We start from the raw sequence: 72,089 nt of genomic DNA on the forward strand, positions 1-72,089 counted from the left end.
AGAATGGCTGGTATAGTTTATGTTGAAAATATTGACCCCTCAACTTTTCATTAGGATGTATATCATAGTTCGTATCAATCTGAACCCAACTATGTATGGTTGCTAGGTACTTTTAAATCAAGTAAGAGTCGTTGCTATGAACTTTTAACATGACCTTGACCTCTGGTATTTTGCTTTCAAACAAAATGTAAGCAAAATTTTGTCTAAACACTTTTTCTAAATACTTTTTGGGTTTATTTGATAAAATTAAATAAAAAATTAAATAAAAAAAGACCGAAGGTCAAAGTCAAGGTCATAAATAACCTTTGACCTTGAGATCAACTTTCTGGTCATTGAATGCACAACATGTCCTAAGTAATTTTTATTTTGTATTTGTCACTGTTTTTGAACTATTCAAATAACAATGTCAAAATTTTTCTTCAAAATACAAAAAATGACACTTTTATGTTCCCATAGCAACCACCCTAGCTACTTATTTCCCAAACCTTTAATGATAAATTATTCCTAGGCAACAGCCATAATTTACATTTATCACTGTAGTATAATTGGTTGTGGATGCAAAAGTGTGAAATTATGTCATGCAAAATGCCTATTATTTCCCTTTTTGAATACATTGAAAATTCTACTTTTTGAACCAGTGCTGCCCCCTTCTTCTCCTTTTTACAGAAATAATTTTTATCTTTCATCTTACTCATAAAGTGTTATATTTTAATGAATTATAGTCAAAATATTCATAAAACTTGAAATGTCTGCATGATAACTGCTTAAAATGGGTCATTTTTGATCCTCAAAATATGCATTTTTGAGGCAAAATTCAAGGGGACCCGTAACCATGGCAACGGGGGCATAAACAATTTTTTTGTCAAAATTTTTCTTGTTAGTTTATCGATAGCTACCAACAGACCAAGTTTCAAGAAAATCTGAGACTATGCGTGCCGCAACTTGGTTGGTGGTTACAGAGAATTGCTATTAAATCTTGACATATTGTAGTGCGGTGACATAAGTGTAAAAAGTCGTGTAGATAGCGAGTTTAATCTCCCCGAATAACACACGGCTAAAAAAGGTCTTAACTTGAAGACAAATGTATCTTCTTTATGTTTTGCCCTGTCGTCAGAAGTTCGTATGGTCACATTTTTCTAAGTCGTTTGAATGACTAGTAGTATATTGAAATGTTTCAACCCCCCTTTTTCAAAATGAAAATTTGAACATATTTGTTTACATTTAATTGATATATTTTTTTCTTAAGTTATTATCATATGTCGAACTATTATGTTCAGTATTTTATTTTCTTTTAATTTAATAAGTTTACTTAATTTTGACTGTTGAAAATTAAGGTAATTTTATTTGCAAATTCAGACACAAACTTTAGTTTCTTCTTTATAGTAGTATTGAAAACTATCCAATAATATTTTAACCATAAAGTACTTTATAAAACAAATTACTGATAAAAATGTCGGAGCCTAAATATGAAAAGGCCTTTAGATATCGAAGGAAAAAGAATAGACTAAAAAACTGAAATTTCAACACGGAACTTGATCAAATCTCTTCCATCACGTTTTTTGTATTATTAAACCTTATGGTCAATAATTATTCTCAACTGATATATGAAATTGCTACATTTTTCGCTATAAGATACACATATTTTCAATTAAGTGCACTAGTATATAGTACATAGTTTGTTTGTATATGTTTATATTCTATTTCTTTGTTGTAAAACATCAAAAATATATTTTGTGATTCTTGCTGAAAATGAAGATGACGGAGATAACGCGTAAATGTGTTGCTTGTTGCCCTAGCTGGTACACTATGTTTCAAGTTCTGGGAGGGTTTGCGTGCCTCCAAAATAATTAATCTCCGCCACATTCTGTATGTGTCTGTCCCAAGTCCTGAGCTTGTTATGCAGTGGTTGTTGTTTCTTTCTATATGCTATATTTGTGTGTGTTTTCTTAATCTATGTTGTTCATTTATAAGGATGTTACATCATTCGTATACATTTGTTATTTTGGGAATTGAAGCCCAAGCAGTATAGGTTTTAATCATTGTTGAAGGCAGTACGGTGACACATAAGTATTAACTAATGTGTCAGATGGTAATTTTTGGAGAAAAGTCTCGTTAACAATCATATCAAATCTTATTTTTTATATAGAATACCCTTGAAGATTGTTGTACGTTACCAAGGAAAAAAGGGGGGTTACAGATACCAGAACGATCATGTAATAGACAAGAACAAGAGAATAATACACAACAGCAGATAATACTATGAAAGCCGCAATAATTGTGGAAGAACAGAAGCAACATTACAAGTATTCTTTTGGAAAAACAGAACCATCCGCAAAAATCAATTTGAGGTCATATTTGACTGTAGTGTATTGTTGCTTCGTTTTGATACCACACCCAATATGATAGTTTTAAAAATAATTTGGAAGTACTGTCCTTCATGACTCTTGATTTTAATCTGAAATTGAGAATATTTATAAAGCTACGGTGCTCTAAACATTTTATGGGTTGAAAACTGGATTTTTGCAGTTTTGTTTATAAAACGTCGTTTATGGACATTTTTTATAAAAAAAATTGTTATGATTAATGTTTGTGTATAATAACAAACATTTCTAAAGCTAAAACAGTATCGTTTGTATTGAGGTAGAGATTAGAAATAGAAATAAATGTCAAAATTGAAACCCTTCAAAATTTTCACAGATTGGTACATATGACCTTTGACCTCAATTAAAAAAAATTGTGACCATATGAAGTATTGACGACAGGCATAATGTTATAGCACAAGGTTTCCTCTTTCGAATGATATATTATATAGGTGTGTGTTCGGTTGGGAGATTAAAGTAAAAAAAATCTTCCTTCAGTCACCGCACTATTGATCTCTGGGACTGACATCATCTAATATAAGAAGGAATATTTAACGCTTGACATATTGTTCTCTGGGACTGTTAACGCTTGACATATTGTTCTCTGGGACTGGCATCATCTAACTTAAGAAGGAATATTTAAAGCTTGACTTATTGTTCTCTGGGACTGATAGCATCTAACTTAAGAAGGAGTATTTAAAGCTTGACATAGTGTTCTCTGGGACTTACCTCATCTAACTTAAGACGGAAGATATAAAGCTTGACATATTGTTCTCTGGGACTGACAGCATCTAACTTAAGAAAGAATATTTAAAGCTTGACATATTGTTCTCTGGGATTAACATCATCTAACTTAAGAAGGAAGATTTAAAGCTTGACATATTGTTCTCTGGGACTGGCATCATCTAACTTAAGAAAAAATATTCAAAGCTTGACATCTTGTTCTCTGGGACTAATATCATCTAACTTAAGAAGGAAGATTTAAAGCTTGACATATTGTTTTGTGGGACTGGCATCATCTAACTTAAGAAAAAATATTTAAAGCTTGACATATAATTTGTTCTCTGGGACTCCTTCACGTTTACCCAACTCCTCTTTTAATTTATGAAAATGCTTGATTTTATTTTTTACATAATACTTGTGAAGTTTAATTGACAAAAATTGCCAATGCTAGGGAAACCAGCTGTTAAACATATATGACCGACTTTTTTCTTTATTCGTATTAGACATGCAAAAGTAAAAATAAAAAGAAAGAAGGCTGTAATAAATTAAACAAAAACAATCAAAAATCTACCGTCAACATCTTACTTTCGAAGTAAAAAAGAAAAATATTTAGACTTTTTTACCTTTTTTACAGGCAATCAATCAATCAATCGACTTGTGGATTTGACTGTTTCTTGATGATGATGATGATGATGATGATGATGATGATGATGATGATGATGATGATGATGATGATGATGATGATGATGATGATGATGATGATGATGATGATGATGATGATGATGATGATGATGATGATGATGATGATGATGATGATGATGATGATGATGATGATGATGATGATGATGATGATGATGATGATGATGATGATGATGATGATGATGATGATGATGATGATGATGATGATGATGATGATGATGATGATGATGATGATGATGCGATTTTGTCTTTTTTATGATTTTTTTGGGTCCTCATTGTCGATTCATTCAGTTTTTATACGCCAATCTTTAAAGACAGGACGTATTCTTGTATACCGTTTTCCGTTCGTCTGTCCGTCCGACGTCAACTCTTCGGACAATAACTCAAAAACATTTTCATCAATTTTTCATGAAACTATTGGGGAAGTGTTTATATCTTCTGACGTATAATAAGTGACTTTCGATTTAAATAAAAACCTGATTTTAACTTTTGGAGTATAGGGACTTTTTTTTATAAAAACTGGGAAGGTTTTTAGTTTTTTGACAATAACTTAAAACACTTTTACCAATTTTTCATGAATCTATTGGGGAATTGTTTATATCTATTTCCGTATAATAAGTTACTTTCAAATTAAACAAAAGTCTGCTTATACAATGTTACTTTTGGAGTATAGAGACTTTATTCATAAAAAGGAGAAGTTTTTTTTTGTTTTTGGACACTAACCATAACTCAAAACACTTTGAACATTTTTCATGAAAGTTTGGGGATTATTAATCTACCGAAAAAAGGTCCCTTTTGCTTTTTTTTTAATAATCAATTTCTGATTTCTGATATGACATAATGGAGTTATGGATTTTTTTCGTTGAACAGTCGTACTTTGGTGTCAATGGATACCACTATATGTGCATGACCTTTTTTTTTTTTTTTTTTAAGGTGTTGATCTATTTGAGCAATGCTTACAGTATTTCTTGTTGATCAGATAAATTCACTAAGACTTTTACAGCTTACTATAGGTATGTATTTGTCATGGCAGAGCCGCCTTTAACAGCTTACTGTAGGTATTTGGTTGTCATGTCAAGGCTTTTACATCTTACTACAGGTATATGTTTTTTTTCTCTCTCACGGTTGAAAGCTTTATGATGACCTATAGCTGCGGAAATCCACTTTTCGGTTTGTCTGGAGTGGTGTTTTCTTTGACAATCATATCAAATGTCTTTTTTTCATTTTATAAATAAAGTTTCTTAGAAACAAGAGGCTTTTTTTTCACTCAGAGGCAATTAATCCACAAAAAAGGGTAAAAATCATATATTCTAATGACTCAAAAAGATAACAATTGGAATAAAACTTTCCCAAACTTTCAGTTTATGTGTAGGCACTTGACCTAATAATTCTAAAATCAGTATAGTTTTTTCCAATGGGGCATTATCAAACCAAGTATGGTTAAATTTGCATAATGGATCGAAATAATTTGTCAGTGAAAATGGAAAGCTGACTCCCAGACATATTTCTTGATGTAAGTGTAATTAAGGAACGTTTACTTTGTGGCAACACAGTTAAAAGCTGCATGCAATTCTACATCATGTTAATTATAGAAGGAAAATGTTGCGTTATTGCCAATTTTACAACTCTCCACAAGAGACCGAATGACACAGAAATTAACAACTATAGGTCACCATACGGCCTTCAACAATTAGTAAAATCCATACACATTGCATATTTTGCAAATGATTTGTCATAATGTACTCAGTTTTTAAAGTGTAAAGCAAAAACAATGACTGCATTCTACAAATGTATCATATTTCCATGGAATATTGTTTAAACTAATGCATCATCTCAGATGTCTTTCGAACAAATTAACATAAATGATTTAAAAGGAACCCATAAAATACTGATAAATAATTTTATTATGATTATCTTTTCTGATACATATTATATCAACAAAATATATCTATATTACAATGTAAACAATATACAATTCAAACAATAATATGTTAATATGAAGATTGAAAATTATAAATTTACAAGAATGTTTAATTACAAGAAACCATTCATCACATTATTTATAGTTTGATTTTGTTAAAAATTTATAAGGGAATTTAGCTGTATCGCGTATATGACATGTTAAAACAGTAAAAACTGTAATGTTGAGCATTAACTTCTTACAGGGGGATTCCCTTATACAGTCGGAGCTGTCGTGCTGAAAATTCATTTTTCTATAGACGCATTATACTACAATGTTATAAAGAATGATGAAACAAGTATAAATCATACTTATACAGAGCAGGGTGGTCATACAATCGGGTCAGTCTTATATTTTTAAAATTTTAATGAGAGATAAAAAGAATCTCAACCAAGAGTTACTGATTATTTTGTGTACATTTAATTACTAGCTGGTTACAAGATGTGTAACAAAATTCAATCAATTTTACTGATATAAAGACTCAAAGTTACATAAGAAAAAGAATCAAAAATATTTAAACCAGTCAAATAAAAACAAATATTTCTTTTAAATTAGTAAGACATTTATATACAGGTGATATATGATAAGATAAGATCATTTTATTAATTCTATTAACCAATCACTGTGCCCAAAATTTGAGCTATACAATCAAATGAATTACAAAACAAGAATGTGTCCACAGTACACGGATGCCCCACTCGCACTATCATTTTCTATGTTTAGTGGACCGTGAAATTGGAATAAATTCTCTAATTTGGCATTAAAATTAGAATGATCTTATCAAAGGGAACATGTATACTAAGTTTCAAGTTGATTTGACTTCTACTATATCAAAATCTACCTTGACCAAAAACTTTAACCTGAAATTTGCCCTATCATTTTCTATGTTCAGTGAACCGTAAAATTGGTGTCAATACTATAATTTGACATTTAAATTAAAAAGGTCATATCATAGGGCACATGTGTACTAAGTTTCAAGTTGATTGGACTTCAACTTCATCAAAAACTACCTTGACCAAAACTTTAACCTGAAATTTGCACTATCATTTTCTATGTTCAGTGAACAGTAAAATTGGGGTCAAAACTATAATTTGGCATTTAAATTAGAAATATCATATCATAGGGCACATGTATACTAAGTTTCAAGTTGATTGGACTTCAACTTCATCAAAAACTACCTTGACCAAAAACTTTAACCTGAAGCGGGACAGACGGACGAACGAACGGACGAACGAACAGACGGACGGACGGATGCACAGACCAGAAAACATAATGCCCCTCTACTATCGTAGGTGGGGCATAAAAAGGCACAGAAAATGATTAGAATGATTAAAATGATTAGACTACATTTTAACTAAAAATCATGAATACACATTCATACTAAGTAACCTGATTATAAAACATGTTATTGACAAAACATAGTTATTTTAGGTGCCACTGTGACCTGGAGAAATTACATCATTGTTATAGTCCTAATTCTATGGGAGACAACTCCTGATAGATTTTATTACATATATATATATTTTCTTCTATTTTTTTTCAAACTTACATTGATATTTTCAAAGATTTTCTTTCGTTCTTAAAAAAAGGAATGCAATGAATTAGATATGTTTGAAGTATCAAACCAATCTTCAGATGAAAGAATCCATACAAATTTCATTTCATCAGATAACCTCGAAACGTTTTTGAATTTAGAATTTAGATGAGACAGATGTTGAGATCTAGTACCATTTAGAACAAGACATATATTCCAAACAGAAATAGTTCTCCATTTGTATATATAGTAAATGGTACAGATGGGTGCGGTCCTAACCTTGACAAAAGTTAACTTAGAGTTAACTTGTTGACTGCTTTTTAAGTTAACTTGAGAATTTTTAAGCAGACCAGCAAGTTAACTTCGTCTACGGTGGACCAGACCTACGGTCCGCTTTTTTATGACTGCTGCAGACCTATCGACGGGTCTGTTCCAGACCAGACCTGTGGACAAGTCTGCTTTTGACCAGTCCTGAGGACAGGTCTGCCCCAGACCAGACCTGTGGACAGGTCTGCTCCTGACCAGACCTGTGGACAGGTCTGCTTCTGACCAGACCTGTGGACAGGTCTGCTTCTGACCAAACCTGTGGACAGGTCTGCTTCTTACCAGACCTGTGGACAAGTCTGTTATTGACCAGACCTGGGGACATGTCTGCTTATGAAATGTTATCGTTTTTGCGACTTTTCATATCAGACTTGAGCTTTATTAAAATATGTATAAACAACATTCGCATTGTTCTTCCCAAGAAGGCCTCTGATAGCAAATTTCTTTACTCGCTATACTCTACTAGACATTATTAATAACAACACAATTCTTTCTTTTTTTATTTTTATATGTTCTTATAAACATTAGTCAATTACATAGAGCTATCATATTTTTTTAATTAGAAGGCGGATAGAAATTAGGGTTATCCCACGCATCGGAACAACATTCGTATATCATGGGATATCAACATCTTTGTCGACGTTACTTCGTTCCCCGTTTTTTACCTGTCCCTTCATAATTTTTACTTTACGCATTTATCATGTTTATACATGCATGGATATTTCATTGTTATTCTACTTATTTGGATTGGATGTCCTATTCTTTTTCCGCAGAACATTCTAACGAAAATTGTACAGTTGTACAGTGTCCGGATATGTACGATGTGGTAAAACTACCAACAATCTCGTCAACTTCGTCAGATTTGTCGAGAGATTTGTGCACATGAATGAAATAGTTGTCACTTGACGTTTAACTACAAACAAAATCAATCAACCGACATAATAGATTAACAGTATACTATTACCAGAAGAGAACCTCAAATACATGTTTTATTAAAAATCACAAATGAATTCAGACATGTCAGTGTTGGTACATGTACTTGGATGATTCGGCCTAATAGTTTCGTTTTACACACCCTAGTGACTGTTAAATATTATGAATACAGAGATGAAACGCTGACATTCTCAATGAATGCGGAAAAAAAAATTGCAGTAATTGTTTTCCTTATTGCTTACATTTGCCGTCCTACTAACATGTTCACAGGAGTGCCAGGAGAAGATATAATTAGGCGCCATCCCAACAGCGGTCATTTATTTTATACATTGAATCCAGACATCAAAAATATGGCTGATTTACTATGCAGATATATATAGATTTTTAAATTAAAGTGCACATATGCAGGTCAGTTTTTGGTCGATGCAGTCAAATAATTTTGTTGTATAAGTCAGCATGAGGTATCAAATCTACTGAAATTTTGTTACGTATCAATATTTTGAATAAAAGGAGGACATGCTGACATCCAAAATTAATGCGAACAAAAATTTGATGTTATTATATTGCAATATTACTGTCCATTGTATTATACATTGAATCCTGGCATACAAAATATGGCTTATTTACTATGCCGGTATACATGGTATATAGATTTACAAATTAAAGTGCACATATGGTCAGTTTTGGTCAATGCGGTCAAATCATTTTGTTGTACAAGTCAGCATGAGGTATCAAAACTACTGAAATTTTGTTACGTATCAATATTTTGAATAAAAGGAGGACATGCTGGCACCCTAAATTTATGCGAACAAAAATTTATTGTTCATGTTGTTATTGTATTGCAATATAGCTGTCCATTGTATTATACATTGAATCCTGACATAAAAAAATATGGCTGATTTACTATGCTGGCATATAGATTTACAAATTAGAGTGCACATATGGTCAGTTTTGGTCTTGGTCAATGCGGTCAAATTATTTTATTGTACAAGTCAGCATGAGGTATCAAAACTATTGAAATTTTGTTACGTATCAATATTTTGAATATAAGGAGGACATGCTGGCACCCTAAATTTATGCGAAACAAAAATTTGTTGTTATCAGCTGGTTATTGTATTGCAATATTGCAATCCATTGTATTATACATTGAATCCTGACATAAAAAATATGGCTGAATTACTATGTGGGTATATATGGTATATAGATTTACAAATTTAAGTGCACATATGGTCAGTTTTGGTGGAAGCGCTCAAAATATTTTGTTGTACAAGTCAGCATGAGGTATCAAAACACTGTAATTTTGATACGTATCAATATTTTGAATAAAAGGAGGACATTCTAGCACCCTAAATGTATGCGAACACAAATTTGTTGTTATTGTATTGCAATATTGCTGTCCATTGTATTGTACATTGAATCCTAACACAAAAAATATGGCTGATTTACTATACAGGTATATAACTTTACAAATTAAAGTGTACATATGGTCAGTTTTAGTTGATGCGGTCAAATATTTTTGTTGTACAAGTCAGCATGGTCAGCATGAGGTATCAAAACTACTGAAATTTTGTTACGTATCAATATTTTGAATTAAAGGAGGACATGCTGGCACCCTAAATTTATGCGAACACAAATTTGTTGTTATTGTATTGCAATATTGCTGTCCATTGTATTATACATTGAATCCTGACATAAAAAATATGGCTGATATACTATGCGGGTATATAGATTTACAAATTAAAGTGCACATATGGTCAGTTTAAGTTGATGCAGTCAAATAATTTTGCCGGACAAGTCAGCATGAGGTATCAAAACTATTGTAATTTTGTTACGTATTAATATTTTGAATAAAAGGATGACATGCTGTCACCCTTAAATTATGCGAACAAAAATTTGTTGTTATTGTATTACAATCTTGCTGTCCATTGTATTATACATTGAATCCTGACATAAAAAATATGGCTGAATAACTATGCTGGTATATAGATTTAGAAATTAAAGTGCACAAATTATCAGTTTTAGTTGATGCAGTCAAATAATTTTGTTGTACAAGTCAGCATGAGGTATCAAAACTACTGAAATTTTGTTACGTATCAAAATTTTGAATAAAAGGAGGACATGAAGGCACCCTAAATTTATGCAAACAAAAATTTGAAAAAATTTGCTGATTTAGTATGCTGGTATATAGATTTATGAATAAAAGTGCTCACATGGTCAGTTTTGGTCAACACGGTCAAATAATTTTGTTGCACAAGTCAGCAAGAGGTATCAAAACTACTGAAATTTTGTTACGTATCAATATTTTGAATAAAAGGAGGACATATGTTGGCACCCTAAATTTATGCAAACAAAAAATTGTTGTTATTGTATAGCAATATTGTTGTCCATTGTAATATACAATGTACATTGAATCCTGACATAACAAATATGGCTGATTTACTATGCTGGTATATAGATTTACAAATTAAAGTGCACACATGGTCAGTTTTAGTTGATGCAGTCAAATAATTTTGTTGTACAAGTCAATAAGAGGTATCAAAACTACTGAAATTTTGTTACGTATCAAAATTTTGAATAAAAGGAGGACATGCTGGCACCCTAAATTTATGCGAACAAAAATTTGAAAAAATATGGCTGATTTACTATGCGGGTATATAGATTTATAAAAAAAAGTGCACACATGGTCAGTTTTGGTCAACACGGTCAAATAATTTTGTTGCACAAATCCTGACATAACAAATATGGCTGATTTACTATGCTGGTATATAGATTTACAAATTAAAGTGCACACATGGTCAGTTTTAGTTGATGCAGTCAAATAATTTTGTTGTACAAGTCAATATGAGGTATCAAAACTACTGAAATTTTGTTACGTATCAAAATTTTGAATAAAAGGAGGACATGCTGGCACCCTAAATTTATGCGAACAAAAATTTGAAAAAATATGGCTGATTTACTATGCGGGTATATAGATTTATAAAAAATGTGCACACATGGTCAGTTTTGGTCAACACGGTCAAATAATTTTGTTGCACAAGTCAGCAAGAGGTATCAAAACTACTGAAATTTTGTTACGTATCAATATTTTGAATAAAAGGAGGACATATGCTGGCACCCTAAATTTATGCAAACAAAAAATTGTTGTTATTGTATAGCAATATTGCTGTCCATTGTAATATACATTGAATCCTGACATAACAAATATGGCTGATTTACTATGCTGGAATATAGATTTACAAATTAAAGTGCACATATGGTCACTTTTAGTTGATGCAGTCAAATAATTTTGTTGTACAAGTCAGTATGAGGTATCAAAACTACTGAAATTTTGTTACGTATCAAAATTTTGAATAAAAGGAGGACATGGTGGTACCCTAAATTTATGCGAACAAAAATTTGAAAAAATATGGCTGATTTACTATGCAGGTATATAGATTTATAAATAAAAGTGAACACATGTTCAGTTTTGGTCAACGCGGTCAAATAATTTTGTTGTACAAGTCAGCATGAGGTATCAAAACTTAACTAAATTTTTTTATGTATCAATATTTTGAATAAAAGGAGGACATGCTGGCACCCTAAATTTATGCGAACAAAAATTTGTAGTGTTAAAATGAGTCTTTCCTCTAAAATACATCCTTTCATAGATAAACATATAAATAAAGTGCAAATATGGTTGAATTTGATAGGTATTGGAATATATATTCAGTGCCCGTTATCATTGTAACCAAGATCGTTTTTTAATTTATAGATTGGCAGATCACAGATAAATTTGTGTTTCAAGCAACGTTTTATGCGAACTTTATTTTCAAATATTTGTATTAAATCCTGTTTATATAACGGAAGTATTAGTTTTACTTTATTTTCGATGTTTATACTACGAAACAAAGATATTAAAAAATATTTTTTTTAAACCGATGTAGAGCGGTCCTGGTTACAAGTTAACTTAGTGCTGAGCAGACCAGTCAAAAGTTAACTTGGAAACAGGTCTGGTTTCGATCGGATTTGTCAAAGCAAAAGTTAACTTTGTGGCAGGACTGGTCTCGAAGTTAACTTATGTTAACTTTATGGCAGGACTGGTTTCGAAGTTAACTTATGTTAACTTTACGGCAGGACTGGTTCGAAGTTAACTTTTTGGCAGACATAAAAACAGTCCTAGGACCAAGTCCGCTTTTCAAGTTAACTAGATTTTGGTCCTAGGACTGGTCAGAGCAGTCCTAAATTTGGTCACAGGTTAACTTTGACCAGTCCAAATGACTGGTTATCAAGTTAACTTGCCGTACAGGTTAGGACTGCTCCCATCTGTAGCCATATGATTTTCCTTTCTGGCTGGTTTGTCAAACAGACTTAAATTTGAAAGTATGCATAACCTGAAGGTAATTCTTACTTGATTAATTGAAAACTCATTTTAAGACAAACAGACAATAGACCCAAAGTGATGACAGATCTCACATGGCCTTTCATAACTCCTGAGATACAATATTTTTTTTTTTTAACAAGATAAGAAATTGTTGCAAAACAAATAAACATTCTGTGTCACTGTCACATCTTGCCTGGATAGATAACTGTATATCAATGTTATTAGTTCTTAAATAAGTTCTGTAGTAAATACCACATATGTTGCAACAAGACAGTACCCCAACAAAACCAAACAAGAAATATAGGGGTTTGTAACGTTGACAAAAATATATTACGAAATACATATATGAAGGAGAACTTGAATCAACAAAGCAAACAACTAAAAATGTATAACAACATCAGTAAAATATGTAACCTTTAATATTATCAAATAAGACTGATCTGATTCACCAAGTAAAGAAATGTGACTTTAGAAAACATTAAAGTAATACAAAAACCAAAAAGTAATGATAGAATTACAATGTTAACTAAGTAACATGAAGCTAAGAAATGGAGAGAATGTAATGGAATGAATTGCTCCAGTAGATAAAAAAACAATTAAAACAATCAACAAGACGTTTTCTCATCTGCTGCATGATAGTTACATGTCATAAAAAACCACTGACTAAAGAACAAGAGTTAAGATGAAAGTTTCTCTTCTTTCTTTGTGTGATTTGTTAACATCATTACTATAGATGTATGTCCATTATCTGTTGCAATGGTTAACGGAGATGCCCCATCTAGTCTGTATATCTTTGTATCTGCTCCTTTATCTAACAATAAACGTACAATATCTTCATGTCCTACTTCACATGCATAAAATAATGGAGTTGTTCCATCTTCTTTTGTCATGTTGATGTTAACATGGTATTTGAGAAGACAATGGACTACATCTGTCCTACCCATAAAACAGGCTATATGTAATGGAGAAGAACTAACTACTACATCAAACCCATAATCTACTGTCTTATCACTGATGTAATCTCTAACATTTGATGAAGCCGTTTTTAAGAGAAAGTCAAACCATTCCTGTCTTTCTTCATCTAGTGTTAATCTGGGATGGTTACTATACGTATCTGCTATAGACTGTTTACTATGCATACAGATATTACAGTCAGCATTGTTCTCTAACAGTAACCGTGTTATATCTATGTATCCGTTCAGTGCACTGAAATATAAAGCATTACCTCCATCATCTGTCTGGGCATTGATGTCTGGTTTATGTTTCAGTAATAGCTGTACTATACTGATGTGATTTCTACTACATGCATATATCAGTGGTGTAAAGCCAAAATCATTGCTACATAGATCAACATTAGGATTCCTCTCTAACAGTAACTTTACTATATCAGTATGTCCATTATAACTTGCCCAGTACAGAGGACTACAGCCATCCTTGTCACATAGATTAACATTAGGATTCTTCTCTAACAGTAACTTTACTATCTCAGTATGTCCTTCCTGACTTGCCATGTACAGAGGACTCCAGCCATCCTTGTCACATAGATTAACATTAGGATTCCTCTCTAACAGTAACTTTACTATATCAGTATATCCTTCCTGACTTGCCCAGTATAGAGGACTACAGCCATTATTGTCACATAGATCAACATTAGGATTCCTCTCTAACAGTAACTTTACTATATCAGTTTGTCCATAAGAACTTGTATATAACAGAGGACTATAGCTATCCTTGTCACATAGATTAACATTAGGATTCCTCTCTAACAGTAACTTTACTATATCAGTATATCCTTTATAACTTGCCCAGTACAGAGGACTACAGCCATTATTGTCACATAGATCAACATTAGGATTCCTCTCTAACAGTAACTTTACTATCTCAGTATATCCTTTATAACTTGCCCAGTACAGAGGACTATTGCCATTATTGTCACATAGATTAACATTAGGATTCCTCTCTAACAGTAACTTTACTATATCAGAATGTCCCTGCTGACTTGCCATGTACAGAGGACTACAGCCATCCTTGTCACATAGATCAACATTAGGATTCCTCTCTAACAGTAACTTTACTATATCAGTATATCCTTCCTGACTTGCCCAGTATAGAGGACTACAGCCATTATTGTCACATAGATCAACATTAGGATTCCTCTCTAACAGTAACTTTACTATATCAGTTTGTCCATAAGAACTTGTATATAACAGAGGACTATAGCTATCCTTGTCACATAGATTAACATTAGGATTCCTCTCTAACAGTAACTTTACTATATCAGTATATCCTTTATAACTTGCCCAGTACAGAGGACTACAGCCATTATTGTCACATAGATCAACATTAGGATTCCTCTCTAACAGTAACTTTACTATCTCAGTATATCCTTTATAACTTGCCCAGTACAGAGGACTATTGCCATTATTGTCACATAGATTAACATTAGGATTCCTCTCTAACAGTAACTTTACTATATCAGAATGTCCCTGCTGACTTGCCATGTACAGAGGACTACAGCCATCCTTGTCACATAGATCAACATTAGGATTCCTCTCTAACAGTAACTTTACTATATCAGTATGTCCTTTATTACTTGCCAATAACAAAGGACTTCTGCCATCCTTGTTACATAGATCAACATTAGGATTCCTCTCTAACAGTAACTTTACTACATCAGTATGTCCTTCCTGACTTGCCCAGAACAGAGGACTACAGCCATCATTGTTACATAGATCAACATTAGGATTCCTCTCTAACAGTAACTTTACTATATCAGAATGTCCTTCCATACTTGCCATGATTAGTCCAGTAACCTCATCATCTCTACACTGATCCACATCCACATCATTATGTAACATCCACTGTACCATATCAGTATAACCATCATAACAGTTCCATACCAGTGGAGTAGTACCTGATGCACAGCTTTCCTTTGGTTCCACTGTATCCTTGGTATTGGCTAATGTTACTTGTTGTGGTTTGTCTAGTTGTAGTAGGTACTGTAATAACTTTTGTCTGAATGATGATACTTCCATATTAATGTTACTGAATACAACTGACACCTTTCCTGTTGACCAGTCCTTTATAAACCTTTGTAAATATGATTCTAAATAATCATCTGGTATTTCTATAATGAAGTCTATGTTACTATTCTTGTCATCTGATGATTTCTGACAAGTAAAACGTGCATGTACTAAATCACTATCACCATGGTCTATTAAACATTCTATCATTTTCTGACCAAAGTAATGAGCAAGGAAGTCAAAAAGTTTATCATGTACAGTTCTATAAATACCATTCTGTTTATAGATAAATGTACCATCTAGAGTATCAATAGCCTCTTTAAGTTTTGCTTTCGATGTACTTCTATTCAATTTACAAGCATCACATGTGTCTTCTATAATATTTTGTTGTTCATTTGTAACTTTACCTTGGAACCATTTCTCACTTAGCTGATTATTAAAGAGAACACTTAAAGCAAGACTACATATTTTATAGTTCCCTTCATCACCATGCTCGCTTAACCTGTCTAGCTCACGTTTATAGACATCAAAAGGATTTTTGAAATACTCTTTGACATCTACATCTTCTTTTTCGTGATATAAGGAACATAACAGTGGGAAAAAATCACATTTAAAAGATAAATCATCAATATCTGTCATACTTGTACTAATATAGGTTTTTGCTATATTTGTTTTCTCTACAGATGTAAGACATAACTTAGCTGATATTAAGTTACATTCACATGATTTAAAAGGTGATAATGTCTTAAACTTATTATCTTTATAAACTTGTAATCTACAAGATACAATAATCTTACAACATTTGTCTGCAATAATTGTGTTAATCACAGGTAACAGTTGTTTCCAGTTATCAATCTGTTGTTGGTTGGCAGTAAAATTTCCACAAATATCATCTACAATGAAGACGGTCTGTTTATCAGGCTGATAATAATCTCTAATGTCTGTTGGTAAGTACACTGGTATTATGTTGTATCCTTCCTTCTTTAAAAGAAGTGCTGTGTGTCTTGCAATAAATGATTTTCCAACTCCTGATGGGGCGGTTAATGTCAAACAACTGTTGTCCTGTAACTGTTCCATGACATAATCACTGGCTCTTGTAGACACGAACATGTTATCTTTCTTTTCCCAGTCTTCTATTTGTTTTTTTATCAGCTCTGAAAAATATATTAAGTGTAGCTAATTAGAAATAAAATAAATGGGGAATGTGTCAATGGGACACAGATGATGCCCCCGCTTGCATATCATATAAAGTTATAAAGGGACATAACTGAAGAACAGTAAAAGTGATGCTACCCAAATTTGTTATTGATCTGAGTTTTGTAGTAATATGTTTAACCCCGCCGCATTTTTGTGCCTGTCCCAAGTCAGGAGCCTCTGGCCTTTGTTAGTCTTGTATTATTTTAATTTTAGTTTCTTGTGTACCATTTGGAAATTAGTATGGCGGTCATTATCACTGGACTAGTATATATTTGTTTGGGGGCCAGCTGGGGGACGCCTCCGGGTGCGGGAGTTTCTCGCTGCATTGAAGACCTGTTGGTGACCCTCTGCTGTTGTTTTTTATTTGGTCGGGTTGTTGTCTCTTTGACACATTCCCCATTTCCATTCTCAATTTTATTGTGTATAAGTTTCGTAACATTTTGTTGAGGCAAACTAAGTTAGAGAACTGAAACGAAAAATTCAGCAATTTTTCCTTTTGTAAGTGACATAACTCTAGAACAGTAAAAGTTACACCACCAAAAACCGAACTTGATCTGTATTTTGTGGTAATAAGCATTGTGTATAAGTTTCATAACATTTGGTTGAGGCAAACTTAAGTTAGAGAGCGGAAACTAAATCGGCACAACTCTAGACGGTTTAAGTGACACCACCAAAATTCAAACTTGATCTGTATTTTGTAGTAATAAGCATTGTGTATAAATTTCATAACATTTGGTTGAGACAAACTAAAGTTAGTTAACGGAAACGACATTGTGAAGGGCACAACTCTAGAACGGTTACAGTGACGCCTCCAAAATTCAAACTTGATCTGTGTTTTGAGGTAATAATCATTGTGTAAAAGTTTTATAACATTTGGTAACATTTGGCAAACCAGAATTATAGAACGAAAACCAACTTTGGGACGAATGGACGTACGGACGGTACTACATACGTACGTTCTGACAAGGGTATAACTTAATGCCCCCTCCGCTATGGCGGGGCATTAAAAACTTACTATTCATATGAATTAATTATAATCATTTAAAACAGATATAAAATGGTAAAATAAGTCTATGGTGTAAGTTGTTTCACATTTTGTTTTCATACCTTACTATACAATTTGCTATACAATATCTGTTGTACTCATTGTTGATGGCTGGATGCTGACCAGTGGTTGCATACCTGCTTGTCCTTTTGTCAATATTTGTCTCATTGGCCATCATATCACATCTACTTGTCTTGATACAATCGAAATTGAAAATAACCCCTAAAAAATATACTTATTAGTAAGACACTAACCAAGGATCAGTACTATAACCAGATGCTCTGCAGGGCGCAGCTTTATACGACCGCAGAGGTTGAACCCTGAACTGTTTGGGCAAGTATGGACACAACATTCAAGCTGGATTCAGCTCTAAATTGGGATTGTGATTAAATAGTTGACACAGCATAGGTTTCTGACACAGAATGAATGTGGTCTAATGAACTTAAAATTTTTGTTTTGCCTTTGAGCAATTCACTATGCTGTTGAATTAATCCTCTCAAAAAAATGTTTGAAGAAATTTTCTTTTTATTTATGAAATCTGAAATGAGAAAAAATTACCCCCCCCCCCCCCCCCACCCCCCAATTTTTTCCCTTATTCCAAAACTTATCTCAATTCAAATTTCTAATGGAGTTTGCAACAATAACTACTCATTTAAATACATCATAAAATATTAAAATGTAAAAAAAAGTGCTTGTTATCACTGAATGGTAAAGATTGTTTTAATTTATCAGTTGGTAGTAAAAGTGAATATACATTGTATATTGTATAAAACAATGATTTAAGTTGATTCAACTGCTACATTGTATTCTGGACAAAGAAAGATAACTCCAATTGAAATTTTCTTGCTTTTGCACAATATTGTGCAAGTAGATATCTCTTGCTATTGCGCAATACTGTGCAATTGAAAATACTTTCTATTGCACAATACTGTGCAATTGAAGATTTCTTGCTATTGTGCAATACTGTGCAATGGAAAATTTCTTGCTATTGCATAATACTGTGCAATTGAAGATTTCTTGCTATTGCTGAATAATGTGCAATTGAAAATTTCTTGCTATTGCACAATACTTATAATATAATAATTTTGGATCCTGACTTGGACCAACTTGAAAACTGGGCCCATAATCAAAAATCTAAGTACATGTTTAGATTCAGCATATCAAAGAAGCCCAAGAATTTAATTTTTGTTAAAATCAATCTTAGTTTAATTTTGGACCCTTTGGACTTTAATGTAGACCAATTTGAAAACGGGACCAAAAATTAAGAATCTACAAACACAGTTAGATTTGGCATATCAAAGAACCCAAATTATTCAATTTTTAATGAAATCAAACAAAGTTTAATTTTGGACCCCAACTTGGACCAACTTGAAAACTGGGCCAATAATCAAAAATCTAAGTACATTTTTAGAATCAGCATATCAAAGAACCACAAGGATTCAATTTTTGTTAATTTCAAACTATGTTTAATTTTGGACCCTTTGGACCTTAATGTAGACCAATTTGAAAACGGGACCAAAAATTACGAATCTACATACACAGTTAGATTCGGCATATCAAAAAACCCAAATTATTCAATTTGTGATGAAATCAAATAAAGTTTAATTTTGGACCCCGATTTGGACAAACTTGAAAACTGGGCCAATAATCAAAAATTTAAGTACATTTTTAGATTCAGCATATCAAAGAACCCCAAGAATTCAATTTTTGTTAAAATCAAACTTAGTTTAATTTTGGACCCTTTGGACTTTAATGTAGACCAATTTGAAAAAGGGACCAAAATTAAGATCGACATACACAGTTGATTTTGCATATCAAAGAACCCCAATTATTCAATTTTTGATGAAATCAAACAAAGTTTAATTTTGGACCCTTTGGGCCCCTTATCCCTAAACTGTTGGGACCAAAACTCCCAAAATCAATCCCAACCTTCCTTTTATGGTCATAAACCTTGTGTTTAAATGTGGTTGATTTATATTTACTTATACTAAAGTTAATGTGCGAAAACTAAGAATAATGCTTATTTGGGCCCTTTTTTGGCCCCTTATTCCTAAACTGTTCGAACCAAAACTCCCAAAATCAATCCCAACCTTCCTTTTGTGGTCATAAACCTTGTGTCAAAATTTCATAGATTTCTATTTACTTAAACTAAAATTATAGTGTGAAAACCAAGAAACTGCTTATTTGGGCCCTTTTTGGCCCCTAATTCCTAAAATGTTGGGACAAAAACTCCAAAAACCAATCCCAACCTTCCTTTTGTGGTTATAAACCTTGTGTTAAAATTTCATAGATTTCTACTCACTTTAACTTAAGTTAGAGTGCGAAAACTAAAAGTATTCGGACGACGATGCCAACATGATACCAATATACGACCAAAAAATTTTCAATTTTTGCGGTCGTATAAAAATATCACAATTTGTAAAATAAATCATTAAAATACATGATTTTGGGTTCCTCTGAACATGCTTACGTATTTGATCTTCAGATGAATGGTCATGTCATTCATCATGGTGTATGGACTCATTGGTGAACCCTTATACTAAATATGAAACGCCAAATAAAAAAATATCCCCAAAAATCAACTAATTTGTCCATCAGGTTAAAGGTCAAGGTCACATAAAGATCAAACACAACAGCGTCATATAATGATAGTTATACACCTTCATACAAAGTTTAAAAAAAGTTTTGGCTAGGACAAAGCTGTGTTATTGGCCTACTTGTTCAATATGCACAATTCATTTCAGGAAGGCGATAATGGTAAGATTTTTACTCAATTCCTCTGCCCATATGGCAAACTTGCATAAATATGTATGATGGCTTGTTTCAAAGCTGAGACATTTGCACATGTGTGGTGAAATGTTCGGGGTCCAAAGTGATATTTATTTTTCAGTAATTGAGCATACCCTAAAAAGTCCCTTGTGATGTAGCTTCTGTTGGTAATAAATCCTTGTTTATTACACAATAACAATGAATAAGTTATTTTAAAATTTAGTACTTTGCATACATTTAATAACTCCATAGGTTTTACAAATTTATTGAATGATGCTCTGCTCTTTGAATAAGCACAAACATTACAAATGGTTAAGCTCAGTCACTTGTTAAAAATTGAAGCATATCCAATATTTCAGCAAATACTTTTTTATTTACTTACTATACATATTTGAGTACATCAATTTGAGGTGAATAAATGATAATGACCCTACTGAGATCTGACTATGCACACAATTTTACATGTGTATGCCAAGGTTACATGTCCCTTATAGGTTAGCCTAGGTTCTGTTAAGAAGAAAAAAAAACAAGAAAAAAAATCTGGCCAAAATATGAAAACAAGACATGCAAGAGTTTAAAGGGTGCCTGCTAAACTGTCTTAACTGATCATAATTGAAATTCTGCTGAAAGTCTAAAATAAAGATTTTCCTACAAGTATCACATTAACATGACATTATCAAGAATGTATGTAAATGAGGTCAAGTTCAGATGAATCCTATCAGACAGACATCTTTAAATGATTCCATACACACATTTGTTGATCTATTGCTTATTACAACTGAGACACAAACCTAACCATGAAAACTTAACATTGACACATGAAACTTGAAAATGAGGTTAAGGTGAGATAAATCCTGTCTCATGGACATGTATACCAAATAGAGTGATATTATTACTCTTAATAATAGAAACAAGAGTGCACACACTGAATTGTCTTGCCTATTTTACTTATCATTGAACTCATGTTGAAAGTCTGTAATATGAAGGGTTTACTACTGGTATCCCATCATCTTACCATTAACAATGTACTATGAAAATGAGGTAACGGTCATATGACCCATGCCAGACAGACATGCATACCTTACAATCATTATATACACTAAATATGGTGGTCCCATTGCTAAAAGTACCAGAGAAACAGATCAAACCACTCAATTTTAACATTGACTAATGAACCATGAAAATGAGGTCAAGGTCATATGAACTCTAGCTGCCAGACAGACATGTACACCTTACAATAATTCTAGACACCAAAATCAGTTGACCTTTTGCTTTTAGTAATTTATAAATTGACATAATTACGAAAACTTATCATTGACCAAAGAACCATGAAAATGAGATCAGGTCATATGAACCATACCAGACAGATATGTACACCTCAAGATTGTTCCATTCACTAAATATAACTGACCTATCGCTTATAATATCTGAGAAATAAACCAAACCACACAAACTTAAAATTGTCTAATGAACCATGAAAATGAGGTTAAGGTTAGATGGAACCTGTCATACAGACATGTATACAACTGACAGTCATTCCATACATCAAATATAGTGGTCGTATTGATTATATATAGTACCTGGAAAACAAATCAAACCACAAAAAACTAAACATTACCCAATGAATCATGAAAGCAATCATTCCATAAACCAAAAATTTTTGACCTATCGCTTTTATTATCTGAGATATGGACTTTACCATGTATTTTTAACCTTGATACCTTGTGTGCGGATACCTTATGTTACAAAGATTTTGTCTGTCATATGTACATTGTCCTTGACCTTGATCCATAGAATAAGATCGAGGTCAGGGGAACCCTACCTGACGGACATGTATACGTTGCAAGAACCAATATACCAAATATAGTTATCCTGATACTCATAATAAGTGAGTATTTCACTTAAAAAGAAAACTGTAATTCTTTTTCTCAAGCAGTCACGCAACCATGAAAATGAGGTATGAAGCATCCAGGTCTTCTTCCTTCTGAAATATAAAGCTTTAAACAAATAGTTTATGCCGTAGATCCAACAGGTTTTTCATACCCAAGTCTCTCATACTGCGACTTTCTTCACAGGCGATACATTTCTGTAGGGAATGTTGATATTTGTTTCGATCAATATACGTGACGTATAGGATTAAAATATTGAAAAATATATGAGAAAATGAAGAATTGGTAAATATTTACCCTGTCAATTGATAGTCTATTTTTATCTGTATCAATAAGTATAATGTACCTTTGATGTGCCATGGTATTGGGTCTTTCAAAATTTCCATTGCTAGTTTCAGTTCTTTCAACTCTTCCAGTGAATGTTTGATTTCCAACATAATTTCCTGATTAGACTGGTCCAAGATTTTCACCTTTAACCCTTGACACTCTTGATACATTGTTTGACCTCCCAATCGACCTACAGCCTAGAAATGAATAGTTCAATTTTTGATATTTTTTTCATTCTTCAAAACATCATTCATTATCATGTATGTCTATAGATACAATAATCATTTTTAATTCATTTAAACGAGCCTTGCTTGTAAATCAAGATTGCTAGGCAATGCTGTAACCATGAGGATTAAATTGTGTGTACAGTATACAGTTGTACCACAGGATCATCAATTACATTATAAAGTGTATTTTGGGCTGCTCTTCAATTGGGTTATTGTGGTAAATAAGTAAAAAAATAATTGGGGAATGTGTCTATGGGACACAGATGATGCCCCCGCTTGCATATACTGTTAAAAAGGGACACAACTCAAAAACTGTAAAAGTGGGCTACCAAAATTTGTACTTGATCTGATTTTTGTGGTAATAAGCATTGTGTATACGTTTCATAACATTTGGTTGAGTCAAATTGTTTAACATTTCACAGCGGTATAACATGTTACTTTAATTATTCTTCCCTTAGTTTATTTATTTAGTATTTACATTGTATCATAGATCATATTTATTTGTTCAGTGTATGTTCACTGGTGTTAATATGTATTTTGATTGAGTTAAGCCATTTCAATTGATATTTTATAGTGTGTCTTTCTATGTTGTGATTTTGCACTATTATTTCAGATAAGGCTGAAGGTTTGGTACCATTAAAACTTTAAACCCGCTGCAACTGTTTGCACCTGTCCTAAGTCAGGAATCTGATGTTCAGTAGTTGTTGTTTGTTGATGTGGTTCATAAGTGTTTCTCATTTCTCGTTTTTTTATATAGATTAGACCCCTGATTTATCCGTTTGAATGGTTTTACACTAGTAATTTGGGGGGCCCTTATAGCTTGCTTTTCGGTGTGAGCCAAGGCTCCATGTTGAAGACTGTACTTTGACCTATATTGGTTTACTTTTATAAATTTTGACTTGGATGGAGAGTTGTCTCATTGGCACTCATACCACATCTTCTTATATCTAATTTGAGAACGGAAATTTGTAAAGTGGCATAACTCGAACGGTAAAGGGGATGCCACCCAAATTCAAACTTGATCTGTGTTTTGGGGTAATAACCCTTGTGTATAAGTTTCAAAACTTTTGGTTAAGGCAAACTAAAGTTAAAAACAGTAACCAAAAATTCAGCAATTTTTCCTTTTGTAAAGGGCCATAACTCTAGAACGGTGAAAGTGATGTCACCAAAATTCAAACTTGATATGTGTTTTGGCGTAATAAGTATTGTCTACAAGTTTCATAACATTTGGTTGAGCAAACTAAAGTTAGAGAACAGAATTGAAAAATTCAGCAATTTTTCCCTTTGTAAAGGGGCATAACACTAAAACTGTAAAAGTGACGCCACTAAAATTCAAACGTGATCTTTTTTTTTGTGGTAATAATAATAAATACAATATTTATAGAGCGCATTATATAATAACAAAAATTACTCTAAGCGCTTCACATTTAAAAATATATAAATACAAAAATACATAAATCATAGATTACAAAGCACTATCTTAAAAGAATCAAACAAGCATATAAAAATTTATAAGATACTTAAAAAAAAGAAAAAACAGAAATAAAAGAAATGAAAAATGCATGTACCCTAAAATATACAAAACTGTCTAAAACTAATGCAGTCAATTAAAAGTATATAAAATCTACAAGAAATCCTTAAAAGCAGTCCGAAATAAATGAGTCTTGAGTTGCTTTTTAAAACCATCTAAAGAATTTACACTCCCTAAAGACAATAGCAAATTGTTCCAGAGTGTAGGTGCAGCCTTGTCAAAACGCCTCTCACCGTAACTTTTTGTTCGAACGTCATTTGGAGGATGTAGAAGCATACTATTTTCCGACCTGAGGGATCTACTTGGTTTGTATGGAGAAATTAAATTTTGAAGGTAACTAGGAAACTTGCCATGCTGTGCTTTATAAACATATAATGAGCATTGTGTATCAGTTTCATAACATTTGGTTGAGCAAACTAAAGTTAGAGAACAGAAATGAAAATTCAGCAATTTTTCCCTTTGTAAAGGGGCATAACACTAAAACTGTAAAAGTGACGCCACTAAAATTCAAACGTGATCTTTTTTTTTGTGGTAATGAGCATTGTGTATAAGCTTCATAACATTTGGTTGAGCAAACTAAAGTTAGAAAACAGAAATGAAAAATTCAGCAATTTTTTCATTTGAAAAGGGGCATAACTCTAGAACGGTAAAAGTGACGCCACCAAAATTCAAACTTGATCTATGTTTTGTAGTAATAGGCATTGTGTGCAAGTTTCAAAACATTTGGTTGAGGCAAATTAAAGTTACAGAACCGAAACCAAGTTCGGGATACACGGACGTGCAGACGGACAAGGGTAAAACTAAATGCCCCCTCTGCTACAGCGGGGGCATCAAAATGCCAATAATGGATCTCCAATTTTATCAGAAAATCTAACATTATATAGACCTTAACTTGCTAATAATTTTTGCTTTGTCAGTTTTGTATCAACTACCATGACGCCTTTTTTTTTTAGATATAAACCAGATGCTCTGCAGGGCTCAGCTTTATACGACCGCAGAGGTTGAACCCTGAATGGTTGGGGCAAGTATGGACACAACATTCAAGCTGGATTCAGCTCTAAATTTGGATTGTGATTATAATAGTTGACACAGCATAGGTTTCTGACACAGAATGAATGTGGTCTAATGAGACTTAAAATATTTTGTTTGCCTTTGAGCAATTCACTATGCTGTTGAATATTAATCCTCTCAAAAAAATGTTTGAAGAAATTTTCTTTTTATTTATGAAATCTGAAATGAGAAAAATTTACACCCCCTCCCCCCGATTTTTTTTTCACATCCCCCTTTCCCTTTTTCCAAAACTGATCTCAATTCAAATTTCTAATGGAGTTTGCAACAATAACTACTCATTTAAATACATCATTAAATATCAAAATGTAAAAAAAGTGCTTGTTATCAATGAATGGTAATGATTGTTTTAATTTATCAGAAAATAGTAAAAGTAAATATACATTGTATATTGTATAAAACAATGATTTAAGTTGATTCAACTACTATTCTGGACAAAGAAAGATAACTCCAATTGAAAAATTTCTTGCTATTGCACAATATTATGCAATTATATATTTCTTGTTATTGTGCAATACTGTGCAATTGAAAATATTTGCTATTGCACAATACTGTGCAATTGAAGATTTTTTGCTATTGCGCAATACTGTGCAATTGAAAATTTCTTGCTATTGCACAATACTGTGCAATTGAAGATTTCTTGCTATTGCTGAATACTGTGCAATTGAAAATTTCTTGCTATTGCACAATACTTAATATAATAATTTTGGATCCTGATTTGAACCAACTTGAAAACTGGGCCCATAATCAAAAATCTAAGTACATGTTTGGATTCAGCATATCAAAAAAGCCCAAGAATTCAATTTTTGTTAAAATCAAACTTAGTTTAATTTTGGACCCTTTGGACTTTAATGTAGACCAATTTGAAAACAGGACCAAAAAATAAGAATCTACATACACAGTTAGATTTGGCATATCAAAGAACCCCAATTATTCAATTTTTGATGAAATCAAACAAAGTTTAATTTTGGACCCCGATTTAGACCAACTTGAAAACTGGGCCAATAATCAAAAATCTAAGTACATTTTTAGATTCAGCATATCAAAGAACCCCAAGGATTCAATTTTTGTTAAAATCAAACTAAGTTTAATTTTGGACCCTTTGGACCTTAATGTAGACCAATTTGAAAACAGGACCAAAAATTAAGAATCTACATACACAGTTAGATTCGGCATATCAAAGAACCCCAATCATTCAATTTTTAATGAAATCAAACAAAGTTCAATTTGGACCCTTTGGGCCCTTATTCCTGAACTGTTGGGACCAAAACTCCCAAAATCAAACCAAACCTTCCTTTTATGGTCATAAACCTTGTGTTTAAATTTCATAGATTTCTATTTACTTATACTAAAGTTATGGTGCGAAAACCAAGAATAATGCTTATTTTGGGCCCCTTTTTGGCCCCTAATTCCTAAACTGTTGGGACCTTATCTCCCAAAATCAATCCCAACCTTCCTTTTGTGGTCATAAACCTTGTGTTAAAATTTCATAGATTTCTATATACTTATACTAAAGTTATAGTGCGAAAACCAAGAAAATGCTTATTTGGGCCCTTTTTGTCCCCTAATACCTAAAATGTTGGGACCAAAACTCCCAAAATCAATCACAACCTTTCTTTAGTGGTCATAAACCTTGTGTTAAAATTTCATTGATTTCTATTCACTTTTAAGTTAGAGTGCGAAAACTAAAAAGTATTCGGACGACGACGACGATGTAGACGACGATGCCAACGTGATAGCAATATACGACGAAAAATTAAAATTTTTGCGGTCATTTTAAAATACAATCAAAGAGCATGATTCCTCTGAGGGATACGATTGTTATTGTTTTCATTGATATTAGTATTATTCTCCACATTTAACTGCACCTGTATTCTCTATTTGATTAGATTTTCAACTTTAGAAAATAGCCAATCTCTGATACAAGTGTATGAACAATGTAATTATTGTGTTTTATTTTTGTACTATCAATTCTAAGTTTACTATCCACAGGGGTCACTGATATATTATATAGAGAGAAGGTATCTCACTTCGTACCTTATCATCTATTTTCCTACGTGAATTCTAGGAGGAATCCCAATTCTAATTCATTAAATATTTAATTTCCTTTAGCTCAGTGGGCATGACTCCTTTCCGTACACATTCCTCTGTTTAAATTGCCATCGCTTTTAATGATAATTCAACATCAATTGACAGAACAGATCAATTTTACTTGTCGTGTCGTCGTATTTTGATTCTTAATTGACCGAAGTATTGTATGGGCGACAACTCTAAATCTGGTTCCCTGCATTAAATGTCCGAATGTTAATGAACAACACGATAAGGTACGAGAGTTACCCATAACAGTATAAAGTATAAATCATTTTAAATAAACTCATGTTGTTCACAATCTATCAATGACCAAGTTCATTATTGATCTACTCAAAATGTTAACAAAACAGGAATAATTAATAGCAAATAAACACATATGAAAGTTATTTAAATAATTACAACATGCTAAAGAAATTTTAATTTAAATGTGGCACATGATTTAAAATCATGCAACAACAATAACCCTAAATAACAGATAGACACAGAAAGGATCTCTCGAGTTTCCAAATTAATCAATGGAGTTGGGAAACCAGATCAACCATTTAGTCTGATACCTCTACAGGTCAAAAAAACTATACGCATGCGCAAAATTACCTAAACAAATCGTTTGAATTATGATTTCATCTAGGTTAATTGTAGCAAGGACGTATATTAAATGTTAGTTAAACGTCCTAGATGGTTCTCCATTTTTTTATGGGTGTTCAATATCAAAGTTTCATTTTTATAACGGTAACTATGGTAACATATAAGTAAAACTCCACTTCAGTACTTATCTAACAGAAATAGTTTTATCAGAACAACTCTGATAATGATGAACTCGCATTTTAACATAACTGCGGAATTCCCTCTTTGACGTGTTTCTAAATATATGAAACCCTAAATATAAATACTGCTTAATTCTGATTTTCCGTATTAAAAAATAAACGCATACAAAAAAAGGATATAACAAAACATGAAGATTATGAGATGAAAATTATAGGAAAGTTGTTTAAATACAATCTGTTTGTTTGTTTTTACCTTTTATAACAAGACAATCTTAAGAATCTAAGTTGTTCCTTAATATAATGCACAAAACGGTTGATGTGAGGGCCTTGGAAGACCTTGGAAAGGAGTCAATGGTAGAAGTCTTCAGGTTGCTTGACAGCAATCGTATCCCAATAACTGCATTTCACGATCTTTAACTTGCTCTCTATCATGTCTATATAGCAACATCATCCAGGTTTATTAATATATTAAATCCCCAGATCATGCAGATACAATTTAGACGCATGACACCCTAAGAAACATTCAGGTACAGTTTGGTAGCAATTCAACTAGTTTCAGAGCAGATGATTTTTAAACATGAACAGTGAGATTACCCATAGTCCTTTAGATCCTGAAAAGGTCAATTGGAATGCTGCATAGTGCAAAGGGGAATGGTGTAGTGTCTGATGTGGAATGGTGCAATGAGGAATGGTGTATGGTGCAATTTGAATGGCGCAAAGTGCAAAGGGGAATGATGTAGTGTCTGATGTGGAATGGTTTATGGTGCAATGTGGAATGGTGTATGGTGCAATTGGAATGGTGCATAGTGCAATGTGCAATGTGGAATGGTGTAGTGTTTGATGTGGAATGCAGAATGGCGTATGGTACAATGTGGAACAGTGTAGTGTTTGAAGTGGAATGCAGAATGGTGTATGGTACAAAGTGGAATGGTGTAGTGTTTGATGTGGAATGCAGAATGGTGTATGGTACAATGTGGAATGGTGTAGTGTTTGATGTGGAATGCAGTATGATGTATGGTGCAATGTGGAATGGTGTAGTGTTTGTTGTGGAATGCAGAATGGTGTATGGTGCAATGTGGAATGGTGTAGTGTTTGATGTGGAATGCAAAATGGTGTATGGTGCAATGTGGAATGGTGTAGTGTTTGATGTGGAATACAGAATGGTGTATGGTACAATGTGGAATGGTGAAGTGTTTGATGTGGAATGCAGAATGGTGTATGGTGCAATGTGGAATGCAGTATGATGTATGGTGCAATGTGGAATGGTGTAGTGTTTGTTGTGGAATGCAGAATGGTGTATGGTGCAATGTGGAATGGTGTAGTGTTTGATGTGGAATGCAAAATGGTGTATGGTGCAATGTGGAATGGTGAAGTGTTTGATGTGGAATGCAGAATGGTGTATGGTACGATGTGGAATGGTGTAGTGTTTGATGTGGAATACAGAATGGTGTATGGTACGATGTGGAATGGTGTAGTGTTTAGTGTGGAATACAGAATGGTGTATGGTACAATGTGGAATGGTGAAGTGTTTGATGTGGAATGCAGAATGGTGTATGGTGCAATGTGGAATGGTGTAGTGTTTGATGTGGAATGCAGAATGCTGTATGGTGCAATTTGGAACGGTGTAAGTGTTTGATGTGGAATGCAGAATGGTGTATGGTGCAATGTGGAATGGTGTAGTGTTTGATGTGGAATGCAGAATGGTGTATGGTGCAATGTGGAATGGTGTAGTGTTTGATGTGGAATGCAGAATCGTGTATGGTACAATGTTGAATGGTGTAGTGTTTGATGTGGAATGCAGAATGGTGTATGCTACAATGTGGAATGGTGTAGTGTTTGATGTGGAATGCAGAATGGTGTATGGTGCAATGTGGAATGGTGAAGTGTTTGATGTGGAATGCAGAATGGTGTATGGTACGATGTGGAATGGTGTAGTGTTTGATGTGGAATACAGAATGGTGTATGGTACGATGTGGAATGGTGTAGTGTTTGATGTGGAATACAGAATGGTGTATGGTACAATGTGGAATGGTGAAGTGTTTGATGTGGAATGCAGAATGGTGTATGGTGCAATGTGGAATGGTGTAGTGTTTGATGTGGAATGCAGAATGCTGTATGGTGCAATGTAGAACGATGTAGTGTTTGATGTGGAATGCAGAATGGTGTATGGTGCAATGTGGAATGGTGTAGTGTTTGATGTGGAATGCAGAATGGTGTACTGTGCAATGTGAAATGGTGTAGTGTTTGATGTGGAATGCAGAATCGTGTATGGTACAATGTTGAATGGTGTAGTGTTTGATGTGGAATGCAGAATGGTGTATGGTACAATGTGGAATGGTGTAGTGTTTGATGTGGAATGCAGAATGGTGTATGGTGCAATGTGGAATGGTGAAGTGTTTGATGTGGAATGCAGAATGGTGTATGGTGCAATGTGGAATGGTGTAGTGTTTGATGTGGAATGCAGAATGGTGTATGGTACAATGTGGAATGGTGTAGTGTTTGATGTGGAATGCAGAATGGTGTATGGTGCAATGTGGAATGGTGTAGTGTTTGATGTGGAATGCAGAATGGTGTATGGTGCAATGTGGAAAGGTGTAGTGTTTGATGTGGAATGCAGAATCGTGTATGGTACAATGTGGAATGGTGTAGTGTTTGATGTGGAATGCAGAATGGTGTATGGTGCAATGTGGAATGGTGTAGTGTTTGATGTGGAATGCAGAATGGTGTATGGTGTAATGTGGAATGGTGTAGTGTTTGATGTGGAATGCAGAATGGCGTATGGTACAATGTGGAACAGTGTAGTGTTTGATGTGGAATGCAGAATGGTGTATGGTACAATGTGGAATGGTGTAGTGTTTGATGTGGAATGCAGAATGGTGTATGGTACAATGTGGAATGGTGTAGTGTTTGATGTGGAATGCAGTATGATGTATGGTGCAATGTGGAATGGTGTAGTGTTTGTTGTGGAATGCAGAATGGTGTATGGTGCAATGTGGAATGGTGTAGTGTTTGTTGTGGAATGCAGAATGGTGTATGGTGCAATGTGGAATGGTGTAGTGTTTGATGTGGAATGCAAAATGGTGTATGGTGCAATGTGGAATGGTGTAGTGTTTGATGTGGAATACAGAATGGTGTATGGTACAATGTGGAATGGTGAAGTGTTTGATGTGGAATGCAGAATGGTGTATGGTGCAATGTGGAATGCAGTATGATGTATGGTGCAATGTGGAATGGTGTAGTGTTTGTTGTGGAATGCAGAATGGTGTATGGTGCAATGTGGAATGGTGTAGTGTTTGATGTGGAATGCAAAATGGTGTATGGTGCAATGTGGAATGGTGACGTGTTTGATGTGGAATGCAGAATGGTGTATGGTACGATGTGGAATGGTGTAGTGTTTGATGTGGAATACAGAATGGTGTATGGTACGATGTGGAATGGTGTTGTGTTTAGTGTGGAATACAGAATGGTGTATGGTACAATGTGGAATGGTGAAGTGTTTGATGTGGAATGCAAAATGGTGTATGGTGCAATGTGGAATGGTGAAGTGTTTGATGTGGAATGCAGAATGGTGTATGGTACGATGTGGAATGGTGTAGTGTTTGATGTGGAATACAGAATGGTGTATGGTACGATGTGGAATGGTGTAGTGTTTAGTGTGGAATACAGAATGGTGTATGGTACAATGTGGAATGGTGAAGTGTTTGATGTGGAATGCAGAATGGTGTATGGTGCAATGTGGAATGGTGTAGTGTTTGATGTGGAATGCAGAATGCTGTATGGTGCAATTTGGAACGGTGTAAGTGTTTGATGTGGAATGCAGAATGGTGTATGGTGCAATGTGGAATGGTGTAGTGTTTGATGTGGAATGCAGAATCGTGTATGGTGCAATGTGGAATGGTGTAGTGTTTGATGTGGAATGCAGAATCGTGTATGGTACAATGTTGAATGGTGTAGTGTTTGATGTGGAATGCAGAATGGTGTATGCTACAATGTGGAATGGTGTAGTGTTTGATGTGGAATGCAGAATGGTGTATGGTGCAATGTGGAATGGTGAAGTGTTTGATGTGGAATGCAGAATGGTGTATGGTACGATGTGGAATGGTGTAGTGTTTGATGTGGAATACAGAATGGTGTATGGTACGATGTGGAATGGTGTAGTGTTTGATGTGGAATACAGAATGGTGTATGGTACAATGTGGAATGGTGAAGTGTTTGATGTGGAATGCAGAATGGTGTATGGTGCAATGTGGAATGGTGTAGTGTTTGATGTGGAATGCAGAATGCTGTATGGTGCAATGTAGAACGATGTAGTGTTTGATGTGGAATGCAGAATGGTGTATGGTGCAATGTGGAATGGTGTAGTGTTTGATGTGGAATGCAGAATGGTGTACTGTGCAATGTGAAATGGTGTAGTGTTTGATGTGGAATGCAGAATCGTGTATGGTACAATGTTGAATGGTGTAGTGTTTGATGTGGAATGCAGAATGGTGTATGGTACAATGTGGAATGGTGTAGTGTTTGATGTGGAATGCAGAATGGTGTATGGTGCAATGTGGAATGGTGAAGTGTTTGATGTGGAATGCAGAATGGTGTATGGTGCAATGTGGAATGGTGTAGTGTTTGATGTGGAATGCAGAATGGTGTATGGTACAATGTGGAATGGTGTAGTGTTTGATGTGGAATGCAGAATGGTGTATGGTGCAATGTGGAATGGTGTAGTGTTTGATGTGGAATGCAGAATGGTGTATGGTGCAATGTGGAAAGGTGTAGTGTTTGATGTGGAATGCAGAATCGTGTATGGTACAATGTGGAATGGTGTAGTGTTTGATGTGGAATGCAGAATGGTGTATGGTGCAATGTGGAATGGTGTAGTGTTTGATGTGGAATGCAGAATGGTGTATGGTGTAATGTGGAATGGTGTAGTGTTTGATGTGGAATGCAGAATGGCGTATGGTACAATGTGGAACAGTGTAGTGTTTGATGTGGAATGCAGAATGGTGTATGGTACAATGTGGAATGGTGTAGTGTTTGATGTGGAATGCAGAATGGTGTATGGTACAATGTGGAATGGTGTAGTGTTTGATGTGGAATGCAGTATGATGTATGGTGCAATGTGGAATGGTGTAGTGTTTGTTGTGGAATGCAGAATGGTGTATGGTGCAATGTGGAATGGTGTAGTGTTTGTTGTGGAATGCAGAATGGTGTATGGTGCAATGTGGAATGGTGTAGTGTTTGATGTGGAATGCAAAATGGTGTATGGTGCAATGTGGAATGGTGTAGTGTTTGATGTGGAATACAGAATGGTGTGTGGTACAATGTGGAATGGTGAAGTGTTTGATGTGGAATGCAGAATGGTGTATGGTGCAATGTGGAATGCAGTATGATGTATGGTGCAATGTGGAATGGTGTAGTGTTTGTTGTGGAATGCAGAATGGTGTATGGTGCAATGTGGAATGGTGTAGTGTTTGATGTGGAATGCAAAATGGTGTATGGTGCAATGTGGAATGGTGAAGTGTTTGATGTGGAATGCAGAATGGTGTATGGTACGATGTGGAATGGTGTAGTGTTTGATGTGGAATACAGAATGGTGTATGGTACGATGTGGAATGGTGTAGTGTTTGATGTGGAATACAGAATGGTGTATGGTACAATGTGGAATGGTGAAGTGTTTGATGTGGAATGCAGAATGGTGTATGGTGCAATGTGGAATGGTGTAGTGTTTGATGTGGAATGCAGAATGCTGTATGGTGCAATTTGGAACGGTGTAGTGTTTGATGTGGAATGCAGAATGGTGTATGGTGCAATGTGGAATGGTGTAGTGTTTGATGTGGAATGCAGAATGGTGTATGGTGCAATGTGGAATGGTGTAGTGTTTGATGTGGAATGCAGAATCGTGTATGGTACAATGTTGAATGGTGTAGTGTTTGATGTGGAATGCAGAATGGTGTATGGTACAATGTGGAATGGTGTAGTGTTTGATGTGGAATGCAGAATGGTGTATGGTGCAATGTGGAATGGTGAAGTGTTTGATGTGGAATGCAGAATGGTGTATGGTACGATGTGGAATGGTGTAGTGTTTGATGTGGAATACAGAATGGTGTATGGTACGATGTGGAATGGTGTAGTGTTTGATGTGGAATACAGAATGGTGTATGGTACAATGTGGAATGGTGAAGTGTTTGATGTGGAATGCAGAATGGTGTATGGTGCAATGTGGAATGGTGTAGTGTTTGATGTGGAATGCAGAATGCTGTATGGTGCAATGTGGAACGGTGTAGTGTTTGATGTGGAATGCAGAATGGTGTATGGTGCAATGTGGAATGGTGTAGTGTTTGATGTGGAATGCAGAATGGTGTACTGTGCAATGTGGAATGGTGTAGTGTTTGATGTGGAATGCAGAATCGTGTATGGTACAATGTTGAATGGTGTAGTGTTTGATGTGGAATGCAGAATGGTGTATGGTACAATGTGGAATGGTGTAGTGTTTGATGTGGAATGCAGAATGGTGTATGGTGCAATGTGGAATGGTGAAGTGTTTGATGTGGAATGCAGAATGGTGTATGGTACGATGTGGAATGGTGTAGTGTTTGATGTGGAATACAGAATGGTGTATGGTACAATGTGGAATGGTGTAGTGTTTGATGTGGAATGCAGAATGGTGTATGGTGCAATGTGGAATGGTGAAGTGTTTGATGTGGAATGCAGAATGGTGTATGGTGCAATGTGGAATGATGTAGTGTTTGATGTGGAATGCAGAATGGTGTATGGTGCAATGTGGAAAGGTGTAGTGTTTGATGTGGAATGCAGAATCGTGTATGGTACAATGTGGAATGGTGTAGTGTTTGATGTGGAATGCAGAATGGTGTATGGTGCAATGTGGAATGGTGTAGTGTTTGATGTGGAATGCAGAATGGTGTATGGTGTAATGTGGAATGGTGTAGTGTTTGATGTGGAATGCAGAATGGTGTATGGCGCAATGTGGAACAGTGTAGTGTTTGATGTGGAATGCAGAATCGTGTATGGTACAATGTGGAATGGTGTAGTGTTTGATGTGGAATGCAGAATGGTATATGGTGCAATGTGGAATGGTGTAGTGTTTGTTGTGGAATGCAGAATGGTGTATGGTGCAATGTGGAATGGTGTAGTGTTTGATGTGGAATGCAGAATGGTGTATGGTGCAATGTGGAACAGTGTAGTGTTTGATGTGAAATGCAGAATGGTGTATGGTACGATGTGGAATGGTGTAGTGTTTGATGTGGAATGCAGAATGGTGTATGGTGCAATGTGGAATGGTGTAGTGGTGTTTGATGTGGAATGCAGAATGGTGTATGGTGCAATGTGGAAGTTTATGACATCCTTCCTCAGTCCCAAAGATCCCTTCAGATGCAAGATTGTAAGAAAAGTTTATTGATTACTTAATTCAAATATTATTTTACTTAGCTATGTATTGACAATGGGATCATAGTCCAACATGTTAAATATAAATCCAAGTATCAATATTGTAGAAACACACTTACCTCTGATATATCCCTCCATGCTGTATTGAAATAAGTAGTATCTATTGTATTACTATCCTGATGAGCTAGTTTATTCCTGTAACATTTTATCCTGGCTAGATCAGGTCCTGGAGTTATCTCCCCTGGTAGTGGTAGACTGTCAAATCCATTGATTGGAGGATTGATAGATGTCAAGTTTCTGATTAAACAGATCATCAGCGTTACATCAAATGTTTTGGAATCTGGAACCCCTGTAACATCAAAAGCAACAGAAATGTATCACTTATAGTCCTAAATTCATATTTTTACATAAATAAGGCCGTTAGTTTTCTGGTTTGAATTGTTTTACATTGTCTTATCGGGGCCTTTAATAGCTGACTATGCGGTACGGGCTTTGCTCATTGTTGAAGGCCTTACGGTGACCTATAGTTGTTAATGTCTGTGTCATTTTGGTCTTTTGTGGATAGTTGTCTCATTGGCAATCATACCACATCTTCTTTTTTATATATATAAAAGGTGTAAACTTATGCTGGAGTATTTCACTCACCATTTTAAATATTACGTAAAACTAATTACAGATAAAATATTACTTTAAAAATACTGACAAAAATTAAAGAACCTTAGTGAGCACGCTCACATACCCCACGTCCCCACATTGTCATTGGAGAAATTAAATAAGTATAAGAAAAAAAAATTGTATAAGAAAAAATATTGAATAATAATTTCCTGTCAATATGCATAGTATGTCCTTATTATCTACAACATTTCATGAAATTCTGTTGTGTGTTTTCAGAGGAGTTGAGATGACAAACTGTTGCAGAAGTACATAATCTACATTGAAGCAAATAAGTTCAAAGGGGCATAACTCCTAGAAAAAAAATTGATCCGTAATTTCCTGTTGATATGCACATCTACTATGTAGGTATGTCCTTATTATCTACAAAGTTTCATGAAATTCTGTTGTGTGGTTTGAGAGGAGTTGCGATGACAAACTGTTGCAGTAGTACATTAAAGTAAATAAGTTCAAAGGGGCGTAACTCCTAGAAAAAAAATTGAATCGCAATTTCCCGTCGATATGCACAACTACATAGTATGTCCTTATTATCTGAAAAGGTTTCGTGAAATTCTGTTGTGTGGTTTGAGAGGAGTTGCGATGACAAGAAACAGGACTGACGGACTGACGGACGGACGGGTCAAAAACATTATACCCTCCGCAACTTCGTTGCGTGGGGTATAATTATTATATCTTTGAAATAATCAATAATTTCATTTACATGTATAAGAGAACAAGGTTTTTTAGTTTGTAGCCTGTTTACAGAATTTTTGTGTGAAAGATTTGAGTCAGTCAGTAGGATTTTTTTTATATAAAGACATAAATATGTATAGAATTAGTGTACTACAGCTTTATTACAATTATTTATAAATGCTCTCCCTTTTTTGTCATCATTCTTTATGTTATGGGGACAATCATTTATTCTCAGATGTTTTAAACATACAAGGCATGTCATTCTCATATAAGTTCGTAAAAGGGGAGGGGGATTAAGCTCATTTACAATCAGGACATAAATGGTCATTACAGGATGAGCGAAAAATAAACATATTGCACAAAAAATACAGTTTACCACTCCACTCGGGAAGCAGACCCGTCCAATGGGAAAGAGGAGATAATCAGGTTTCGTCTTTTTTGCCAGTTAACCCCACTTTTGATTTCTAAATGGATGAAAAATGTTTTCGTACAACCTATGAAACAAGAAAATTTCAAATTGTTCGTGGTAATCTTCTGTTATTTTATATTTAAAGTCTTTATCATTAGGACGGGACCATTTAGTATTTAAGAATGAAACAGCTTATCCAAAATGGTTCAAAATAAAAAAAGGTCGTATTTTTCTCTGACTGTTTATGACATCTTTACACTAAATCCATTGGATGTTGGATGTGTAATGATTGATAATTTAGTCTTAGATACATGATTTCTTATAAGTTGTTTCTGGCTTTGAACTAGCTGTCAGTAATTGCAAGTACTCTCACTGTACTTTATGCCTTTTTGTTGTTGGGATGTACAAGTACCCGACCACGTCCACTTGTTTTTGTTAGATATATTTCTATTTGTATCCATCGGCTGAGTTAAGCTTTTTCAACTGATTTTTATAGTTCGTTCTTATGTTGTACTATTACACCACTGTCCCAGGTTAGGGGTAGGGTTGGAATCCCGCTAATATTTTTTACCCCCCCCCCCCCTTCCACATTCTGTATGTACGTGCCTGTCCCAAGTCAGGAGCCTGTATTTCAGTGGTTGTGAACCACATGTTAATGAAAGCTTAATTTACAAAATTTCTGCAGTCACATAAAGACCTACCATTTCTTGGAATCAAAAGATTCCACTGAGCCTGGTTTATGATTCTCTTTACTTTTAAGTCCAAAAGAGTGTTGTGGCTTGTACTTAGTGTTGAGGGTAGAGAGGTAGGTGGAAATTCTCTGTCAAAATAAGTACGGACTGCTCTAGGTGTCACTCCTTTCAATAACAAGGCTAACCGAACATAATTCTCCTCTTCTTCAGAAAGAGACGCCATGATTTCAGATTGGCTTTACAATCGAAACCTATATCATTGTTACTTAATGGTTCATGTGTTCCTGCAAAAAAAAAAGATGTCACTGAAACATGAAAATGATATGGTGATAGTAACTAGAGTAGAGGCTCCAATGATGTTGATATGAAACCGGGTGGAAATAGGCATGAGTATAACATCCTCTCAGTTGTAAAGATATGTAGATTCTTTATCAAAGGTTTAAGGTGACATCATCAAAATAACTTTGTCTCATATAAAGACCCTACGAAACACAATCATAAAATACTATAAACACAAATGCAAAGAAAGATAACTCTGACCTGTACACACAATCATTTTATCTTATTTGTAGATCTTGTTCTGTTGATCTTTATCTCTTTATTTCAGTTTCTCTCTATCAAATATTGTTTATAAACAAATTGAACTTAAAAAATGGGTAAACATTGTTGTTTATAGAGCAATAAAGGAGTCGACAGAATTTTAGCCTTGTTGACCTATTTGTAAATCTTTGTCCTGCAGATTTTTTTTGTCTTTGTGTATGTTATTTTTATCTAATAACTTATTTAAGTTAGACCCTTGACTGTTATTTCATAGGTAACTATCGTCCAGACAATATTTTATAACAACATTATATCCTTGGGACACAATTTATTGTGAAAAAGTGTCCGATGGACATAATTTTCATGGCGGACAATATTTAATCCTACACAATAACCCATGGTGGTGCTCCTATCAAAGGAGGAAGATACAGGACATACATTGATACAATATACACATAAATGGTGCAAAATTTTAAAGCTTGTAGTCTTGTATGCTGCATTTTAATTATGGATTAATGTATTTTTTTTCTCCGTTTCCGTTATTAACACATTCAGCTATATGGCATGTATGTGCTCACAGTGGAGGGATTTAAATTTTAAAAAAGTGCACCAGTGGCAGTGTGCACAGAAACGAAAGTTGTCCAATGATTTATATTACTACAACTAGCGTCTTAGGTATATATATATATGCTACATGATATACGTCATTGATTTCTTATTCCATATTCTGCCCAAATTCTACACGTAAAACTTTCTGGCAAGTTGTGCATGTTTTTTTAAAATACTTGTTAAAATGATATTTAATGGTGGTGTTGGTCACTCTTTTAATATTTAAAGATTTGAACATTTGATATTTACAAGTTGTTTTTCTCTGTTTCTTTTTCAAAGAAACAGAGAAAAACAACTTGTAAATAATCTCTTTCTTACCTTGCTTCTTTTAAAGTTCACATAATAAATGTTTTCTGCAGAGCACAGAAATTATCAGGAAGTTTGAAGAGGAGTTTAACCAGGAAGAAATTTACCTGTCTTCTCGCGGTACTAAGGGGAAATAACTTATTTAATTAAAACATGTGCGAGTTCTTTCCGCGCAATAATTCAAATGGGATGTAAACTTTAAATAATACGTCTCATATGCGGATCCAGTGAGGCCTGGGGGCCCGGGCCCCCCTTTCGTGAGAAAAATGTTGTTGGTTATATAGGGAATCACTGAAGCATGACTGGAGCGGGCCACCATACTTTCAAAGCTAGGTTTGACTGAAAAATCAAGTGTTCTGAGGCAATACTATACGACGTAGTGAGAAAGCTATTATAATTTCGATTAGCTCTGATTCTGATACAGATTCAGACAGTTCATCAAATCGTAAAAAACACAACAAATCAAAGAAATCAAAGAAAACAAAATCAGGTATTAAGCAAAGTCTCCGGATAAGATTAAAACTCAGTTACTTTGGCCTCAGAGTTCCTTACAATATGAATATGTCAATGATCAGGTGTCCTCTAATAACTTAGACATGAAGCTATTTACAGCTGGGGAGCTGGAAATTATCACCCGAGCAGATATTTCTGAGATTGAACGAAATGATCGCTTAAATGTATTGAAAAAGATTACGTAAAATAAATTGAGAAACATGGAACACAAAGGGGGATATACCAAATAGCATTGAAAATAAATTTCTTGAAGCACTACAAGACAATTTTCTGTACCAACACACAACAAAACCAACACGATGGAGAGGAGCTGACACACCCCATACACTTGATTTACTAATTACAAACGAAGAATAGATGATTTCAAACCTAGAATATATGAGCCCGCTGGGAAAAAGTGACCACTGCGTCCTATCCTTTGATTTTAACCGTTATGTAAATATAAAAAGAGCACCGAGAATATCTAATCTGTACAATCATGGAAATTACAAAGATTTTATTCAAGAGCTGAATAAAATAGACTGGCATAATAAGCTTAATGCTGAATTTTCCATTTATAAAAATTGGAATTATTTTTTAATCATTTTAAAAGATTTAGAGAGCAGATTTGTACCAACAAAAACTATGACACAAATAGGAAAAAAGAGAAATGTATTCCCAATAGACAAAAAAAAACGAGAGAGTTAATTAGAAGGGAAAATATTCTATCCAAAAAAATTATAACTAAACAAGATCCAGAAACAAGAGCTGAATACAATAAAGTCACAAACCAGGCCAAAACATCAGTCAATAAACAAAAGAAATTATTCGAAAAAGGATTATCTGAAAATGCCAAAAGAAACCCAAAGGCTATATGGAGCTACATAAAATCCAAAATCAAAGACCAGGGAAGGTATAGGTGACCTACATGTAGATACAGAAGATGTAAAATCTGAAAAAAAACAGATGATAATAAACAAAAGGCTGAGATACTATCAGAGTATTTTACAAGCGTATTCACTAATGAACCACAAGGCAATATTCCAGAGCCTAAGCATATTCCATTAGATAAAAAAATAGAGGAATTAAATATTGGCACTGATTTGGTTTTGAAACACCTACAGAAAATAAAAACCGATAAATCACCTGGCCCTGATAATCTACACCCAAGACTGCTGTTTGAAGTCAAAGAAGGTATAGCTGAACCACTTGGCATCATTTTTAGCCAATCTTTAACACAAAAGGTAGTTCCAAAGGATTGGAAAAGCGCCAAAGTGAGTGCAATATTCAAAAAAAGGGAATAAATCACAAGTTAAAAATTATAGACCAGTAAGTCTCACATCAGTCGTCTGTAAAATAATGGAGAAAATTATAAGAGAACATATAATTAGTTACATGAAAGAAAATAAACAATACGGTTTTATCTCTGGGAGATCGACATCACTACAACTATTAGAGGTAATAGATAAATGGACAGAAGCTATAGACAATGGCTATGAGATTGACTGCATATATACAGACTTCATGAAAGCCTTTGATACAGTACCCCACAGACGACTCGTTAAGAAAATCTAAATTTTGGAATAACTAATCCATTCCTAGAGTGGATTACAGATTTTCTATCGTACAGAAAACAACGAGTATCAGTTAATGGGGAAACATCAGAGTGGAAAGATGTAACATCAGGAATTCCACAAGGCTCAGTATTAGGTCCCCTGTTATTTGTTCTATACATAAATGATTTGCCAGATTGCGTGACATCAGATGCATACTTATTCGCGGATGACACAAAAATCTTCAGAATTATTGAAAGCAAATCAGATCAAATTATATTGCAAGATGATCTAAACAATCTCGAGAAATGGAGTGATACATGGCTGTTGCAGTTCCATCCAGAAAAATGCAAACACATAAATATAAGTAGAGGGGTAAGAGAAGATAAGACAAGTTACAAACTATTAGGTCATGATATAAGCAAATGTAAAGGAGAGAAAGATATTGGAGTAGTAATTGATGAAGATTTAACCTTTGAAAGACACATATGCGAAAAAGCGAACAAAGCTAATTCAACTTTTGCCGCAATTAGAAGGACATTTAAAAACTTAAATGAAAAAATCTTCATACCTCTTTACAAAACATTGGTGAGAACACACTTAGACTATGCTAGTTCTGTATGGGCACCTTTTAAAAAGAAATCCATTGACAAAATCGAAAATGTACAAAAAAGGGCAACACGACAGATACCAGGATTCAATAAACTGAGCTACCCGGAAAGACTGAAAAAACTTAAGCTGCCAATATTGTCATATAGAAGGGTCAGAGGGGACATGATTGAGACATACAAGATACTTAATGGTAATTACGATCCAGAAACGAGTTCATTCCTTAAATTAATTTCAAGCACTGAAAATAGGCATAGCACAAGAGTAAACAGTAATAAAATCATTCACCAACGATTCAAAACAAGTCTGAGGAAAAACAGTTTTTCTGTAAGAATAGACAAATTATGGAACAAGTTACCGGATAAAGTAACAAAAGCGCCATCTGTAAACTCATTCAAAAATAGACTAGATGGATACTAGGAATACGAAGAAATCTATTATTCTGATTATCGAGCTGAATTAACCGGACGCAGCATCAGAAATAATGGAGACAATAATCAATTATATGAGTCTGGTGAAGAGGAACCGTGAGGATCCTGTACCGGAAAACATCATTAAGTATCATTAAGTAAGTACTAGTCAGATTTATTCTTGGAAAGGCCTTTTAGCCTTTTACGCAGCCTGGTTAAGGAAAATTGAACTCGGACAAAATAAATGGTCTGATGATCCTTCTGTTATTGAGCTTCCTATTTTAACACCATATGTTTTATCAAAATCAAAAATTTCAAACAGCTCATTCAAAGTTGAAAGTACAGATGAGACAATTTGGTTTTGTACATTAAACAACAGAAACCGATGCACTTATCATGGTTCTCATCAGACTTCTATTAGAGGTGTCCAGCGAACAGTTCAGCATATTTGCGCTGTTTGTTGGAAGAAAGACAGAAATAAACTTTACCACCAAGAATGTTCCAGTTCTTGTCCTCAATTTCCTCAAAAGAAGGAATGACTAGGTAAAAACATTTCAGAACTAAACCCTTCAGCAGATGTTTTTTATCCGGAATATATGCGTCGCCAGAACAGCGATGTTTTCGCTTGTTCTCCTGTTTTTGTCGCCTTGTCGGTAAGCGGAAGAAGGGAACGCCTAGACCGCCCTACGTCACGAATCATGAATTATGCATATTCTATTTATAGGCTATTTATAAACGATTCCGAAAATACTAATGCTAAAAATAGAATATTCTCAACATGTAAAACTTTCTAAAAAACGATACAAAATCATTAACTTTCATGTAAACACTCAGGTGAATTTGCTTAACTTTATCAGATTATTACATGGCATTTTTCATATCGCATGTATTATCAGCCCTAGGTTCAATATCAGCCCAAGAGCCGCATGGCTCGAGGGCTGATATTGACCGAGGGCTGATAATACATGCGATATGAAAAATGACATGTTATGATCTTTTTATCATATGCTTCAACAGTAGAGAAAAATAACAGATTCATTTATTGATCCTTTTACGTGGTTCCCGAAGTTTAAAGAGTAAAAAAGTTCATGGCCGTCGGACCCAAAAATTGATACCTTTTTATCATATGCCTCAACAGAGAGAGAGAGAAAAAAACATTTTAATATGAACGAATCGACAAAAAAATAATTTAACAATATACAGAATGATCATTGTTTGGAAAAGTCAACTTTTTAAAGAAACTTTCTAAATAATGTTTCAGAAAAACTTAAAAAATGTATTTATTAAATAGTTTGTTTGTTTGGTTTTTTTTTATTATTATTATTATTTTATTATTTTAATCTATATACTTTCCAGTATTTAAGTAATTGTTTTTCACACTACTTTCTAATGTTTTTCACTGAAAACGTAGCATTGAGGTGTATTTTCCGGAATTGGCTGAGTATTACCGGAATACCATGTGATAACGTTACGGAAAGGCATGTGATAACAATCAAAGCATGTGATAAACTTTTCATGTCAGCCCGCTAAGCACCAATTCGAAAAATATGGAATTTACGTCAATTTAAGGCTATTATCATACGGTAAAATTTATATGTTATTTAGTCTAAGTATATGATAAATTCTTTTATCACATGAATCTACCGCTTTTCATTTTAGTAGAATATATCAGTGTGCCCTCTTAGCAAATACAGATTCCTTTTTAAAATACATAATGGAGTGTGTGTCCGAACGAGAACTTCTCTATGCCCTATCTTTTGTTAATTTTTCGGGTAATTTATGACAAATAGCGTTCGACGTCTTAGCCGAACAGCTTTATCATTTTCAAATAATTCAATTTATTGTGTGCTGGTTCATATTCTGGACGGCAATCTTAGCCCCTTTCTAATAAAAGTCCCAACATCAGCTTTCAACATACATGTACTATGGAGTTAATAATATTTCTATTATCCGCTAAAAAGATTACACGTACTACGGCACGAGAAATTCCTTTACGGGAATGTAAGGGGGCGGTGGGGGCTGGTCTGCGTTTAAAGAAACGAATTAATCTAGTCTTCATTTTGATAATTAGAAAAATCGGGCCTAGTATACAGTTATTCAAAGACAATTCTGAATTCATCCTATAAGCATGTATATGATGTTGAATAATAAATTCTCGCTTTGGATTGATTGACAAAAAAATGCTAGGTTTTCATTTGAATATAAAAAAATCTGTTTCGATATAAAACATCTACTATAGGACGTTTACAGGATCCCCTTGGTCGTCTACAGGACCCCCTGTTGTCTGAACATTCTACTATAGGACGTTCTATAGGAACCCTTGTTCATTGTTTATAATGAAGTTACTATTAGGGCGTTCTACAGGATATTATGTAAATACCATATAAGCTAGCGTTATATAGGATCCCTTGGAAGGTCTGCAGGATCCCCTGTTTTTTCAACATTATATATCAACTATATATATGACGTTCTATAGAATCCCCTGTTGCTTGTTTTTCATGTATATACTATAGGGCGTTCTTCAGGATCCCCTGGGGGTCTACAGGATCCCCTGCAGTTTGGAAATAATGCAGCTTAGATAGGACCTTCTATAGGGTCCCCTGTTGTTTGTTTTTCGATTATATAATGTAGGGCGTTCCACAGGATCCCCTATGCGGTCTACAGGATCCCCTGTTGATCAAAAATAATGCAGCTAAGATAGGACCTTCTTAAGGATCCGGTGATGTTTGTTTTTCGTTTGTATACTAAAGTGCGTTCTACAGGATCCTCTGGGCGGTCTACAGAATCCCATGTTTTCATAACATTATACATGTATATCAATTATATGACGTTCTATAGGATCCCCTGTTGTTTGTTGTTCATGTATATACTATAGGGCGTTCTACAGGATCCCCTGGACGGTCTACAGGATCCCCTGTAGTTCTAAAATTATGCAGCTAAGATAGGACCTTCTACATGATCCCCTGTTGTTTGTTTTTCGTATCTATACTATAGGGCGTTCTACAGGATCCCCAATTTTCTCAACATTATATATCTACTAAAGGACGTTCTATAAGATCCCCTTTTGTGTGTTGTTCATGTATATACTATAAGGCGTTCTATAGGATCCCCTGGACGGTCTACAGGATCCCCTGTAGTTCCAAAATTATGCATCTGAGATAGAACCTTCTATAGGACCCCCTGTTGTTTGTTGCTCATGTATATCCTATAGGGCGTTCTCATGATCCCCTGTAGTTTGAAAATTATGCATTGCAGCTAAGATATGACCTTTTATAGGATCCCCTGTAGTTTTTTGTTCATGTATATACTATAGGGCGTTCTACAGGATCCAGTTGGCGGTCTGCAGGATCCTCCTTTGTCTTGAAATTATATATCTACTATAGGACGTGCTATAAGACCCCATGTTGATTGTTTTTCATGTTTATACTATAGGGGGTTCTACGGAATCCACTGGGCGGTCTGTAGGATCACTTGGGCGGTCTGCTGGATCCTTGTTTCTCAAAATGCTATATCTACTATATGACGTTGTATAGGATCCCCTGTTGTTTGTATTTTATGTATATACTATAGGGTGTTCTACAGGATCACCTGTGCGTTCTACAGGATCCCCTGTTGTTCGAAAATTATACAGCTAAGATAGGACCTACTGATGGATCCCCTGTTGTTTGTTTTTCGTGTATATACTTAAGGGCGTTCTACAAGATCCCCTGGGCGTTCTACAGGATTCCCTGTTGTTCGAAAGTTATGCCGCTAAGATGGGATCTATAGGATCACCTGTTGTTTGTTTTTCGTGTATATACTATAGGGCATTCTACAGTATCCCCTGTTTTCTCAACATTATATATCTAGTAAAGGGCGTTCGATAGGTTTCCCTGTTGTTTGTTGTTCATGTATATACTATAGGGCGTTCTACAGGATCCCCTGGGCAGTCTATAGGATCCCCTGTTGATCGACAACAATGCAGCTTAGATGGGACCTTCTATTTGATCCCCTGTTGTTTGTTTTTCGTGTGTATACTATAAGGCGCTTACAGGATCCATTGGGCGGTCTACATGATCCTCTGTTTCCTCAACATTATATATCTAATATAGGACGTTCTATAGGATACCCTGTTGTGTGTTGTTCATGTACGTATATACTATAGGACGTTATACAGGATCCCCTGTTAATCGAAAATTATGCAGCTAAGATAGGACCTCCATCTCATTATACAGAGCTTTTTCTATAATGGGAATCGAAAATACAAATTTCTTGTTTTGGAATATAACAATTCTTATTTTGTGAAAAACCACACTGAAACTACCAGAATATATACTTAAGATAAAATTATCAAAAGTCTGGACTTTTTGATCCACAATATATTTGTTGAGTTTAGAGGATTTATATTTCAACAGACAGTCGGTATTCCAATGTACTAAATGTGCACCCTAGTGGCCGATTTGTGTTTGTTTTCATATGAAGCAGAATTCATTCAGAACCTTTTAAAAGACAAAAAGAAAAAGCACATTGAGATATTCTTTTTATCATACTTTCAGATATATTGATGGTGTCCTTTCACTGAATAACCCATGTTTTAGCCAATACTCGCATCTCATATATCGCAGTGATCTTGAAATCAAGGATACTACTGACACTAGAAGGACTGCTACATGCTTTGATCTTTTCCTCAATATTGAAACAGATGGAAGACTCGTCACTAAAATCTATGAAAAACGGGACGATTTCAACTTTTCTATTATTAATTGCCCATTTTTAGCAGTAACATACCCTCTGCCCCATCGTTTACAAATCTCAGTTTATATGTTATGCTCGAGCATGTTCACACTATACGGACTTCATATACAGGAGTGTACTCGTTACGCAGAAACTGCTCCCACAAAGTTATGAGGAGGAAAGATTAAAAAAGACACTCCGTAAATTTTATGAACACCATCATGAATTGGTTGATCCATACAATGCGTCTTTGTCTAAACTAACCACGTCTTAGATTATGGTTTACCATTTACGTCGTCCGGTCTTTACGAGATCCATGTCACAATGAATAACTATCAAGTCAGTTGGTATGATGACCCTGTTTCCCGGGGAAAGAAACTAAGTGGGAAAAAGTCAACATGTATTGACATCTCTTCAAAAGACTAATAATTACAAGACAATAACAATCAAGACCAAGGAGTAAACAAAGACTCACAAAACTAAAGGACATTTACATCAACAGTTATAAATAATAATGAAGAAACAACACGAACTCCACTAAAAACAAAATAGCTATTCTGATATGACGTGCTTTATTCGCTTTGTGAATAAACCCATGCTCTAAATCCAATAAAATGTGTTTGCACATGCGTAAATTGACTACTGCAGAATAGTGAATTTGATCAAATGCACTCAATATATTTGATTAACTTAAAATGCTTTCAACCTCTTAAATGATGCACATGTTGTTACTAATTTATGAGTTTAGATTTAACGTGTTGCAGTTCGAAATTGACATCTTTGACCAAGATACGACAACCGTTAATGTTGGCTGTTCAAAACTTCTTCCTTTAAAAAAATCATATTGCCTGTCGTTTGCTTGTTTACAATCCAAAAAGGGAGGTTCATGGAAGAGCCTACACTAACACTCTACACTAGAGGTGGCGTGAATCAGATGTGGATACTTATAAATTCCAAAGATCTTTTAGAGTACATACAATCTAACTCTCTTTCATTTTGTAACAGTATTAAAACATTTGACTTTTCTCCTCTTTACACAAGTATTCCACATTCCAAACTAAAAGACAAATTGAAAGAGTTGGTATTTCTTTGCTTCATAAAAAAGAATGGCCAACGTAGATACAAGTATTTTGTCTTAGGGAGGGATAAATCATACTTTGTAAAGAATCACTCCGATTCAAACAAAAAATTCTCTGAAACAGATATTATCAAGATGCTTGATTTCTTGATTGACAACATATTTGTAACGTTCGGAGGACGTGTTTTTCTACAGACTGTCGGCATCCCAATGGGAACAAACTGTGCCCCTCTACTTGCCGATTTGTTTCTTAATTATTATGAGGATGACTTCATGCAGGGACTTCTTAGGAAGAAAGATAAGAAGTTAGCAATATCCTTTAACTTTACTTTCCGCTATATAGATGACGTTCTTTTACTAAACAATTCAAAATTTGGTGACTATGTGGAACGCATCTATCCCATCGAATTGGAGATAAGGATACTACAGATACAGTTAAGTCGGCTTCATATCTTGACTTATATCTAGAAATTGACAATGAGGGTCGGTTGAAAACAAAACTTTACGACAAAAGAGATGATTTCAGCTTTCCAATTGTGACTTTCCATTTCTAAGTAGCAACATTCCAGCAGCACCTGCATACGGGGTATATATCTCCCAATTGATACGATATTCCCGTGCTTGCATTTCCTATCATGATTTTCTTGATAGAGGGTTACTGCTCACAAGGAAGCTATTAAACCAAGAGTTCCAAATGGTGAAGTTGAAATCATCCCTTCGTAAATTTTACGCACGCCATCACGAGTTGGTTGACCGTTATGGAATAACCGTTTCACAAATGATATCGGATATGTTCCTTACGTCGTAACTACAATCTCCTTCCCTTTCATGAATGTGACCTACCGAATTAGACTATTTACTGGATTTGTAATCACATAAGCAACACGACGGGTGCCACATGTGGAGCAGGATCTGCTTACCCTTCCGGAGCACCTGAGATCACCCCTAGTTTTTGGTGGGGTTCGTGTTGTTTATTCTTTAGTTTTCTATGTTGTGTCATGTGTACTATTGTTTTTCTGTTTGTCTTTTTCATTTTTAGCCATGGCGTTGTCAGTTTGTTTTAGATTTATGAGTTTGACTGTCTCTTTGGTATCTTTCGTCCCTCTTTTATACACATCGGACATAGAAATTACCTTAATTGTCCTAATCAGAATCGAAATAATTGATACAAGCTATATGTTATTGTAGTTTTAACATGGGTAGGCATTATATTCGTGTTATTTTAGCACTCACTATCGCTCACTATCGCTCGGGCAAAAATAATCAAGAATATAATGCCTACCCATGTTAAAACTAAAATAAAGTATAGCTTACATCAATTATTTCTTAAGTGTTAACACGGAAATCATTTAAGCTCACGGAAACAAGATTTGTCAATAGTGACTTACTCAAGATTGTAGACTGTGTCATCCTATTTAATTCAGACATTTATTCTACAGACTCGCACCAAAACAAGTCAAATGATGAGTCTGGTGTTAACGACACAACCAGTGACACAAATAAACCATTTGGTCTCTTGTTGAGAGTTGTCTTATGGCAATCATACCACATCTTCTTTATTTATATTGTTGCAAAGAATGATACAAAACTAAAGCCACAATTAATCCCAATTGAATAATCGGTTGCAGCTGTATTTTAAACAGGCCATATTGATAATAAGCCTCTCGTGAAATGAACAAAGATACACATGGAGAAAAGACTATGACATAATATCACCCTGCAGGTAAAACAGAGAATCGGATGATCTGCTTACCCTTACGGAGCACCTGAGACCACCCCGGTTCTTGTTGGGGTTCGTGTTGCTTAGTCTTTAGTTTTCTATGTTGTGTCTTGTGTACTATTATTTGTCAGTTCGTCTTTTTATTTTTAGCCATGGCGTTGACAGTTTATTTTCAATCTATGAGTTAGTCTGTCCCTCTGGTATCTTTCACCCCTCTTCTATTAATGAATGTATGCCTTGAATGAAGACACATTTTACAAATGCACTCGATAAAATATGCAACCAACAAACAGTCCTCTTGACCTCAACCACGATGGCATGGATCACCAGTTTACACAAACAGTTTAATAAATTAAAACCAGAATTTCAAACTCAATGGTGAGACTTAAAGTTTGATGGCATATTCAGTAAAAAGTCAACTGTGAAGTGAGAAAATGGAGAGCCAAGGTCCAAAATAAGTAATCTTAATCACACTTCTATTCTGGACAAAGAGTTAATAAAATCAAACTTCGAATCAAAATGCACTCTTCTTAAACACCAAAACGAGGCTCTAATCGAAAAATATTTCAAGAGATCTAACAGAGAAATTTGCACAAAGATTTACACACTAAAAAGTGTTCTTTCAGGGATAGGTACCCAACTTGAACAAAATGATTAAGAGATCCTAAGTTTAAACTTTAAAACTACATAACAGTCAAGACATTACTGGTAATAAATACAAAGAAGATGTGAGGGTAAAAAACAATAATCATCATGATCATGTTATTTTATTATTTGGGTGCAAAAATACCCGGAAAAGCTATCATCAAATTATAAACTGAATAAAATTGACTTTGAACTTTAGACTCTAGAAAAAAAAACTGAAAGAGAAACCATCAATATATATTCGGAACCAGATGTTTTAATTCTCCACACTCTTACTAATGATCAAAAAATTAAAGCGTCTACCATGTGTGTGGATGGAATGGATACGCTTTACCCAATATGACACAAACACTGAAATAATGTGTATCTCCTCATTGCCCATGAGATGATTCACAAGAATAAAAAACAAAGGTCAATAGATCACCGCTATGATCAAAGATAAGTTCAAGCTAGATGGATTGATAATTTTCTGTGAAAATAGCAACATGGCCTTCAAAGGCGAGACAATTCCACACTTTTAAGTTTAATGTTATATTTGTAATTCTCATCGGATTTTGTCAAATGTGTTGACGTCTTTTCTATTATATTTATGTGTTATGGTAAAGAAAATTAATCACCGCCTTCATTTATCAGATTTGATTTCGTTCAAAGTAATCAGTACGATATTTTACGTTTTAAGTTAGATTCATAACAAACCTGACATAGTTTTGTAATATAGTTAATTGCTACCTCAGTTTTATATTAATAAGAATTAAAATGTGCTTTGTTATTAAATCCAATATCAGTATTTAGTTCAAATACATAATCTTAAATTAATCCTAATTCTATCTTATTCATTCTTATGTGACGTCATTTTTCATTTTTTGATGCTCTGTTTTACTAATTCAAATGACGTCATTTTTTCGTCATTTTTCAGTTTCAAATAGGACGTCACTTGGCGTAGAGGTTTAAACGTATTCGGATGTGTCTACTTTTGTGTTTCAAATGTCTGGTTATGTAAATGTATTTCAGTTGTTTCCTGTAATTAGTTAATACTTCAGCTTTATCATGTACATCTTTTGAATATTCATTTTATTAAATTTACTGTTTGCAAAAGTATAAATTACTCTAAATTATAGGGATTTTCTGGTAACTTAACAGAAAACCCTTGCCGTTTTTGGCACAACCTTTTTGATCTTTTGGTCCTCGATGCTGTTCAACTTTGTACTCGTTTCGGCTTTCAAACTTTTGTATCTGTGCGTCACACATAGGTCTTGTGTGGACAAAATACACTTCTGGCGTATTAAAATTTTGAACTTGTTGCCTTTTGTTGGCTGTTGTTCGTGTGAATCTTTGTCAATTGTGTTCTCCAATTTATTTTAGTGTAGTCCTGTGTTGTCATTTTGATGTTATATTTCACATGGCCATAAAAGTGCGAGGTTTGGCATGCCACAAAACCAGGTTCAACCCACCATTTTTCCTTTAAAAATGCCCTGTACCAAGTCAGGAATATGGTCATTGTTATATTATAGTTCGTTTCTGTGTGTATTACATTATAACGTTGTGTCGTTTGTTTTCTCTTATTTTTTAGTGTAAATTCACATTGCGATAAGACGTGTCACGGTACTTGTCTATCCCAAATTCATGTATTTGGTTTTGATGTTATATATATATGTTATATTTGTTATTCTCGTGGGATTTTGTCTATATGTGTTACATTTTAGTGTTATGTCGTTGTTCTCCTCTTATATTTAATGCGTTTCCCTCGGTTTTAGTTTGTTATCCCGATTTTGTTTTTTGTCCATGGATTTATGAGTTTTGAACAGCGGTATACTACTGTTGCCTTTATTTATCAATGAACATGATGGGTTTCACTTTCCCAATAAAAGAGGGCCGAAAGATATAGATACCAAGATCACGAAAAGGTCAGTGTTCATTGTTAGTATAAGCTTTATTCAAAGTCAGTTCAGCGGGATAAATCTCTTGAGTGTACATACTGAATTCGTCATTATTAAGAGCCAATATATACCATCCAAGTATCTAAAATACTATAAGATTTTTTATTCAAATGTTTTTTCAATGGGTCTTAGCTGATTCTAGTCATAAATTGTAACTCATAACAATACAAAAACAGGTCCGCAATAAGTGTTGCATAGTTAGTTCCCAATGGAATACCGATAACTTGACGATATACAGAATCTCCATAGCGAACACAAATATTATCTAGTGAAAATGCAAGGACAGTTAAAGTATCAAATCAGGTCTTGTTGAGTTGTTTTGTTTGTTGTCGCTACAAAATTAACTAAAAGAGTTTGAACTTATATAGATATAAGAGGATGTTGTATGAGTGCCAATGAGACAGCTCTTCATCAAAGTCACAATTTATAAAAGTAAACCATTCACATTCTGACTTTTGAAATGCCTATTTGATGAGGTGTGTGAATTGTTTCTTTATAGGATTAAGAGGCAAAGTGGTTTATAGTGTAGAAGAATCAAATCTTTCAACAGATTCGGAACTACCAATATTAGCATGCAATTTATTAAATACTTCCAACGAATTTTTGACACTCCGAACTTAATTAATTCAACTATTTTCAAAGGCCTTATTTGAACAACTAATTACCAGTTGTTTTCTATTGTACCAAGTGTACTCGTAAGTAAAATAGATAGTTTAGTAGTGGAACAATGGCTTGGAGACGAAATAAATTTATTTTTGTGCAGTTTCGGAAGCCAGTACATAGTTGGAACTTTAATTGTATTATGTTCTTCTTGTAAAGAGATAGCAAAGCGTTTGTGTTTGTTACAGATGTCATGTTCAAGCTTTGTAGACTTTCGCAAAGCATTTGACAAAGTTATTTTTGTTGCTGTAATGTACAAATTACAAATGTATATTGTAAAATGGTTATTTTTAAATCAATGTATGCAAATGACAGACTACGTCTTAGGATTGTTCAGAAAATCTCTTTTTCTGGATCATTTCAAATGAAGATTTAGATTTTAATATACTTTTTAGCATATATTTGAATCAAGTTCACAAGATTAGTCTGGTGACAAAAAGAGACAAAATTTAAAAAGAAATGGAGTTATTCCTCTTTGTACTGGCATTCTCGAATCATGTATCTTGTTTCCATATTTGTTCGTTAATAATCATTTTTAATTATTAATAATCATAAAATTGAGAATGGAAATGGGGAATGTGTCAAAGAGACAACAACCCGACCAAATAAAAAACAACAGCAGAGGGTCACCAACAGGTTTTCAATGTAGCGAGAAATTCCCGCACCCGGAGGCGTCCTTCAGCTGGCCCCTAAACAAATATATACTAGTCCAGTGATAATGAACGCCATACTAATTTCCAAATTGTACACAAGAAACTAAAATTAAAATAATACAAGACTAACAAAGGCCAGAGGCTCCTGACTTGGGACAGGCGCAAAAATGCGGCGGGGTTGTGTATGTATGTCAGATTGCATGTGCTGTTTGTGTGTATTTGTATGACTTTGTGTGATTTGCGTTGATTAATATGCTTTGTATGGGCCTTTTAATTAGATATTTGAATTGATATATTTTCTCCAACAGTGTAGGAATTTACATGAAGAAAAAAGTGCACTACTGTGCACAGAAACGAAAGTTGTCCGATGATTTATATTTCTAGCGTCTAAGATATACGCTATTGATTTCTTATTCCCTATTCTGCCCGCATTCTACATATAAAATAATATTCTGTCAAGTTGGGCATGGTTTAACACTTGTTTTAATTATAGTGTTGGTATCCAGGTTAAGAATTTAATGGTGGTGTTGGCGATCACTATTAAATATAGATATCATGTGAAACTGAACACATAGAAACACAGATTGTAAATAATCTCTTTCTTACCTTGTTTCTTTTAAAGTTCACATAATTTATGTTGTCTGCAAATAAATTATCAGGAAATATGAAGAGGAATTCAGGAATTTTACCAGGAAGAAATTTACGTAGCTGCTTTCGGTACTATGGGGAAATTACTCATTTAATCAACACACATTTGAGTTGTGTCTGCGCATTAATTCAAATCGCTGTAAACTTTAATTCTATTCAATTTGTATGTAGCAATTACTTTCATTGTTGGCTAAGAACTACCATGAATTTCATATTCATCTCAGGAAAGGTTTAAGACACTTTTTAAACACTTAAGTGTCTATTAGTTTAAGTGACAGATTTTAACTGATTTAGTCATTAAAAACGCTCCGATTCAAGCTTAAATATAAAAATCTATCAAATATGCCAAAAAACGTCACTTTTCGGATGGTTTTTGTCAAAAATGAAAATGACCGCATCCGTGTTCATCCTCAACCTTTATATATGTTATGTATTATCATCGAATACAACTTAGATTTCAATATTATGAATGAACACGAGTGCGACCACTTTCATTTAAAACGGAAACCGTCTAAAATCTAACTAAAATGCTAAAATTGTGAAGATTTCAGTAATTTAGCATGAGTTCATGATGCTAGTACCCGATATATGTGCATTGAATTGTCAAAAAACAGTCCATATTTATGTAGCAGAAGCATTCTACTTTCCAATAAATAGCTAAGAGATTACATTTTCAGAATTTTGTAAAACTGCTATATTTTGGGACCAAAAGGGAGTCTTACTGAACTCACTCCTTTTTTGCCATGTTTGAAGCAAAGTGATTTTTTATTTTCGTTTATATGTTGTAAAAACTTTATTACTATAGTTATGACAAAAGCTAATATATAATGAATATTAAATCCAGAGTTTAAATTATTACTTGTAAACCTTAAATTTGTATATAGTAAAAAATTGAAAACAACACGTTTAATAATTTCTTTCGTCCGAAGCGCTTTTCTACATTTACTAAGTAACATTAATTTTATTTTGCTATGAATATTCACGGTTTACTTGAATCATTGTATCTGATTGATTGTTAGTATTTTGTGGTTAAGTTTAATTTCCTTGTTCTGGAACTCGTAAATTCTCATTGGACGATAGCCATGAAAGTCGCTTATAATTATGACCCGTTTATGTTGACCTGTAAATTATTTGAGACACAAACTATTTATTGACTACTGACTCCAATTGATTAACTTATAAAGATATAAAAAAAAAAGAAGATGTGGTATGATTGCCAACGAGACAACTCTTCACAAGAGACCAAATGACACAGAAATTAACAACTATAGATCACCGTACGACCTTCATCAATGAGCAAAGCCCATACCGCATAGTCAGCTAGTAAAGGCCCCGAAATGACAATGTAAAACAATTCAAACGATAACACAAAAATGAACGAAAAACGAATATGTAACACATAAACAAACGGAAACTAGATCTCAGGATGTGCTGTTAACCTTTACCAGTTAAACTAACTCCACAAGTGAATTGTTCTAACTACTGGTAATAGACAGCATAACCCTATATCCTCGTTATATGGGTTATGCCTTAGCATAGGAACCAATCTACTTCAAACTGTTCTGACATATTTATTTTTTGAAGTAAAGCATTAGAATCGGTATAACAGTACTGTATTTAAAGAGGTGCCGCTGTCAATTTTGATTTGACCGTGTGGAAACTCTCCAACTACAGTACCGTTATCCTTTAAAAATACGCCTTTAGTCCGCAAATTTACATAAAATATCACAAGGATTGTCCGCCAGTGAAATATACCAACAAGACTATAAGATCTACGATTTCAAAGAGGGACGAAAGATACCAAAGGGACAGTCAAACTCGTAAATCTAAAACAAACTGACAACGCCATGGCTAAAAATGAAAAAGACAAACAAACAACAGCACACACGATACAACATAGAAAACTAAAGAATAAACAACACGAACCCCACCAAAAAACTAGGGGTGATCTCAGGTGCTCCGGAAGGGTAAGCAGATCCTGCTCCACATGCGGCACCCGTCGTGTTGCTTATGTGATAACAAATCCGGTAAATAGTTTAATTCGGTAGGTCACATTCAGGAAAGGGAAGGGGATTGTAGTTACGACGTAAGGAACATATCCGATATCATTTGTGATACGGTTATTCACGATTTCACGATTATCTACGATTTCAAAACTGGAAATAGAGATGATTGAGCCCTGATTTTGGAAAAAAAGTAAAATCCCAAAAATACTTAATTCCAAGGAAAATTCAAAACGGAAAGTCCCTAATCAAATGAAAAAATCATAATAAAACACATCAAACGAATGGATAACAACTGTCATATATCTGACTTGGTACAAGTATTTTCTTATTTAGGTAAAAGGTAAAAATGACACAAATAGGGATACAGCAGTCAACAGTCAATACATTGTAGGTGTTGTAATCTTAATCACTAAAAACAAAAAAAATATGTAACAAAGAAGCACAAAATAGCATATTGACCAAGCATATTAGCAAACATTAAAGACAAGAATACACAAATTAACTATGGTACAATAACACAATGACGGGATGGATAAGTACAGAGCCACGTCATATATGTACATGTATCAAAGAAACACCAAAAGGCATATAGACAGAGCACATGTACATTACCAAAAATGAAATACAAGAATACGAGAATATGGAATAATGAAATCAAATTCCCTCGCACAAAATAACTCTTTGATTGTAAAAATATTATTATATAAAACATGTCAAAGTTTCTACGGACGATTTCTGTTGACTAGGAGTAAGGAGCAATCAGAAATTAATGAGAAAAGTGGGCGTTCTGGAGGAAAGTGAAAATCAGAACCCAAGTATAGTGTACTGGTTGACTTCAAATATCATCAAATTGGTAACTTTACTCTTTGCTCTTTGAACATAGAAACAAATTAAAGTTTATCATTGTCATCTTTGGAACGCCGAAACTGTCTTCTTTTGCCCAGTTTCATTATACTATGTGCATTTACAATGATATGATGTGCACTTGTCATTATATGATGTACAAACAGTCAAACACCTTTATATGATGTGAAAATGTTCTTATATGATGTGCAAATATAATTATATGATATATAGATGTAGGAAGATGTGGTATGAGTGCCAGTGAGACAACTCTCCATCCAAGTCACAATTTATAAAAGTAAACCATTATAAGTCAAGGTATTATCGTCAACACGGAGCCTTGACTCACACCGAACAGCAAGCTATAATTCCCCAAAATATTAATAGTTTTAAACGATTCAAACGAGAAAACCAACGGTCTAATCTATATAAAAAAACGAGAAACGATAATCACATATGAACCACATCAACAAACGTCAACTACTGAACATCAGATTCATATATACTTATATGATGAGCAAATGTACTTATATGATGCGCAAACACTCTTATATGATGTGCAAAAAATCTTATATGATGTGCAAATATCCTTATATGATGTGCAACTATACTTATATAATGTGCACTTTAACTTATGTAATGTGCTGATATCCTTATTTGATGTGCAAATATACGTATATGATATGCATATATACTTATATGATGTACAAATGTACTTATGTGATGTGTAAACACTCTTATATGATGTACAAATATACTTATATGATACGCACAAATACTGATATAAAGTGCTTATATTCTTATATGTTGTGCATATTCCCTTATATCATGTGCAAACATTTTTATATAATGTACTTGTAACTTTATATAATGTGTTTTGATTGCAACATTTGATGTGCTTCGTCGTTGTTGATCAATGAACATGATTGCGATTAGAACGATAACCGTCTGCGTCATAACTGATTCCGATACGCTTCTGTGGAATAACGATCAACCCGGTTCCAATCTGTAGCTATCGTTGGAAAATAGTTGAGATTCTAAAAGAGATAAACCTTGGCATGTAGAACTGGTACCTCGTTTCAAGATGAAAAAAATCACATCTGATATTGAAGGGATATGTCAAAATATGAATTGCAAAGTTTAGTTTTAATCGATGGGTCTACAATAATAGACATACGGTTAAAGTTATTAAATTCATATAATAATGGTATGTCATACACTAAGCTCATTTTAACATGGGTAGGCATTACATATGTCAATATCTTTATACCAAGCGTATTAGATAACATAAATTTCCAGTATGTTCATGTTTTGTAAATTGTCCCTTGTTGATAAATTTAACTGTTCAATTTTCTCTTTATATATTACTTTTCTGAAAATGAACACACACAATAATCAGACATTGATAGGGTGAAGACTTATGAAAGGTACCGATCATTTATAACCCAAAAAAGAAGGGAAAGGAAGAAATTAAAGGGACCTTTAATTATTGCCTTTAATTAATTTCTTTTGAATGGAAGGTTGGTATTCAATTCTTTATATTTATAGATTTGCTCCCGTTTAATGGTTAAAAGTAGACATTTTGTTGCCAAATAACTGTTTAGGAATTAAGTGCCAAAACGGAACCAAAACAAGTAATGTTCTTGTTTCATGTATGGATCTCTATAAAATTGTACCACGGGATTCCATACCAAAGTGACAAATGTTTACAAACAAATATTGTTTTCTTGAACAGTTGTATTGAAATTAAGACCACGATACTCAAGTCCATATCCAAATTCAATATGAAAAAGGTAGGTTTAACTGTTTGGAAATTGCCCTAGGTCGTGTATTGGTGGACAATCTCAACTGTTTACAGATTCTATCCAAAATCTATTGCCAAAGCCAATTACTCTTACAAGGATTCATCGCTTGAATACATTTTTGGTGGAAATTTAATGCACATGTAGGTAAAGATCTTACCATTCGTCGTAATTTAAGAGAAGAAAGGTTCCACTAAAGTCAAAATATAGGACGCTACAGAAATATCTAAACTTTGCCTGTATTTTTCAACCTATAACATGTATAATGAATAAAGTCCTAAACTATGGGAACATATGTCCATTTAATCATACAGTACATATACACACTGTGAAAGTAGTAAATAAACTTGACATTCTTATGTTGTGGTCAAACCGGTTCTGGGGGTGAACACTAAATTTTCCAAAAAATCTGGAGGCCTGTGAGATTACTTAATTTGTTTAAAATTGGTAATAGACGATTCTGTTACATGTAATGCAGTACAAGCTAGTGTTTATTTGTCAAATAAATATGCATTTTGTCAAATTTATGTATTGTACCTTTGATATGCGTTCATTAGATACATGAATTTAACTGAAACTCGTAAATCAATACATTTTCTTGAAAATCAACATTAGCTTGTACTGCATTATATGTTACAGTATTCATTCATACCAAGTTTAAACAAATTAAGTCATTTCGCAAGCCTCCAGATTTTTTTGGAAAATTTGGTGTTCATCCCCAAAACCGGTTTGGCCACAATATAAAAACTTCAGGTTTATTTACAATTTTTGCAGTGTGTATATGTTAAGTATGTTTAAATGAACGTATGTTCCCATAGCTAAGGACTTTATTCATTATAGGTTGAAAAATACAGGCAAAGTTTATATGTTTATGAAGTGTCCTATATTTTGACTTAAGTGGAACCTTAATAGTACTATTTCCCGTTGTTTTTTAAAAGTCTTCGTGCCACTGTGACCAGTATATCGGAAACCTATCAATAGTAAATGGTATTAGTTGAGTTTCGAAACATATAGCTTTGTAAGACCCTTTAATTTGACAGCAATATATCAAACTACCAATCAACCAACCATACTGTATGATCAATATACAATTGGGCTTATTCAGACATGTTCAGGCTAAAGATCAAGACTGAGTCGAGACATGTTGAGAATGGTCGATACATGTTGTGATTGAGTCGTGACTGGTCGAAACCATAATCAGACAATACCACAATTATCAAGTACATAATCAGACTTATCAAGTTAAGTCGAATACAGTTAGGTACGTTCAAGTACTGTCGATATTTTGTCAAGTCTTGTGAAGTAAACAGTTATCAAAGGTACCAGAATTATAATTTAACACGCCAGTTTGCGTTTCGTCTACATAAGACTCATCATTGACGCTCAGATCAAAACAGTTAAAGAGCCAAACAAATACAAAGTTGAAGAGCATTGAGGACCCAAAATTCTAAAAAGTTGTGCAAATACGGCAAAGGTAATCTACTCCAGGGGATAAGAAAATCCTTAGTTTTTCGAAAAATTCAAAGTTTTGTAAACAGGCAATTATTAAAAATGACCATATAATTGTTATTCATTTCAACAACGAAGTGCTGACTACTTGGCTGGTGATACCCTCGGGGACGAAACGTCCACCAGCAGTGGCATCGACCCAGTGGTGTAAATGGTTATCAAAGGTAACAGGATTATAATTTAATACGCCAGACGCGCGTTTCGTCTACATAAGACTCATCAGTGAAGCTCAGATCAAAACCGTTAAAAAGCCAAACAAATACAAAGTTGAAGAGCATTGAGGACCCAAAATTCAAAAAAATGTGCCAAATACGGCTAAGGTAATCTAAATATGTTCTCGACCAGTTAAAATATGGTATAATCAAACAGTTTGTAGTGATATAAATCTGATTAAAATATAGAAATTGTGTGTGAAAACGACGGATCTGAAAACGCGTCATACTATGTTGTTTTAATGAACATTGGAATTCTCTGGTGTTGTCGGATTGGTACACACTATGTGAAGGCTTTAGTTTCATTGGCTGATGTAATATTTACCAGAACAGAAAGTAAAATGAAGTGTTGTAAGTATCGTGTTACCAAAGCTTTGACAGACGATCTGTACATTTTATCTTAATCAGATTTGGTAGACTCTTTAGCTAGTTTGGACAGCAGTATGTGTATTTCCATGTGCTCAAGACAAACATATTTTTCAAATTTGATTAACAATCGATTTTTTTTCAATAACACGGTTTTGTTTTTAATTTCAATATTGTTTTATTTTTCCAATTGTTTTATTTTGTCCCTAATTTTCAATGGAAACAAACTTTTTGTTTGCATCCCTTCTGAAATAGATAAAGTATCTTTCAAGAAATTTGGAATCAAACATCTAAAAAAAAGTGCCCCATCCTCAGGCTATTGGTGTACTAACTCCTATGTAAGTTTTGTTTTATTTTTTGTTTATTTGGCCATGCATGTGCTAGTTATGTTTCATGGGATTTTCCTTGTTGGTTATTCTTATAACAGATAATTTTGACGCATTAAATTTTATGTGCTATTTAGAAGGCCAGTCTACCAATAAATCCAGATCTTTTTGTAATTGGTTGCATTCATCATTGTATTCTACAAAAACTAATTTTTAGACATGCCACTTTAATCTTGGTCTCTCAAATGAGCCGTTTGTAAGTTCTTGTCTTGTGTTTTATGTGTAATAAATGACTTTAAAAGTCCCTCTTTTTCAATACTTTATCTTTACCGTATCAGATAAAACATTCCTCAATGAAACCAGTTAAGGGTAACTTTAGACTTATATGTTACAAAGTAATGTTCAACATGTAGAGCAGGAACTGCTTTCCTTTCTTGAACACGTGTATTGATCCCCGATTTTTCATGGGTTTCATGTGGCTCGGTTGTTAATAAGCATTAACTGTTTTTGATGCAATAGATATCGAGTCGATTGTAGATAGAAAATACTATTAAACATGTCAATCACATTTCAGATAAAGACAATAGCATGAGGTCGAAAATTATAATATCACCAAACAATCCAGCAAAACTTGGTATTAATACCCCCCTCCCCCCCCCCCCCAAGTTTTGAAACACAAAAGCCACAATTCACATTTTCCCAAAGTTGAAAGTGATTTCATGAAAATTGCAAAGCCACTCCCCCTATAGTATTGACCGACATATTGGTATAAACAAACCTACCGATGTAAAGTGTTGGTAATCTGATAACCAAAAACACACAATAGTATAACAAAAATTCCTAAACAAAGCGCTTAAAATTATAACATGGTGCTTTACAAATATGTGGCTTTGTTGCTGTCTCGTGGAAGAAAAACCCTACATATGCTTTTATTTCTTAATGATTTTCATTGTATACGATCACTGAAAAAAACCAATCAAACTATAGCTTTTAATTTCTGTGTCCTTTTAGTCTCTTGTGGACAGTTGTCACATTGGCAATCATACCACATCTTCTTTTTTTATATGACTGTTTCTACAAAACCTCGACAAAAAAGACAAACTATTTACTAGTGTTTACATTTTCATGCAGTTTTCAGTCCTTATCAGCGCTAAAAACGTATGACGTGTATTCTTCATTACCTGCTAGGTTGTGTTCAATATGATTGCCTAGTTTTTTTACGCGTAGCTAATATTGGGACAGGATACCAGGATATGTAAAAGAGTACACGATTATCTGTAAAGTATATATGATTACCAAATTAAAAGAACAATGGAAATACAATGAAATAAAATTCGCGCCATTTAACTGACTTCGTCTTCGTCACAAGAAACAACAGCCTCGATTATATTGCAATACTAGTAAGACAGATTTGAAATGCAATTTAATTGGACAATGACCAAAATGATGTCACGTACGTGGTATGTCACATGTTAGAGGCTTCATTGTTCCTCTTCATTTCAACTCAAAGTCCATTATTTTGTTCTTTGAATCTTTTAGATTTTACGTAGTTTTTCCACAATTTAATTACAATTTCCGATGCAATTACTTGATTGGTTTTATTGCTGACAAACCAAATGAGAAAGACGCCATCATGGCGCAGATACTCGAAAACAAAGTTTTGTTGGAGATTCTCTTCATATTCTGGTATCTCCTCGGGGCGGCCACCACGAATACCTTCCATATCTAAAAACTTCCGTACGTAATTTCTATTACGAAAAGGCAAAAATATGGCTACTAAGTTGTAGAGAAAATGTGTTCCATTTATAAGAACCATAGATACCAGCATCATCCAATTGATGCAGAATATTTTTTCGTTGAAAAGATTAATTGGTAGTGAACACTGAACCGTCCACGTTTGGACATTGGTCATCTGCCGTTAAATAAAGACTTTAAAAATGAAATCCAAGTGTTTTAAAATCATTGCCCAAAAATGCATCAACGAGGATTATTTGGGCGACGGCGTTTACCAGATATCAAAATGACGTAACCATGAACAGGAAACAAAGATAATTTCCATAATGAACTCCAGCGTTCGCCATCTTGGTTTTGACCTTTGCCATTTTCTTATAAGGTGATGAAATACAGTTTCAGACTTTGATGTACTTATCTAAATACATAGCAATGTCGTCCAAAGCTTCATTTCTTACAGAATGAGTCATAAACAGCTTCATCAGCCCGACGGAGGATCTGTTTAACATTCATATAAGATCCTCCACCAAAACGTTTCCAAACCATACGAGGCAAATAAAACAGCAATGCTTGTAACAAAAAAATCAAAGGAACCCACTGATAATATTCTATCTCTTTATCAACTCGTATTTCTCGCTCGATTGGCAATGAGCTTTCAAAGTCAACATAATACGTGTTGGATACCCAACAATAATAGTTTGAGTAGGCCACGTGACTTTTTTCAAACACTGCCGGGCACCAGCATGGTATAGGTTCACCGACATATTGTTTAGCACTAACGATGACGACAAACACAATGAGAACTACGACATAGTATAGACGGTTCAGTAGGTGGATTCGTGAGTCATCGGTTTATCCGACTTTAAAGATTTTAACTCCGTGGTCTTTGAGATCGTCTAATCTGGAAATAAAATGAAATACAATGTTAAATAACGGCAACAGTAGTATAACGTCATAAATCGATTGAGAGAAAACAAATCCGGGTTACAAACTAAAACTATAAGAGGAAAACAACAAAACAACAGAAACACTAAAGTGCATTTGGTATTCACTTATACAAATACATTTTATTAAGGGCCAAACGATTCTTTGGCTTAAAGTAAAAGTTAAACTCGGCTGATGTTGTCAGTACTTGGTTGATGGTGTCGTGCATCAGCCGAGATGAACTTTTACAATTGTCAACAAAAGACTGCCGTGTGCTGACTTGCCAAATTATCACACCGTATCCGCGAAAATTGGAAAGATATCTAAAAACAGCCTACAATCTATCCAAGATCTTTCCCGAGCCTCTTTACTGGCTTTCTGTAGACCCTAACGCCTTAATACTTGCTGGCGAGTGCTGATTTATCCTGTTAATCAGGCTCTACTTATCTGGTCTCTTTCAAGGGATGCGGAAACAAACGATGTCTGACTTGCAAGCAAATACTGAATACCCAGACTTTTAACAGTCACTTTCCTGGTACGGAAAACGCCATATTTTGCTGTGTATCTTCTACCAGAGTAAATAATGTAAACAGTATGTTGGAGAATCAGAACAGCCATTTCAAAACGTATGAACGGCCATCGTTGTGACTATGAATGCAAGCCAGACCTTCCTCTCAGTTGACATTTGAGTTCCCCTGACAAAACTAAGACAGATCTCAATCGACTGACCATTACAACTTTCACAACAACATTGCTTGGTCTAGAGAGGAAGGTGTAGTTCTAATTCGAACCCGTGCTTTTCGTTTGGGTTGTATTAAGTCTCTGTCGCTATTCCTTCACTTTTGTCAACTCTCAAATTCTTGAATTATAGCAGTTTCAATCGCAGGGTTCTTTTTATTTGAGAAGTGTAAGTACGCAGCGAAGTACGAAACATTATTGACTAATATCTGGAAGATTTATATATATAATTACTCTAAATACCCAACAACGGTAAATTTGCAAATTTGTTCTTCCCTCGCCTCATGTTATTTGGATATCGAGACAACACCGCCTGCACTGTTTCTACACAGTCACCTACATTTGTAGACTATTTTAAATAAATGTTCAGTCTTCGGTGGCGTAGTGATAACTGACCTCGTCAGAAGAATCTATATATATTTATGTATATATCAAACGTCTGAATAATAGTCAACGATTTTTCCCACGTGGGAGCTGGATCGTTACAAGTAACGATACATGTACACAATAATATAAATTATATAAACGCCTAAAAAGTGTACATAACAACACCAATGATATAAAAAGGAACTATAAATGTAATTATTTATAAATATTTCGGATAACAGATGTCCTTTGTGAGTCAGATTCTGATGTTAAATGAATCATCTTTAAGTCTTCTTAGATTAAACTTTTACTAAATCTTGAAATTTATACAATAAAAAAGGCAAACCGAACATCAGTTAAGACGCTTGCACCATTCTAAAAAATTGTTGAATATGACATAGGTTATATGACTAATTACATCAGAGAGTTCAAATATATGCTTTAAATAAAAATAATAATGTGCGATGTAAACTACCACAATTGTAAAGCTTTAACGGTGTCGATATTATGATGTTACAAGAAAGATTGCGTCAATCTGTATCTGTAATCGTAATTCTGCCAATCAAGGCACACCTCCATTCACACAGAGGAAAATGTCAATACGCAATATAACACAATACAACGCGCATCACTTCATATATTAAAATTTTCCGCCACCTCAAGAATTTATGTTACATACACAAAATAAAACATTAGAAAAAACTTTGATAGAAATAAAACTAAAATGTTCTTTGAATACAAAAACAACTCATTCTGGGACCATGTGTGCCCGATATGTACTTGCAAGGCCAATCTTACTAAACTACACTATTAAGCAATTAGAAGTTAGATTTTCTACTGCCTTGCTTATCTATATTAGCTAATAAAGCATAGCGTTTGTTATGCATATTATAAAGCAACTGTCTACACAGGGGTTCCAAAATGTTACTGGTTTCCTCAAAAACAGCTCTGTTTGCATTAATGTCTACATAACAGAACGGATTGATGATTAGTTGGATAAGATCGATTGGAAACGAAGTTGCAACTTTGGCTAGGATCAGGCTTCCATTATCTAAGATCTTTGACAAAAGTGGTATTCTTGTCTCTTCTAACTTTTCACACAATAGAATAAAATGTTCCACCGTTTCATCCGCTTTACCACAGAGTTTACAAGTTGGACTTATAAAGTTATTCTTTGAAAATGATGCCTTGTGGGTTTGTAGGAAAGAATTCCAAATAAACAGCACTGAACGGTCTAAATTTCTAAATATTTCAGATTTGACAACTGTAGTGTAGTTACATTAGAGTCTGCGATGTTTAAAACAAACGGCCGTTAAAATATAATAACAAATGTTGACTAAGGTAAAATAGTTGGACGTGGCTTGGTACTTATACATCCCTCAAAAAATTAAGCAATTTAAATTGTTATATTCAACAGATTTATTTTAGAGATGAGTAAGGTAAAGAAATAGAATCGGAGACTGTAATAATAAGTAATATAACCCAGATGTGAAGCACTGCATGGTGTCGAACTACATCTTTTCATTTATCCCATTTGGTGCCAAAGTTGGCAATTTTCTTATCCAAAATCTTTCCCGAGTAAGTCTATCCTCCCTAGACCAAGCAGAGTTGTGGTCAATGATAGTAATGGTCAGTCGATTGAGATCTGCCTTAGTGTGGCCAGGGGATCTCAAATGTCGACTAAGAGGGAGGTATGGCTTGCATTGGTAGTCGCTACGATGACCGTTCATTCGTTTGTGAAACGGCTGTTCTGACTCGCCTACATACTGTTTACCACATTTACACTGTAGAAGATACACAACATTTGTAGTCTTGCAATTTACATTGCAAAACATGGTGTATTTTGTACCAGTGGAGTGACTGTTAAAAGTCTGGGTATCCCGTATTTGTTTGCATGTCAGACATCGTTTGTTTCCTGGGTTATATTACTTATTATTACAGTCTTCGTTTCTATTTCTTTACCTTACTCATCTCTCAAATAGATCTGTTGAATATAACAATTTAAATTGCTTAATTTTTTGAGGGATGTATAAGTACCAAGCCACTCCAACTATTTTACTTTAGACAAAATTTGTTATTATATTTTAACGGCCGTTTGTTTTAAACATCGCAGACTCTAATGTGACTACACTACAGTTGTCAAATCGGAAATATTTAGAAATTTATACCGTTCAGTGCTGTTTATTTGGAATTCCTATTGACGCAATCTTTCTTGTAGCATCATAATATCGACACCGTTAAAGCTTTAAAATTGTGGTAGTTCACGTCGCACATTATTATTTTTATTTAAAGCCTATATTTGAACTCTCTGATGTAATTAGTCATATAACTTATGTCATATTCAACAAATATTTAGAATGGTGCAAGCGTCTTAACTGATGTTCGGTTTGCCTTTTTTATTGTATAAATTTCAAGATTTAGTAAAAGTTTAATCTAAGAAGACTTAAAGATGATTCATTTAACATCAGAATCTGACTGACGAAGGATATCTGTTATCCGAAATATTTATAAATAATTACATTTATAGTTCCTTTTTATATCATTGGTGTTGTTATGTACACTTTTTAGGCGTTTATATATGTATATATATATAGTCAAATGGTTTTTGTTAAAATATACATTTCAATTGTGGGAAATGTTGTTTGTGCTGTGTTAAGTCCACTCTACCAAGAAATTTGTTTTGCATGCACATGTATACAATTAGGTTGGAACGTTGTTTTCAATTTAGAATTCTTTATATATTTATATGTATATATAATAATATAATAACAGTAAATAGTTTAACAGTTCTCTGTCCTCATTTTTTATGACTTTTTAAAGTAGAAATCCAATGTATTTACTTGTGATAGTGTAGGTTAATTTATCATAAAAATCACCTTTTCAAACAATTCAATGGAACGGATTTAATTTTGACGATATGGTAAGCAAGGTTAATTCGCCTTTTAAGTTTTATTTGTTCGCTTTTATCTGACTTTTAATTTAATTTCGCTTTATAAAAGTTGGTGTCAACTATCCATTGTACTTCATTTATATATATTTAAGTCATATTTTAAGATTTTGTGAGCCCTTAATATACGACCTTTATATCACTGTAATTTTGCTTAGTATCTTCTGTTACATAACATCGATCTCTTGACTTCATTTGAACTGGGTTTTACTGTGCGTATTAAATATTGTTGTGGGGTCTTTTTTATTCTAAAGGCTAGAGGTATAGGGAGGGTTGAGATCTCAAAAACATGTTTAACCCCGCCACATCTTTCAGATTATGTTAACCTTAAAGGATTTTAACTTCTAGTTTTTGGTCATTAAAATGTTTCGGATATTAGTATGATAAAATTGAGAATGGAAATGGGGAATGTGCCAAAGAGACAACAACCGGACCATAGAAAAAACAACAGCAGAAGTTCACCAACAGGTCTTCAATGTAGCAAGAATTTCCCGCACCCAGATGCGTCCTTCAACTGGACCCTAAACAAATATATACTAGTTCAGTGATAATGAACGCCATACTAATTTCCAAATTGTACACAAGAAACTAAAATTAAAATAATACAAGACTAACAAAGGCCAGAGGCTCCTGACTTGGGACAGGCGCAAAAATGCGGCGGGGTTAAACATGTTTGTGAGATCTCAACCCTCCCCCTTTACCTCTAGCCAATGTAGAAAAGTAACCGCATAACAATACGCACATTAAAATTCAGTTCAAGAGAAGTCCGAGTCTGATGTCAGAAGATGTAACCAAAGAAAATAACCAAAATGACAATAATACATAAATAACAGCAGACTACTAGCAGGTAACTGACATGCCAGCTCCAGACTTCAATTAAACTGACTGAAAGATTATGATTTCATCATATGAACATCAGGCACAATCCTTCCCGTTAGGGGTTTAGTATCATACCATCATAACATATATGAGAAGAACATAACCCGTGTCATGCCAACAACTGGTTTTTGAATAAATGTGTTTAGTTGTCCATTTTCGCTGAACTAGTACACAATTTTGTTTAGGGGAATGTTAAAGCCCGCCTCCGGAGTTCGGGATTTTCTCGCTGTGTTGAATAGCAATTTGTGGCCTCGCCCTGTTGTATGTTCTTTTGTCGAATTATTGTCTATTTGACAAATTCCCCGTTTCCATTCTCAATTTTATTGAATTTTTGTGAAGCCATAATGGTTTGTATTACTGCTGGTGAAATATTTACTAAACTTGGTACAATGTATACTGTTCCTCTTCAAGGATAAAAACTAGACCTGTCCCAAGTCAGGAGCCGGTAATTCAGCAGTTGTCTTTTGATTATGTGTTACATATTTGTTTTTCGTTCATTTTTTTTTATAAATAAGGCCGTTAGTTTTTTCGTTTGTATTGTTTTACATTGTCATATCGGGCCCTTTTGTTGACCTATAGTTGTTAATGTTTGTGTCATTTTGGTCTCTTATGGACAGTTGTCTCATTGGCAATTATCCTACATCTTCTTTTTTAGCTCACCTGGCCCGAAGGGCCAAGTGAGCTTTTCTCATCACTTGGCGTCCGTCGTCCGTCGTCGTTAACTTTTACAAAAATCTTCTCCTCTGAAACTACTGGGCCAAATTAAACCAAACTTGGCCACAATCATCATTGGGGTATCTAGTTTAAAAAAATGTGTGGCGTGACCCGGCCAACCAACCAAGATGGCCGCTATGGCTAAAAATAGAACATAGGGGTAAAATGCAGTTTTCGGCTTATAACTCAAAAACCAAAGCATTTAGAGCAAATCTGACATGGGGGTAAAATTGTTTATCAGGTCAAGATCTATCTGCCCTGAAATTTTCAGATAAATCCGACAACCCGTTGTTGGGTTACTGCCCCTGAATTGGTAATTTTAAGGAAATTTTACTGTTTGGGTTTATTATCTTGAATATTATTATAGATAGAGATAAACTGTAAACAGCAATAATGTTCAGCAAAGTAAGATTTACAAATAAGTCAACATGACCAAAATGGTCAATTGACCCCTTTAGGAGTTATTGCCCTTTATAGTCAATTTTTAACCATTTTTCGTAAATCTTATATATCTTTTACAAAAATCTTCTCTGAAACTACTAGGCCAAATGAAACCAAACTTGGCCACAATCATCATTGAGGTATCTAGTTTAAAAAATTTGTCCGGTGACCCGGTCAACCAACCAAGATGGCCGCCATGGCTAAAAATAGAAGATAGGGGTAAAATGCGGTTTTTGGCTTATAACTCAAAAACCAAAGCATTTAGAGCAAATCTGACATGAGTTAAATTGTTCATCAGGTCAAGATCTATCTGCCCTGAAATTTTCAGATGAATCGGACAACCCGTTGTTGGGTTGCTGCCCCTGAATTGGTAATTTTAAGGAAATTTTGCTGTTTTTGGTTATTATCTTGAATATTATTATAGATAGAGATAAACTAGCAAAAAACAATTATCAGGAAACCAATACCAACCAAGTTATTCACTTCATTTTGACTTAACTCCAAAAAATAAGGTGACAACTTTTGCACTCAATAATCCAGCAAAACTTGATACTTATAACCCCTTTAACTAGCCCTCACCAGTTTTAAAGCATAAAAAACACACTTAACATTTTTTTCAAACTTCAGAATGTTTCCGTGGAAATCTCAAAGCAATACACACAAAAGTATTGACCTACATATATATATATATATATAAACAAAGCTACCGATGTTAATTGTTAGTAATCTGATAACCATAAACACAAAAATAACTTAAAAAAACGTTGAAAATCATAACATGGTCCTTCGCAAATATTTGATATGTCGTTTGGTTGCTGTCTCATTAACACAAATCCTACAAATGCTTTCATTTCTTTATGATTTGCATTGTTGATCTCTCAATGACAATCAAATTATGACTGATTCAACAACACCTCGACGAAAGTATAAGTGTTTACAATTTCGTGCAGTATTTCAGTCCTATTCAGCGCTAAAAACGTATAACTTGTATTCTACATTGCCTTTTAGGTTGCGTTCAATGTTGTTATTGTCTAGTTTACTTGAC

At 34.2% G+C, this 72,089-nt stretch overlaps 3 protein-coding genes across 4 annotated transcripts in view; all 3 read right to left on the minus strand.

The window, feature by feature from the left end:
• Positions 1-13,015: 13,015 nt before the first annotated feature.
• LOC139503449 (serine/threonine-protein phosphatase 6 regulatory ankyrin repeat subunit B-like) lies at positions 13,016-55,315 on the minus strand. 2 transcript variants are annotated; one of them, XM_071293226.1, is made up of 5 exons: positions 40,135-40,247; positions 38,677-38,951; positions 36,342-36,571; positions 23,163-23,340; positions 13,016-17,070 (listed from the first exon to the last, which is right to left on the minus strand). In XM_071293226.1, exons 2-5 carry the CDS (start codon positions 38,888-38,890, stop codon positions 13,571-13,573), a joined length of 4,122 nt encoding a protein of 1,373 aa, XP_071149327.1. In that variant the 5' UTR covers positions 38,891-38,951; positions 40,135-40,247; the 3' UTR covers positions 13,016-13,570. The 2 variants fall into 2 exon arrangements, with proteins under 2 accessions (XP_071149327.1, XP_071149328.1); XM_071293227.1 differs by lacking the exon at positions 40,135-40,247 and adding an exon at positions 55,199-55,315 and having other exon boundaries at positions 13,022-17,070.
• Positions 55,316-63,774: 8,459 nt separating this feature from the next.
• On the minus strand, positions 63,775-64,887 carry LOC139503294 (innexin unc-9-like; the record flags this gene model as incomplete). The annotated part of the gene is made up of 2 exons (XM_071293055.1): positions 63,775-64,216; positions 64,510-64,887. Coding segments are annotated over 2 exons (786 nt in total), but the record flags the coding sequence as incomplete, so codon positions are not given.
• Positions 64,888-71,684: 6,797 nt separating this feature from the next.
• The window catches only part of LOC139503059 (innexin unc-9-like), a 6,351-nt gene continuing 5,946 nt past the window's right edge, over positions 71,685-72,089 (minus strand). Inside the window, exon 3 of the mRNA XM_071292733.1 lies at positions 71,685-72,089. This exon is cut by the window's right edge and continues 1,548 nt beyond it. The gene's annotated coding sequence lies outside the window, so the exon portion shown is untranslated.

Source organism: Mytilus edulis, chromosome 14 (assembly GCF_963676685.1).
Source record: "Mytilus edulis chromosome 14, xbMytEdul2.2, whole genome shotgun sequence".
Lineage (NCBI taxonomy): Eukaryota > Metazoa > Mollusca > Bivalvia > Mytilida > Mytilidae > Mytilus > Mytilus edulis.

Coding starts and splice junctions, on each gene's coding strand:
- LOC139503449 (XM_071293226.1), bottom strand. CDS start 38,890: ATGGCGTCTCTTTCTGAAGAAGAGGAGAATTATGTTCGGTTAGCCTTG. Junction 36,572..38,676: donor TCTTTTGATTCCAAGAAATG/GTAGGTCTTTAT, acceptor TTGATGTTACAG/GGGTTCCAGATTCCAAAACA. Junction 23,341..36,341: donor CATGGAGGGATATATCAGAG/GTAAGTGTGTTT, acceptor ATTCATTTCTAG/GCTGTAGGTCGATTGGGAGG.